This window comes from Thamnophis sirtalis, unplaced genomic scaffold, assembly GCF_051295495.1.
Source record: "Thamnophis sirtalis isolate CommonGarterSnake01/CBP01778 unplaced genomic scaffold, rThaSir2_p1.2 scaffold_1, whole genome shotgun sequence".
NCBI lineage: Eukaryota > Metazoa > Chordata > Lepidosauria > Squamata > Natricidae > Thamnophis > Thamnophis sirtalis.
This window is the reverse complement of record NW_028261381.1, coordinates 95,198,544-95,270,632: the sequence shown is the minus strand read 5'-3', so window position 1 is coordinate 95,270,632 and position 72,089 is coordinate 95,198,544. Positions and strand designations below refer to the sequence as shown.

General features: G+C 38.6%; 1 protein-coding gene across 2 annotated transcripts; it reads right to left on the bottom strand.

Annotated features, from left to right (window-relative positions):
* Positions 1-21,395: 21,395 nt before the first annotated feature.
* TPCN2 (two pore segment channel 2) lies at positions 21,396-65,119 on the bottom strand. Of its 2 annotated transcripts, XM_087719167.1 has the most exons (26): positions 64,869-65,119; positions 59,505-59,566; positions 58,176-58,252; positions 56,697-56,874; positions 55,287-55,403; positions 53,493-53,599; positions 52,164-52,236; positions 51,317-51,416; positions 50,602-50,667; positions 49,358-49,422; positions 46,759-46,856; positions 46,230-46,311; positions 46,031-46,117; positions 45,395-45,514; positions 44,377-44,436; positions 39,979-40,107; positions 38,761-38,810; positions 38,068-38,167; positions 37,879-37,950; positions 32,885-32,958; positions 31,748-31,823; positions 31,181-31,263; positions 28,885-28,966; positions 27,917-28,002; positions 26,665-26,789; positions 21,396-21,771 (listed from the first exon to the last, which is right to left on the bottom strand). In XM_087719167.1, exons 1-25 carry the CDS (start codon positions 65,026-65,028, stop codon positions 26,711-26,713), a joined length of 2,283 nt encoding a protein of 760 aa, XP_087575293.1. In that variant the 5' UTR covers positions 65,029-65,119; the 3' UTR covers positions 21,396-21,771; positions 26,665-26,710. The 2 variants fall into 2 exon arrangements, with proteins under 2 accessions (XP_087575293.1, XP_087575288.1); XM_087719162.1 differs by lacking the exon at positions 21,396-21,771 and having other exon boundaries at positions 22,534-26,789.
* Positions 65,120-72,089: the final 6,970 nt, after the last annotated feature.

Genomic DNA, 72,089 nt, shown 5'->3' with positions numbered 1-72,089 from the left:
GAAGCCAGAGCCGGGTGAGAAAGACAAAGGGAAAAAAAAACAGAAAGAGAGAATGTGGAATATAAAGTCATCCTTTATAGTGATTATATTTGCAGATTCTTATTCCAAAAAGCCTTAGGTTTTAATCAACATTTTACATTTGACTTTATTCACTTTAGACTGATTGGTTTATAAGTCCTATATTAAGGACTCATAAGAGATTTTAAAAATTGTTACAAACGCACTGATAAGCAATGTGCCTTCCTATTGTTTGCCAACTCAACACTAAAAGAGAAAACAGGTTGCTATACCTTTTTTTGGAATATTTGATTTTTCACCATATCAATAATGGACCATTGACTAAACCTCAGAGAGCAGAAGCCTGGTAGTCTGTTCAAAACTATTTTTTTTTTCCTGTTTGCTTCTAACACAAAAGTGTTTCCAATCTGTGACCTATTCACAAATTTCAGGAAATGCTCTGTGCAATGGAAACATACGTCATCAGTCTTAATGAAAAAATGATTAACCAGACTATTCTCAGTCTGGTAGCAGCATTTGTATTACTCATACGTGAAAAACTGATAGCTTTGCCTCAAATAGGGAATAGTCAAAACGGGAAGAGAGTGAGGACAATCACTCTGTTTTCTGCCAAATCTTGAGCCCCTGCAGATTGATCTAACTCTTCTGCAAACAGACTACATAAGCATGAATGTGACAACCCATGTTGCCACTACTCCACCACACAGACAACACAGAGGCATCAACTAACTGATGTTCGAGCCAACTAATTCTTATGGCAGGAGGAGGATTTAAAATGTATCCAATATATATCCAATGAATATATGAAGGGACAAGGGGGAGCATGCTTAGCCTTATAGACCTGTATCTCTACACCTTACCACCATCTGAAGAAAAGCCAACATACCACAGGTGAACATGCCTCAGGTTTCTTTACATTACTGGTTGTATGAGCCGCAGTGGCATAGTGGTTAGAATGCCGTACTGCAGTCTACTTCTGCTGGCTTCCTGCAATTTGTCGGTTCAAATCTCACCAGGCTCAAGGTTGACTCAACCTTCCATCCTTCCAAGATGGGTAAAATGAGAATCCAAATTGTTGGGGGAAATATTCTGACTCTGTAAACCCTTTAGAGAGGGATGGAAAGCACTGTAAAGTGGTATATAAGTCTAAGTGCTATTACTATTGCTATAAATGTTCAGCTGCCCTGTAAGATACACTGTAAGGTTCAAATGAGAATATTGAGATCTAGGTCTGAATTAACCAGAATGCATCTTTTGCTTCTCCAAATATCTTTCTCACTTAAGAGAAATGTTTGTACATTTATTTCTTTATACACATACAGGCAGTATTCCAGTTATGCTTCGTGACCATTCCAAGTTATGACCAACCCAAAGAAAGGGGCTTATAACCTGTTTCCGATGTTCTGATGGTCAGGACTTCTCCCTGGCCATATGACCAAACTCCAGGCACTCTGCAACATGTTGCAGGGTCCCACGGTCACATGACTACCTTTTATGACAATTTTGCTGAAAAACAGCACTTTCAATTTTCAGCAAAATCACACCTATAACAAACCACTGGTTCACTTAATAACTGTGGCATCCGCTTGATGACTGCAGAATCCTTCAACAACCATGGATATTTGCTTATTGATGCCGCAAAAAGAGTCATAAAAAGGCTCAATCATGTGACCCACTCATTTTACAACCATTATGACATATGGTCTAGTGCAGCGGTTCTCAACCTGTGGGTCGGGACTCCTTTGGGGGTCAAAAGACCCTTTCACAGGGGTCGTCTCAGACCATCGGAAAACACATATTTTTGATGGTCTTAGGAACCGAGACACCTATTTTATGGTTGGGGGTCACCACAACATGAGAAACTGTGTTAAAGGTTCGCTGCATTGGGAAGGTTAAGAACCACTGGTCTAGTTGTTAAGGCACAAGACTAGAAAGCAGGAGACCATGAATTCTAATCTTCCTAAGTCATGAAATCCATCTGAGTGATCTTGGTCACTTTCTCTCAGCCTGACTCACGTTGCAGGATTGTTGTTATACGGAAAATAGGAAGAAGTATGGGATATGTTCACTGCCTTGAAATGTTTATAAGAAATAATAACAGTGGGAATTAAATAAAATAATAAATAAACTATGACCATAATGGGCAGGTTCTATTATAAATCTGTTTTGAGGACTGCTTGTACATACTGTACATGCATACAAGCATATAACTTAAGAGTCTGCCCAACTCCACAAGACTCTGGTGCTTATAACTTTAAAAACAAGAATAATAAAAACAGATTGTGTTGTTGAATGATACAGTAAGGCACTTGCTAGTTTAACCATTATGTAAAAATAGGAATATTATTTATTGGCCAAATGTGATTGGACACCAAGGCATTAAAATTAATTTTAATTTGTAAAATATAAATGTTTAATTTTAATTTGTAAAATTAATTTTGATTTGTAAAATGCAAGGATATTTATGTTAGGAATTTGGGGGTGGAATGATGGAATTCCAAAGTGCATTCACATTTACCAAAGACCAACAGGCAATTTCCACTGAAGCCAGGATTGGTGTATAGTGGTAGAGATTGGTTTATAGAGCTTTTAGGTTTGTACAGAGATAAAATAAAAGCCTAAAAACAGAGAGAGTTCAACTTCTCTATATCAATGTATGCAAATTACACTATATGCTTGCTTAGTATAACAACTGATTGGGTAATAGCTCAGGCATACTTTCTGTGTTAAGTATGTGTGAGGAGTGAAGTAATACAGTGGCTTTCCTGAGTTAAACCAAGGGCCTTTAAAAAGCATCTGTGAGGATGCAGCTTTGTTCTGTGGTCTATTTAGGTCAGGGATGTCAACTTTGATTTCATTGAGGGCCACATCAAGGTTGTTTTTGACCTTGGGAATCCAGGGAGTGCGTTGCCAACTCGACGTCACTCTGGTCGGGGACGCTGCGGTGGCCCGAGCACTCTGCCAGCAAAACTGGGTTCCTCAGTTCCATCTTTGGCTGTGATGGCTTCCTGCAACCCTCTGACAGAAAAAATGGCGCTCCTAAGCCCCATTTTCTCTGGCAGAGTGTTGCAGGAAGCTGTCTCAGCCAAAAACGGACCTCAGGATCCTATTTTGCTGGTAGAGGCACTACGGACCGGTTGTTTGCTGTTTCCAGGGTGGCCCGCAGGCCAAACCTAAGCACTCTGAAAGCCAGATCTGCTCCCCGGCCTTGAGTTTGACACCCTTGATCTAGGTCCTTACTTCTGCTATCTCCTTAGTGTCAGAATCAACATCCCTTTATGCCTTTTCTGTGGCACAGTCCTTGGATAAGTGTAGTTGGGAAGAAGTCAGTTTTGCTAATCTGATGCCGTATCTGCTTCAGCTTCTTCTGTGGTCTTCATTTCTATGTGAACTGAAATTATTATTGCACTTCCATTCACTTTTTCTCACTAAGATGGACCTCTCTTCCTCCAGTGCTCTTTTTCCCCATTAACTTCTCCACCCACAGAATCCTCTTTGATATTGTTCTGAATACATTAGAATTGGCTTCCTTGGAAGTTTGGACTTGACCGAACTGATTTTCTCCTAAGATCAGGAATTCCATATTCCTACCAATTTCTTGCTACTTTCATTTTGTCTAAATGATTCTTCCATGTAACAAGACCAAGCCAAAGCCAATCGATTTCCTTGTAACTTTCTCTGTTCCAAGAAAGAGAAAGTGTTCAGCAAGGCAGGTGAGGAAACTTGGAAAGAACCATGCTTGGCAAAGCTTTTATTTACGTATTTAAAAAATTGTATTTACACCTTGAGAGATTATTAGATATTTTCCTACTAAAAGCCTCCTTATACATAATACTGCATGATTACCTGACTATCCTTTATATTTAAATGAAGGAAGAACCAAATCATTGTGGTTCCCCCCCCCCCCTTATTTCTAGAGCTGGGCAAAACGGAGAGATCCTTGATAGAAGAGCTTCTCAGCAAAAAGAGAAACTTCTGTTAAGAATTTAAATTTTAGTATTCTAAAAAGGATTTATTAAAAAAAGTTAAAATTACCCTCACCCCATACTGTTAACATCTTGTTAGTTTCACAGTGAGATTAAATCAAATAATCGAATCTGGTCAGTTTCACAGGAGGACTTCTGTAATTTTGTATGCTTTATCTTCTTTTATTTAATTGAGCTAATCAAACTTGCAGTACATAAACTATTTTCCAACGTATTGTGTAATAGTAAATAAAATATTGTCGAACAACCCATTTGACTAGCAAGCCAGTAAGAGTGCCTAGATAACGTAACTATTAGCAATAGCAAAGGCACTTAGACTTATATACTGCTTCATAGTGCTTTACAGTCCTCTCTAAGCAGTTTACAGAGTTAGCATATTGCCCCCAACAATTTGGGTTTTCATTTTACCCACCTTGGAAGGATGGAAGGCTGAGACAACCTTGAGCCTGGTGAGATTCGAATTGCCAAATTGCAGGCAGCCGGGAATGAGCAGAAGTAGCCTGCAGGACTTCACTTTAACCACTGCACCATCATAGCTTTTATTAAATGTACCCTCAGTGTTCTACACCAAATTAGAGGGCAAGTTTCAGTACTCAGTCTGGATGAGGAAGTAGAGAAAGAACATTTATCAGATTTTCAAATTACACACAGTTGACTAGGAGAAGTAATTATTAAAGAATCTTGATAAAGGATTTCCTGGTAGTTGTCACTCAGTGGAATAAGCTGCCTCTTGAAATGGCAAGGTTTATTAAAGTTCCTTAGAGTATAACTATCTGGTAGTAGGTTCCTTAGAGTATAACTATCTGGTAGTAGGTTCTGCTTCCAGAACCTACTACCCACATGGATTTGAGGGTTGGATTTTATGTACAAATTTTCTCCATGATGATCTGTGATCTACTTTTCTCAAGGGAAATGTCTCCCATTCTATACAGGTAGACCTCGACTTACAACAGTTCACTTATTAACTGTTCCAGCTTACAACAGCACTGAAAAAAGTGGCATGACTATTTTTCATACGTATGACCATTGCAGCATCTCCATGGTCACATACATTTGGATGCTTGACAACTGACTCACATTTATGACAGTTGCAGTGTCCTGGAGTCATACAATCACCTTTTACGAACTTCTGACAAGCAAAGTCAATGGAGAAGCCAGATTTACTTAACAATCATGTTCCTAACTTAACTACTACAGTGATTCACTTAACAAATGTGGCAAGAAAAATTGTAAAATGGGACAAAACTCACTTAACAAATTTCTCATTAAGAAACATAAATTTTGGGCTCAGTTGAGAACTACCTAGGCACATTCTAGATCAGTGATAACTAACTTTTTTTGGCTCCCGTGCCAAAAGCGGGGGGAGCGCAGGGGGATTGTGCGTGGGCATGCTACATTCTTGACCCACACGCCCATGCGCGTGCAACCAGCACCTTCCCACACTTTTGGCATGGTTTTTTCACCCTCCCCTGGTTACAGAGGCTTTCTAGGAGCCTGGGAAGGGCAAAAACAGCCCCCCATCCTCCCAGAGGTCCTCCAGAGACTTCAAGAGCTTCCCTGAAGCCTCCGGGGGGCAAAAAACTAAGGGGAACCCGGAAGTTGGGAATGGTGACTTCCGGTTTCCCCATAGGGCTGATTTTCGACCTCCAGACCCTTCAATAGTCTTCCCTGAAGGCTCCAGAGGAAAAAAAATAGCCCTACAGACAAACCAGAAGTCACTTCCAGTTAGCTTGTAGGGCCTGTTTTTCATGCTCCGGAGGCTCTCTGGAGGGCGAAAAATGGCCTCAAAAGAAGACCAAAATCAGCTGCCAAGCTTGCACATGCGCTCTGTAGCTGCCAGGGCAATGCCATGTGTGCCCTAACAAATTGGCTCCACCTGTCACCCGTGGCACACGTGCCATAGGTTCACCATCACGGTTCTAGACAATGCATGTACCTAGAGGGAGGAAAGCACATTTTCCTAGACATTCTGTCTAAGAGCAACTTTCAGCTCTTTCTGTTCTTAATACCCTAAGGGAAAAATATGGAAGAGGCAGTGGGAAAATATGAGAGGATTACATGGGCTTATAACACTTTCACGCACATGCACAACAATATGGACATGCACAATATAAATAAAGTTCAATGAAAAAGCATGTTAATTCTAGTTGAAAACCTTGGTGATTGCATTCACACAATGGGAACTCAGCCAGAAAACTGACTTTATCTACTGGATATTGAAGTTCCATTTTGAAGTTGATGTTGGCCTAGTGACAAACATGGCTTACATCCCTTGGCCATGTCCTTACCACCTGCCTTGACAAGTGCAGAAAAAATGGTTGTATCAAAATCTTGACAGCTCCAATCCAGGCTTAAACAATACTTGGAGTTCTTTTCTCCATAAGCACATTGTTCTTATTTACATGTGTGTTTCCTGTAGACAATGCTTTATGGAAAGTGGAAGATTTCCAATTAATTGGAAGTCCATGCTAACATTCTTCTATATGTACTTATATATTTGGAGGTGTGTGTGCATGTGTGTGTATGTGTACTGTATCCACTTTTAAGAAACTGTGTTTTTTCTTTTAAAAAATATAACATGTGCTCCCTCAAAATGTGTTGGGCAAGGGGTATTTTGGCACTAGGATCTGGGCAACAACTAAAATTATAGAAAGAGAGCCAGGAACATGCCTTCCAGTGCCTCAGATGCTTCAATCAAATCAATCCTGATTATAATCTGTGATGGTAAGTTGGCAGCTGGGTAATGGAAAACTTCCAAACATTACCTTCAAGCTGTAGAAATAAAGAGGGTATATGTGAATGTGATATTTGGCAAGGAAAGGCACATTGTTTCAGCGCTGTGGGAAAAAATGCTTAATGTACAAACATTTCCTCAAAATAAGATTATAATGAAATATTAGAGGCAATGTTATTAAAGTTAATCAACTTTGTTGACTAGATGAAAAAAATATGTCATTCTATACCTATGTCCTGTCCTCAATCAGCAGAATAAATCCGGTGTCCCCTACCATCCTGTTTTACCTGAATGCTAGACAAGAGATTTTAACTAGAGAATGAGCTCTTGTGTGCCCCAAATCTTGAAATTCAATGGTGCGCCTCTATCACCTGAGGTTTCCAAATAATTTAAGAAGTGATTAAGTAGACTGTGAAAAGGTCTAGCTTGTTATCTATTTTAACTAGAGAGACACAATGAGCTATATCATAAATGATGTGATCTTAGTTCCTTCGTATGGCGTTAAGTTCATGAATACGTACATAGCAATAGCAGTTAGACTTATATACCGCTTCATAGGGCTTTCAGCCCTCTCTAAGCGGTTTACAGAGTCAGCATATTGCCCCCATCAACAATCCGGGTCCTCATTTTACCCACCTCGGAAGGATGGAAGGCTGAGTCAACCCTGAGCCGGTGAGATTTGAACAGCCGAACTGCAGAACTGCAGTCAGCTGAAGTAGCCTGCAGTGCTGCATTTAACCATTGCGCCACCTCGGCTGTAAATATTTGTACATATTTGCTCTTAGGAAAACCTTAGAGCTTATTGGTTTTATTTCTTAGACATATCTCACACTTCTTCTTCAGGCATTTGGGGTGTAAACATGGCACTTCATCCTTCATGTTTTATCCACTAGAAACCAATGAGGAGGTTTTGGCTGAGGGACAATGCTAACTTGAAATCACTCCTTAAGCTTCCATGACTGAAGGGAACTTAAACCAAAATCATTAGTAACAACCACACCTCATGCACAGCATTTTGAAATGTTTGAAGGACTCCATTCTGTTTCATAAAAATAATCCTATAAAGTTAATATTACTAATGAAGAGGCTTAAGTGGAGAGAGATTGGTTCATCAAAAACAGAATTAAAAATTGAACCAGAGACTTTCTAAATTTGTATTTTAAGTTCTTGAACCACTACTCCACATCATTTCTTCACATTCCCTGATGCCTTCAATCTATATTCCATCAAACATCACCTGTACATTTAATTATTATATTTTCAGCTGTTATTACATTTATGAAATGAAGAAATCAACTAAAATGTCCAGTGGACTAGTAAATAGTCTAAGAAGATGTCATTTATTAATGAGTCTAGCCATATTTTTTTTAAAAGCTATGAATATAATTTTATACCTTTTTCATGCATGGAAGAATGTTTCTCTCACACACCGCCTGGCTGTCTCTGACTTCACATGAAACCGCATCAATCAAAGAACAGCTTAGAAAGGAGAATGTTCACAGATGAAGCTGTGGAAATTTCCATGAGCTTCCCATTGCCAAAGCCCAAACCAATGACACTTGGTGCCAAAGTGTAACATCCAATCTTCTTCTTTTTTATTTCTCTAAGGAAAGCAGGTAAGGTATTTTGCTTTGGCATTTGAGTTTTTCAGTTGGGTTTGAAGAGGGAACACTAGGTCAGTTGACAGCCAATATAAGGAGGATAATCAATCTTCAGTTGTTTCTGGCATTTTCCTGATACCTATTTGAACTACAATTTCAGGAATAAGTACATACTTGTTCTGACGGTGGCTTAAGCAAATTCAGAAATGGAATAATACTCCCACAATCTACCTTATCTAAACTGTTCCATGCCTAATCTTGCACTTCTTCATGTGTCAACTCCTCAGGCAGAGTTTGTCTGCCTTTCGACTTTAAAAGGGATGCCTAAAAGTCATACACATTATATAATAACTAGAAATACCCAGTTGAAAACATAGAAATCTGTTTTCTTAGTCCTAGCTCAGAATGGAGGTGGAAGAATGGGAAAGCTTTGAGGGCTCAAGACGTGATAGACCACAAAGCCCAGCAATCCTACATAGCATAGCCAGTTGTGAGTAATGCTAGGAGTTGTAATTCAGCAGGGTTACGTAAGTTTGGGGGCTGCAAAAATCTAGATCAACACTTAACGGGAGTATCGAGAGGCTTTGGTGATATTTCACTGATTGGGATTGTTGTCTGAACTTTTCAATCTAAAGATTTTTCATTCCTCAGGATGTTATAGTTAGTTAGCTTATGTTAGTGTATGATTGTTAAATGTTTATACCCTGTATTTTGTTCTGGGAAGTTGCTGGGAGGGAGGGCTGGAGGGGGGGGCAGGGTTGGGGTGGAGGGAGGGAAGGGGAAACATTTGTAAAACTTATTAAAACTTTTCATTAAAAAAAGATTTCTCATTCCCCATTCCTCACAACTACACAGAGGCAATAGCTCACAGGAATTCAGGTAGAGATTTTCCAGCCATTATCTGATCTAGGTCTTATTTTCCTGTTACAACAAAGAACCATTCCCAACCAGTGGTGGGGTTCAATTTTTTTTACTACCGGTTCTGTGGGCATGGCTTGGTGGGCTTGACAGGGGAAGGATACTGTAAAATCTCCGTTCCCACCCTACTCCAGAGGAAGGTTACTGGAAAATCCCCATTTCTTCCTGATCAGCTGGAACTCAGGAGGCATAGAATAGATGGGGGCGGGGCTAGTCAGAGGTGGTATTTACTGGTTCTCCAAACTACTCAAAATTTCCGCTACCGGTTTTCCAGAACTGGTCAGAACCTGCTGAATACCACCTCTGATTCTACTGTTAAGCCTTCTCTTATATTACAGGCAATCCTTAACTTACAACCAGAAGTGGGACCTGAATTTTGGTGGCTAAATGATGCAATGATTAAACGAGTCATCATGTTACTGGGCCCGATTTTATGACAATTTTTACCATAGCTATTAAACAAATTGGTCATTATGTGAGTCCAGGTTGCCCCATTGTCTTTACTTCTCAAAAGCTGGCTGGGAAGATTGCAAATCGTGATCACATAATGACAAGACTCAATCTTTCTAAATGCAAGCCACTGCCCAGCACCTAAATTGCAATCATATAAGTACAGGTGTGGCGTGGTGATCATAACTTCAAGAATGGGATGTAAGTTATTTTTTCTGAGGCTGTTGTATCTTCAAACTGTTATTACAGCTTTATAAAAATAATAAAGATGGAATAAAATATTTTAATTAATTAAACAAACAATTGTAAACTGAAGATTATTTGCAGCTCTCTTTTGAAATCACTGACTGGTTGCAAAAAACTTTAAGTCCATTAGATGGTATCAAAAGATTCAAGTTTTATTTATTTATTTGCTGTCATCTAGTGGGTAGCAATAAAGGGACATGGTGGCTCAGTGGCTAAGATGCTGAGTTTGTCGATCAGAAAGCTCTGCAGTTCGGCAGTTCGAATACCTAGTGCCGTGTAATGGAGTGAGCTCCCATTACTTGTCCCAGCTCCTGCCAACCTAGCAGTTCAAAAGCACGTAAAAATGCAAGTAGAAAAATAGGAATCACCTTTGGTGGGAAGTAACAGCGTTCAGTGCAACTTTGGCATTTAGTCATGCCAGCTGCACCACAGAGACATCTTCAGACAGCACTGGCTCTTTGGCTTTGGAACGGAGATGAGCACTGCCCCCTAGAGTCGGGAACAACTAGCACATATGTATGAGGGGAACCTTTACCTTTACCTTTAGGGGATAGCAATAGCAAGAGCACTTAAACTTATGTGCCCATTCATAATGCTTTTCAGCCTACTTTAAGTGGTTTACAGAGTCAGCATATTTTTCCCAACACTCTGGGTGCTCATTTTACCAAACCTCGGAAGGATAGAAGGCTGAGTCAACCTTGAGCCAGTCAGGATCAAATTGCTGGCACTCGGCAGAGTTAGGGTTCTGCAATTCTGCAGTCTAACCACTGTGCCACCATGATGATAGCCTTACCTTTGAACCAGATAGTAAGGTATTCTGATGACATAGTGAACTAAAGTGAGCAAAAAAGTAACTTTCATCCTTTGATTCCAGGTTGATTTAATATTGTCCATTGCTAGACATACTACTTCTTAGCAACTAAGTATCAAAAGAGCTACTGAGGGAATAATTTTGGATAATTTAAATCACATAAGAATGCATCTTAAAAGTGGCCAGATGCAGGCGAGGGGAAGAAGATGGCAGCTTTCCACTTGAAAGCTTAGGGTGGTTGAAAGACTCAAATTGTTATTTAATAGAGGCTCTTTATGGCCACATTTGACACCTACTGGTTCAGAATTCCTCCTGTTCGCAATGTACGTCAGAGTTTCGAGTTTACAAACTTGGAAGTAACTTCAGATCTGCCATCTCCAGCTTGTTGATTGACAGGCCCAAGAAGTCACCACGTGGAGCCTAGATGGTAAGTAACAAATGCTTTGCTGCCATCCAATGACTTTTGTTGGTATTGCCTTTTCCAAAGCTAGCCCTCTCACTTCTGCCACTGCTCAGGTCATCATCTCTCCAATTTAATTAAAAGAGTGCACTCACAGCTGGAGGCCCTTTGCATACCTGGCAAGGGACTTGAGCTTCAGCCTCACCTCACCTGTATGCAAATACTCTGTTCTTTTCATCAGCCTGCCAAGAGAAGCAGAGCTTTATCTGAATTCCAAAGTCACAAAAACAGCATTGTACTCTGGCAGTTAATTTTTACCGGTTTACAATGTACTTGCTTTGCAAAGAAGATAATGCCAGCTAACCACAGCAAACTTCTGAACACAGCTGTTGTTATGCTTTATAGTGGATGAAAGCATTGATTTCTCCACCACCACTTTTGCAGATTGTGTCTGGGCCAGATAGAAATAGTCCTTCCTTGCTTTCATTTGAAAAAGGTTGTGTTTCTTCACAAAGACTGACCTGTTCAGGATTCTTCTGGCTTTGTCTCAGCAAAATTGGCAACGTTATATACAGAAGTAATGAGTGACATCTTGTAGACGGAAATGACAATGGGCCATGCCAAGGACAAGTGACAACAGGGTGAATAACGCCAGCTATAAACTTTACAAATCTAGCTATTAAGTGGATGAGATGTTAATTCCGACTTGGAACACCCAGATTTTTAAATCTTTGGGAGTCCAAGTAACTAGTACTTGAAGATGGGATGTTCTGAGAATCAGTCAAGAGAAGGACTTGTATTTTAATCTCCTGCACAGAAAGAGGAAGGCCAACTCCTTCCTGCCTCGTTCCAGTTTCCTGATGGAAATCATGACTTCATTTGCCCTAAGCGCTGTGTTTATTTTTTTCAGTATAAATAATAAAACAAATTATATTCTCATCTGGAAAATGAAATTGATATTGATGGTACTTGTTCAACTATACATACGGCATCCAAATTTATAATAGTCCATATGTATAGGTATGTGTACATATTTTCACATATGCATACATAAACTGAAAGTGCATTTGATAAAACAAATGCATAATAGTGGGGATTTTCAGAGTTAGGATGAAGGAAATAAAACACCCATAGTCTGTAAACTAATTTGATATTGTTTAAATAAAATGCCCCTCTTCTACAAATTTTCCAGTTGTTTTTCTTTCCAATCTCTTATAAAGTTAGCCACTTTAACAGTCTGCATAATTATTATATTAGTCAATTAATCCATTTAAATCATATTGGAGGAGCTGAAGGATTTTTCCCCCAGTTATAATGTTATATATTGTAGGATTTTCTTGGAAATGAAGAGGATATTAAATAATGGAAAATAGATACTTTTATAATTAAATAATGATAAAATAACAACTGCAGATTGTATAAAATGAAACAATATTCAGTTTTGTTGACGCATTTCCCAAAGTACTGTCTATATACCTGATTACCCAACTAACTGAACCCAAATTTACCTTCAAAAATACAACCAGCATGGATGCCATCTAGTGACTATAAAAATGTGAATTAAAACTGAGAAAGTTTTTGGATACAGATATATCAGATATCTTACTATCCCTGGGCAGATTATTTATTTTGCCTCCAGATTGGTTTAGCATTATATTTCAGTGTGTTTTCTTCCTATTCAGTCAGTACTCTAAAAAGAATCTGATGCAAAGAAATATATGAATTACCCATATACACGTGGCAGCAAGACAGCAAGCCAATTATATAAATTAAGGCAAAGTCTCTCTATGTTCTTTCTGGTCTATAGCCTAAGGGCAGAAATACTTGTGTTGCAAGGGTGGTTGTGGTTTTTTTTTTTTTTAATTTTGCTGCACGGAAGCACTGCAATTAAATTTTGATTTGCACAGCACTTTTAAAGTATTTACATGGAATAGTAATTAGGCATCTGACTATGCCAACAATATACTGGAATAGCAAAAATCCTGGCCAAGTATAGGAATTACTTGCTTCATACCCTCGCAAAACACTGTCCAAACTATGTGACCTTTTTATGGTGGTGACACATTTGGAATATAGGATGGTGGAACCTGCACCTGTTGTATCATATGTTTGATGATAACTGGTTTGAACCAGGTGACTGTAAGGAAATGTATGGCGTTCTTTCTATTGTGTGGACTTATACAATCTTCCTGATAGTTATATTTGCACAGCGATGTTGTGGCACCCATTCAAAATAGAGGAAACAGTAATAATATTGTGCGGCAAAGTACAAAGCTTGTGGAGAATGGAAGCCCTGCTTTCCAGCAAAGCCTTGGGGATATAAAACCCAGGAGTGTAAAGTCCTTCAATGGCTATGAAGTACCTGATAAAACACATTGCAAAGGTAGAGATTAAGAGATGAAGGTTTGAGCAAGGGCATCCTTGGTTCACATGAGGTGAATCACAAGGGCCTGGATTAAACCACACTTTCTCCACTTTGGCCTGTCATCCTAGCTGTCCTTTTCAGTCAGCAAATGTAGTAATGAAACAGAATGGGGAGTACATATTAATCCACAGCCCTTCGACACCCACACCCCTGTCTTTTTGGACAGAACTGGAAGTTTTGATGGAAGTCTATAACTGGATTCAACCAATCATAGTTATGGTATTCTGAGTAAATCCACAAAAGGAGAATTGATACAGTATAATAAGGAAATTCTCCTCTTAGCTATAGACAAGTAACATAATCCATAATCCATTCAATTAAGTATTAATGGGGAATAGCTAATGTGTCAGCTATGAAATTTCCAGGACTGGGATAACCTGGTTTAAGGTATCCATGTCCTTTAATTGTGTGATCTCGGCAACTGAAGGCACTTGGCTATGTTTGGAAAGAAGGGGTTGACTCAGGGTTGACTCAGCCTTCCACAGGGTTGACTCAGCCTTCCATCCTTCCGAGGTGGGTAAAATGAGGACCCAGATTGTTGGGGGCAATATGCTGACTCTCTGTAAACCGCTTAGAGAGGCCTGAAAGGCCTATGAAGCGGTATATAAGTCTACTGCTATTGAAATATTATTGAAGAAGCTACATAATGTAATGCTTTGATGTACAGTATTTGGATGGGAGACCTCCAGAAGTATGCATGGCTGTAGGCTAAGACTACCAGATATGGACTGCCACACTCTAGTTGGCCAGTAAAAATCAACTGTGACATGCTCTGCCCCTTAATGGTTGCCTGCTAATCCTGATGCATCCGTCTACGTCTAAGAGTCCTACACTGGGAAATAAAATTAAAAAAAACCATTCTAGAAAAATGCAATGGGAAAACATTTCTTCATTGTTTCCAAGAAAACGGCATGAGGATGTCTACCTAAAGTTGAACTTGACTTGTAGAATACATTATCTTCAAAAATCTTATAACCAGATTATTGCAGTGCACTGAGTAGGGTTATCCTTGAAAATAGCCTATGAGCAAGAGCTGATTCTTGGCTCTGACAGGTAGTATTACAGCTGTCATGGAAGCTCCAGGAGAAACAATAATATGGAAATCAGACAAGATTATTGTCCTTCTAAAAATGAAAGCAAAGCAGTAAAGGTCCAACTTTATCCAGATATAACTAAATAGAGTGACATCTAGCGACCAAGCAGGGTACTGTATTGCCTTTAGCTGATAGTCCGTGTTAAAATGTATGCACTTTCCATTTGGATCATAAACTATAAAAAAATATCCCCCCAAAGAGGAGATGTAAACTTCTGCTCTTAATGTGAATAGAAGCATATAGTGCACAGCAGAACGTCTCAAAATGTGGTGCTAATATGTCCCTAGTTGAATTTCACAATTTGTGCATTTTTATCATCATTTTTAGCATCCACCAACACTTCACGAACAGCAGAGACACATGGCATATGTGGCAGGGCATCCAAGCCATCACTGATTGCAGAACATCACCACCTGCCTGTGAGAGTGATGGCTCATTTCCAGATGTGTTAAACAGCTTCTACGCCTGTTTCGAAACACAGAATGATGTGACAGCAGGAAGCCCACACCTCCTTCCAACGACCAGATACTTTGTCTCTCCACTACTGACTTGAGGAAATCTCTAAGCAGAGTCAACCCACGGAAAGCTGCAAGACCAGACAATATTCCTGGCAGAGTGCTCAGAGGATGTGCAGACCAACTGGCAAATGATTTCACCGACATCTTCATCATCTCTCTGAGCACCACTGTTGTCCCAAAATGCTTCAAGACATTGTCCCCGTGTTGAAGAAACCGTCAGTGTCCTGCCTCAATGACTACCATCCCGTTGCACTTACTCCCATCATCATGAAGTGCTTCGAGAGGCTCATCATGAGGCACATAAAGACCTTGTTGCCCGTAACATTGGATCCACTGGTTTGCATACCGCTCGAATTGCTCCACCGACGACGCCATCTCCACTACACTCCATCTAGCCCTTACTCACCTAGAAAACAAAGACTCATATGTACGAATGCTATTCATAGACTTTAGTTCAGCATTCAACACTATCATTTCCCAACACCTGATGGGGAAGCTGAGCCTGTTGGGCCTGAACACCTCCCTCTGTAACTGGATCCTGGACTTTTTGACTGGAAGACCTCAGACAGTCCGGATCGCGAACAACACCATCATACTGAGCACTGGAGCCCCTCAGGGCTGTGTGCTCAGTCCTCTGCTGTTCACCCTGCTGATGCACAACTGTGCAGCAATGCACAGTTCGAATCACATCATAAAGTTCGCTGATGACATGACCGTGGTGGATCTTATCAGCAAGAATGATGAGACAGCATACAGAGAGGAGGTGGAGAAGTTAACGAACTGGTGTAAAGCCAACAACCTGTCTCTGGATGTAGACAAAACAAAAGAGATGGTTGTTGACTTCAGGAGGACACAACATGACCACTCCCTGCTGAACATCAATGGCTCCTCCGTGGAGATCATAGAGAGCACCAAATTCCTTGGTGTTCACCTGGCGGAGAATCTCACCTGGTCCCTCAACACTGGTTCCATAACAAGGAAGGCCCAGCAGCGTCTTTACTTTCTTAGGAAACTGAGGAAGGCACAGCTTCCATCACACATCCTCACAACCTTCTACAGAGGGACCATCGAGAGCACCCTGTGCAGCTGCATCACCACCTGGTTTGGGAATTGCACCGTGTTGGATCGCAAGACCATACAGCGAATAGTGAGGATGGCAGAGAAGATCATCGGGGTTGTTCTTCCCTATGTCATGGACATATACACCACACACTGCATCTTTAAAGCCAGAAACATTGTGGCTGACCACATGCACCCCTCATACACACTCTTTACTCTCCTGCCATCTGGAAAAATGTACAGAAGCATTCGGGCCCTCACAAATGGACTGTGTAACAGTTTATTTCCACAAGCCATCAGGCTCCTCAACGCAAAGAAACTGAACCATAAATACTTGTGAGCTATATGTAGTCCTGTATCCTGCTCTTTTTCTTTTTTTTCCTATGTTGTCTGATGTAGCACCTTAGTTTTGGGGAAACGTTTAATTTCACTGTGTACTGTACTGCACATTGTTGCAATGACAATAAAACCTACTTGACTTGACTTGATCATTTGGAGCGTTATTTTTCCTTTCAGAGAAAAAATAAAGTCAATAGACTCATTACTCAAGCTATAGGTAATCCTTAATTTACAATCACAATTGAACCCAAAATTTCTGCTATTAAATGAGACGGTTGTGAAGTGAGTTTTGCCCCATTTTATGATCTTCCTTGCCACAGCTGATAAGTGGATCACTGCAGTTGATAAGTTAGTAAACTTTTTTTAAAAGTGAATCTGGCTTCCCCATTGACTTTGCTTGGTGATCACGTGACCTTGGGATACAGCAATAAATATGAATCAGTTGCCAAGCATCTACATTTCGATCACATGATCATGGGGATGCTTCAAAGGTCGCAACTGTGAAAAAAAGTCATGTCACTTTTTTCAGTGCCATTGTAACTTTGAACGGCCACTAAATGAACTGTTGTAAGTCAAGGACTATCTGTTATTTGGAGATAAGAGGGTTAAATGTCTCCTCCTCCTAAAACGTGGTGTTTCAGTTTTGTTCAAGTACAGACTGCCATTGCCGATATATATCTCTTTCATTTATTTTCCTGTCCTCCCAATTTCCCTTCCATTGAAGTCAGCTTGGAATTTCTCTCACAAAACAGAGCTTTGGTCCTTGTTGATCTAAAAGAGAAATTTCAGAATGCCTCTTTACTAAATTCTGTGAGTTTCAACAATCACATTTTTTTTAAAAAAGGAGGAGGTCTGAAATTATGGCTCACTCCATTCTCAAAGTATGAGATGAAAAAAAAATCCTATGATCTCACCATACTTGAACATCTTTTGATGGAACATAGGGTTACAAAACCATTTAAAATGTAAAAATACCATGAGATTATTATCTGTATGCTAGCTGCATGGAAATTTACAAAGAAGATAATAGGTAGAAAGAATTGGGTACATGACTTATGGATCGTATTAGTATTATTTTCAAATATACTTTCATAGCTTAAATTTTACTTTAAATGTAATCTTAGGTACTCAAGAAGTTGGATTCTTAGTCCATCAATGCATTTTATAGCATAGCAACCTATGCTTTATTTTCTCTGAATGGGACCTACATATGTAGACCAACATTCATACACTCCCCAATAAGAAGCAAGAACTGAAATCCCGAAGTTGTTAAAACTTGCTATGGAGTGAGTCTGAAAAAAATATTAATACTTTTCTATAAATCATTAATTATTTGTTCTGTTCTTGACGAATCAAAATATAGGTGTACCCCATTCAAACCGCTGCTTCACTTTTGAAGACACAGTGCCTATGTTTGGTGACAATTCCATTAATTGTGAATTCTTGGTTGAGTTCAAGAAAAGCACATATAAAAGGAATGGGTCAAGGCACTCCTATAAACAGAACCCTTTTTTTTTGAGAGCTATCTATGACTTTATTTAAGCAGAATAAAGCCCATATGGTAATATTTTGGTTACATTTTAAAACATTTGATCTTAGCAGAAGCCTTTTAGGTAGCTCCAAGTGTCATTGCTTTTGGCCAAGTGAAATATATACACTACATAATTTGAACAATCTTTATGAATAAAAGAAAATAAAGTTCTCATAAGACCTATCTCCACATGATGCTATGAAGGAGACTTCCCTCCAAAATTATATTCTTCTGATATGACTCTGGCAAATAAAGCAGTATTCCTACTTCTAACCTCCGTCGCTCTGTCGGCCTTTCACATTTGCACATGCCCAGGAAACATTTCTGTCAAAGTGAAGCAGTGGGCAAATTGAAGGGGCTTGGATTGACGGCATTGAGAAGGAGCACCTTGTCTTTCAAGATATACGAACATACATTCATGGAAAGTACTCAGAATCCAAAATTTGCCCCATATTAGGCCATGAATGAGGTTATCATCTGTGGCCAACAGGTGTTGCTGCTGTTGCCCCCACACATTGGAGTTCTGAGTTAACCACCCCCCATTAGGGTAGGAGGGTCGGTTGCCCACACCTCCAGGAAACAAAGCAGGTGCTTTCCTTGCCCATCCAGCCAGGGGGCTGGTTGAATTACATTTGGAAAGAATAGCCTTGCTTCTTTCATGAAATTCAATTACAGAGAAAGAGAGGTGGCACCTTTTGTGATGCGATGGGACAATCTGCGCTTCTTGTGGCCCCCTTCTGCTGGCTACTTTGATCTGAGTGCTATTGTCTGGCTTTAACACCTTCACCTTTAATTCCAAACAGAGGAGGCCTATCCAGCAGTTTTTCTATAGCAAGAATTGTTCAAGTCTTCTTAATAGGAACCCTCAATTATCCAGGAAGCCAGAAACTAAATACACATAGTTTTGGTGAAATATAAGATTATTCTCACCAGTATTAAAACAAGTAGGAGAGGCCACATTAAAGACTCAGGTTTTACTTTCTAAGACTATTGCTTAATAAAAAGCACACTGGCAACAGCTCAGCAGCACATTAGGGCTGGAACCAGTTCAACCCAAAATGCAGAAAGGAGATGTAACTGAGTAAAATAATACAGGTCAGACAGGCTCTTCAGCTCACCTTAATAAGATCATTATTGTAAAGCCCTATCGCCATATTGACATGACCCAAGCCTGTGGCAGTTCAACACTATAGTATTGCAGATTTGCATCACAATCCTTGGTGGAACAAAACCACACTCCTCAGTTGGGGAGAACTGCAACCTAAGCTGCCAGAATCCAATCCTGCACGATAATTCTCACGTACATTTTAGGATCAGAACAGTGTTGGATTAGGAGGACAGTTTCCTAAATGACCAAGAAAAAATTTCACTCATGCTCAACAAAAGACGTCTCTCGCTTGGAAAATCAAACCATTTGGTCTCCTCTCCTAAATAGCTTTACCACTCTTTCCCTCTTTCAGATGAGTAGATTACAGTAATTATTCATCAGCTGCATAGATATAATGTTCTTAGGCTTCGTGCATTGACTTTTTAAAATTAATTAATGTTGGGTTTATAACCTGGTCTTTATTTCAGGAATTCAATGTGGCATATAAATTATATGTGTACAGGTCACACTAAGCCAGTTTGCAGTTTACCCAGATGTATGCAACACACTAATTTGTAAGCCATGATCTAGAAGCCAGTGGCTGGATTTACATAATATCAAAAACCAAAAACAAACAAATCACTTTTTACCTCAACGTCAACCCAACTGGAACATTCTTTTCACCATTTTTTCCTGCAAGAACCCTGTGAATAGTTGGGCTGAGTTACAGTATCTCCTGGCATAAAGCCACTTGTTAAGTTTCCATGGCTAAAAGTGCATTTGTGTTTGGTCTCTGGAGTTTTTTAACTTCAAACTCATAAACCCTGTAACACAGGAATGGTTTCTAAACATCGGGATATTGTCCCACTGACAATAACCCAAGCAACACTATCACGTCCATGTTCTGGCAAATATTAGCTGAACTTCCTGGAGTTCTTGGTTTACATGATTGACTATCAATGTGAAATGCAGTTTAGGACAAATTATCCATGGTCTGTTATTGTACTTAATTTGGGTAGAATAAAAGCAGATTATTGAGCCCACAATCTAAAGCACAAAGTAATCTACTTTGGAGATCTGACTAGTTTTCTGATGTAATGCTCTTCTTCCTTTGCCACTTTGGGTTGTAGCCATCTTGATTTTTATGAGACCCATCCAAAACATCATTGTTCTCTTGTTTAATACGTGTGAGTATGTGTGTGTTGTAATGTGCCTGCTTATATATGTACATATTGTGGCTCATTGTGCAGTCAGATCAGTACATTTAAAATAGGAGGGGAAATTACTTTTCATTTGTCCTTGACCGGATTGGCAACACTCTGAAGATTATCTGTTTAAAGCAGGGGGAGGCAATGTACAGCTAGAGTGGGTGGTCCAGTCATTTGTCACCACTATCAGAAAGGAAGCTATAACTCAAAAACAGAATTGGCCATCTTTGGAAGAAGTAATATGGCTAAAATATGTTCCCAAGCAAAAATAATTATACTGCCAATACTGGATTCAAGGAATCATGGTCGATCTGAAGATTTTAACTATGTGGCCTCCGTTTTCCATATCATTGTTAGACAAGATTCTCTCTCTCTCTCTCTTCTCTCTCTCTCCCCCTCCCTCCCTCCCTCCCTCTCCCTCTCTCTCTTCCTCCCCCATCCCGAGTTCTTTATTGCTTGTTTCAGGCACTCAAATTATTTCAGCTGCTTTATGTACTGAATAGCAAGAAAAAGCATAGTATAAAAGGGAAAGTGCCTGACATTTTTCTCTCAAGATGAAAAAATATCTACAGCAAGTTTTTACATTCAGCATCAAGTGGTTTACAAAATGAATCACCCATATAGATCTGACATCAACAGCAAGAGCAGCAGCATTTCCCCATCTTAAATAGAATAACAGAGTTGGAAGGGACCCTGGAGGTCTTCTAGTCCAAACCCCTGCTTAGACAGGAAATTCTAATCCATTTCATACAATTGAGTATCCAATCTCTTCTTAAAAACCTTCAGTGTTTAGCATTTACAACTTTTGGTGGAAAGTTGTTCCACTGATTAATTGTTCTGTCAGGAAATTTCTCCTTAGTTTTAGGTTGCTTCTCTCCTTGATTAGTTTCCACCCATTGCTTCTTGTCCTGTCCTCAGGCGCTTTGAAGAATAGCTTGACCCCGTTCTTCATGGCAACCCCTGAAATATTGGAACACTGCTATCATGTCACTCCTAGTCCTTTTCATCAGACTAGACATACCCAGTTCCAGAAACCATTCTTTATATGTTTTAGCCTCCAGTCCCTAATTATCTATGTTGCTCTTCTCTGCACTCTTTCTAGTCTCAACATCTTTTTTTACAGCTTCCATTTTTGTAATTTTTTATTTATAAAAGACGCAGAAACTTCCATGATTTTCTTATCACTGCAAAATGCTTTCCTAAGCGGGTAGAAGAATGCTGCATTCCTAATAAAAAGTATGACTCAGAAATAGTTGGGCTTAAAAGTATGTTCAGAAGATGTTTCTTCTTATTTTCATGTAAACTCCCTTGGTATGTTGCACAGCTTGTAGTCATGTGAGGATTGCCTGTATTTAGAAAATGCAGTTAAATGAAGACAAAATGTTTGCAAGAAAATATATCCAAAGACAAAATTTTCAAATTAAGAAACAACCCCAGTTAATACTCTATACAAGTTTCTTGGAAGCATCAAACCTCAGTCACTGAAGAATTCATACATTCCTTTTTAAGACAATGATTAGATTCATATGCCATTGCTGTTCAACCTAACCAACAGGATTGTTGTAAATGTAAAAATAATGGGAGGAGAGGAACTGAGCCAGGTATTATCTCCCTAACAATTGCAGGATAACAGAAAAAACTATTACTATCAAGTGTGTATGTATGATACACACTCCGTTTATGTGAAGCAACAACTTAGACAACAAGGGAGCAATACCTCCATTGTACTGTACCATGTAGTGGATGATTTTTCGTTCAAAACTAATCTGTAGAAACTGTGCAATATCTGTCTGATGCTATGATGCTGTTATATGATTTACATATTGGCAGTTTTACTCTAAACCAGGGATGTTTAACTGTGTCAACTTTAGGACTTATGGACTTCAATTCCCAGAATTCCCAGCCAGCTATACTGGCTGAAGAATTCTGGGAACAGAAGTCCACAAATCTTAAAAGTTGCCAAGATCGGACTCCCTTGCTCTAAATCTAAGCTCCAACAGCAAAAGGGCAATCATTACCATTATGCATTAAGAAAGCCAAACTGCTTGCGATTCGGGACTTCAGATTTAATGCTAGTAGAAACACAAAATAATTTATAAAACACCAACTGTTTCAAAAATATTTTAATTACATATATCTGTGCTCTTAAAAAAGGACTCACATAGATACATTTTACAATTTCCTTTTTTTTCCAAGTTAATACATAAAACTTCATAATATGCAAGTAACTTTAGTGGTTTCTTCATATGTTCTCAGAGCATGAGACATTCAAAATTATATTGCACTGGTAAACCTGGAGCACTGAATTGCCCAAATTGCACCACTGGAAGAAAAACATAGCATGAAGAATGTTTGGAAGTTATACTTGCTATCCTGAGTAGAGAACAACACTTATTTTTCTTAAGCTTAAAATTAAAGAAACGTTCCATAAAGAATCATGTTGTTCGTAATAGTTGTTACTGATGCCCAAAAAATAAACCAAAGCCAGAGATAGGGGAATTGTCCTCCTGAAGCTATTTCAACAGCCCTAGAAATACAGCTAATAGTGAAAGATGCTACCATCAACATCATCTGGAGTACCAATAGGTCCTCACTGTTGAAGTAAGCTATGAAAACTCTGGGCTGAAAAGAATGCCAGTTTCTGTAGCTATAAATATCTAGTTAGTATATATTAGTAGCATAAAATAGATTTAATATTTCAGAGAAAGGGTACAGCCTCGTTGCTCTTCTTTAACTCTCTTTGTGTAAAAGAATTTTTAAAGAAGGGTAATATTCAAAATGCAATCGATCAGTAATATAGTAAAGAAAGGATTTTCTTTTTGAAAGTAGGAACTCTATTAACAAAGAAAATATATCCAAATGAATGCACATCAGAAATGCAGATCATAGCAAATGAAATGGCTATTGATCAATAACTGTTTAATATTATTTTCTGTTTAAGCAACTGTTTAATAAATATTTTCCTAGATGGTCACTCAGAGATGCAAGAGTGGTATACCAGTCTTTCAGCTTCCAAATTTTGTGTGACATGGAAAACATTGTTTTTCTACTTTAATATTTACTTATCTTGTTATTAATTAATTCTTATTTAAGGGAAGTAGGGAATAACTCAATCTTTTTTTTTTTAGAAAAATGTCTAGCAGTAGCTGCTATATTTGTTCTCCATTTAACATTTCTCAAAAGAAACAAAATCCATCTGGATACACTGGCACGTTCTCCGCAAATCCAAAATGACTTTGCATTTTAAAGGAAAAAAATACTTGGGAGAAAGATATCCTTAGAGATTAATACAGCTATCTCTTAACTATCGCTTCCTCTTTTATTTAAATCAAAAAATACAAAACTGATCTGCGTTTGCATGACACAATAAACTAAAAAGTAGCAATCACATTATAGGCTAATAGGGCCAAAAATCTACCACTGTAAAATGTAACATTTTTCCAGAATGACTTTATGATGCTCTGCATAAAACAAGACAGGATCGTGTTTGGAACACCACAAACTGATTCCAGTTCAGAGGATTAACTTTTGTGAAATCACTGGAGCATCCTTAAATCAGCATGGTCCAGAAAAGAAACATTCAATTTCTAGAAGACTAAGGGTTTGGCCTTAGGCTACACCAATTTCATTTTGAACTATTTCAAGTATAAAACTTCACAAATGTCCCTATAATGAGCACTCAAAAATTGTTTTGAGGCTTCTGGAAGCTGCACTGTTTTGAGATCAATATTTTTTGGAATGTACAAAACCAGCACTTCTGCACTCTGTGTGAGTTCATGCAAAAAACATCTCACTGCAAAATCTCTTGCACACTTTTAAAGCAAACTATTATATGAACCAGCCTACCTGATGAATTAATGGGTCAGTATGTTGTGTGGACCCAGAAAATTGGGTTAAGTAAAACATGGCCTTTATATATGTCAATGTTTTTCAATCTCATCAACTTTAAGATATGTGGACTTCAGCTGTCAGAATTACTCAGGCATTTCCACGTATCTTAAAGTTGCTGAGGTTGAGAAACATTACATATATTATATACACAGAACTATGTTGCCTAAGGAAGAGAATTAATATTTCAATGCATTTTTAATTAATAGCAATAGTAGCAATAATAGCAATAACAGTAGACTTATATACCGCTTCATAGGCCTTTCAGGCCTCTCTAAGCGGTTTACAGAGTCAGCATATTGCCCCCAACAACAATCTGGGTCCTCATTTTACCCACCTCGGAAGGATGGAAGGCTGAGTCAACCCTGAGCCGGTGAGATTTGAACCGCTGAACTGCTGATCTAGCAGTCAGCCTGCAGTGCTGCATTTAACCACTGCGCCACCTTGAGATGACCATAGTTATTTAATCAAATTCTTTAGTGTCAAAAGAATTTCCCTTTCAGCATTGATGAAAAAATTCAGGAGTTAGACAGAAAATAGAAGAATAATTCTATATAGCATCCCTGAATGAATAATTTAATAATAGAATGGAAGCTCTATAATACACTAAATTGGGTTAATCTAGATGGATCATCTTTTCAGGTCAAAGACATAAAAATCTCAGGGAGTCACACCAATAGATGTTTTACATAACACCTGATGGAATCATAAAATAGCCAACTCAAATAAATTGATATGATTAAAAGGACTAAGGGACTTAATTTCTATAATTTTGTTTTTACTCACATGAAACAATGTTGCATTTTTATTAGGTGCCCAAATTTTATGGTCGATGAGTGCCTTTTGAATAATGTCTATGTGTCAGAAATGTTCTCGCAAAATGGGTTGGGGTGTACTCACAAAATGTTTGCCACAATACAAGTGGACAGTTACAAAACTCAATAAAGATAAAGCCAATTATTTCAACTCTTTTCCTCTCCATTACTTATTTCAGCAATGACACACAGATCAGGCTTCACCCAAAAAGGGAAAACAAGGCAAAGTTGAGCCTCAAACAAGAAATAGGGATTGTAACCGGTTCTCTTCCCACAATGGTTTTAGTCTAGATCAGAGATGTCAAACTCGTGGCCTGCAGGCCAGATGCATCATGGCCACGCCCACACCCGGTTTAGCAAAGTGGGGGAAAGTCCTGATACGTCACATGACGCTGCCGTGATGACATGAGTTTGACACCCCTGGTCTAGATTACCTCAAAATTACAAGAGCTGAACCTGATAAGGAAGGGGATTAGAGGAGCAGGGAGACAAAACATTAAGCACCTAAATGTCATGAATTCAAGTCCCGAAAGGCTGCTTGGCACATCATTAATGTAACATACAGTCAACCAGGGTGGATAAAAATCAATGGTTTTTTTAAAAAAAATATTTTAAAAATCACATTTTTTTTAATTTTTATCAAATTTGTTTTAATAAAATGCTTTTGGAATAAAAATCTATAGTTTCCTATTTAAGATACATTAATAATTTAGCTTATTCAGCATGAAATGGAGCTTAGTTATGTAGCATGAGGCTGTAAATTCTGCAATATTGGGGCTGTCAGTGAATCAACAGCACGTCTGAGGAGGAGTTGCTATGGGACAGAGGTGACAGTTGCTCTTTAAAAATTATGATTTAAATCATGTTGATTTAAATCAAGCCTTTTTATTAGTGATTGAAATCATGATTGAAATCATGATTGAAATAGACTTGATTTAAATCAAATCCACCCTGCAGTCAACCAAGGGCTGAAGTGATATTCACATGAAGTTGCTATGAAGATTTGGGCAGATATTAAAACTAGAATTGTATCCTTCTTCTTTCTAAAATAGCTTGCCACAGTGGAACACATAACAACTTTTTATATGAATCCCTAACTTTAGGTTTTAAACTTTTATCCTGTATTTGAAACATTTAGACATTTACTAAAACACTTTTGCAAACAATAAGGCACTGCCCTGGTACGTCACACAACAAATATTAAAAAAGGAAGTTTGCCTCTGTAGTAGGTTTGCATTTTGTATTATCTGTAGCGCTACACCGGACCAGTAGATTTGATTATTTATCTTCCACCACATTTACTATAAAGTGCAGTATCACTGATCCATTTCTCTTTCTTAAAAGCATTTAATACCCCCTAATTCTTTACTCCATAAATCAACTTAAAAGGAAGTCAAATTAGGATTTTAAAAATATGTTTAAAGTGAACCCAAGTGTCCTTTAAAGACCGTCTATTGTAGGCAACGGTCAAAATTAAAATCAAGATTTTAGCGCACTTTCTAGAAAGAAATTAAGAGTTCTCTTTAGCTCTAAAACCTGCATGCAGGGATGATGAGGCTGGATGGCCATTTCCAGCTAGATGTCATCTATATAGATGCATATGTGGATGCTGGTGAAGTCTTGCAATCAATTCTTCCTCCGTTGGTTCTTCTAAAACATCCCTGTAAGAACAAGCCAGAATCACTGAAAAATAGCAGAGCCAGTGTCTTAGGACAGACATTGTACATATTTGTACACACCAGAAATAACTTCCCTAGGCCTTCAACACTAACTTTCAACATTAAAAGCCTCTGTAGTCCATCATTCATGACTCAATTCCCAATAGATAACTTCATATGCAAAATTATATTTTTGCTTTATTTTAAAATAGATTACCTAGCAACTTCGCTAGAGCAGGGGTCTCCAACCTTGGCAACTTTAAGTCTTGTGGACTTCAACTGCCAAGCTTCACTGGCTGAGGAATTCTGGGAGTTGAAGTCCAAAAGTCTTAAATTTGCCAAGGTTGGAAACCCTTGCGGTAGATTATCATATAAAGGTAGTCCCCGATTTACAGCAGTTCATTTAGTGACCATTCGAAGTTACAACAGCAGTGAAAAAAGTGATTTAGGGCTTCTTTCACATTTACGACTGTTGCAGCATCCTCATGGTCACTCCATCCCCTTTTGTGACCTTCTAAAATCAATGGGGAAGCCAGATTCACTTAACAACCGTGTGACTAACTTGGTGGTGGGTTGCAGGTGGTATGCTCCCCCGGTATGGGCATACTGGTGCCTGCCGGGAGCACCAGGTACCATACGGCTCCTGCACGATGCTCCGCCGAGCAGCTGGAGCATTGTGGAGGTGTCGCACGAGGTAAGGACGTGTGCACGCCTGCTGCGTGCGTTCATGTGGTGGACGCTGGGCCCCGTTGCACCGTATTGGTTGCAATGGGCTTCGGAACCCACCACTGCACTCACTTAACTGCAATGATTAATTTAACAAGTATGGCGAGAAAGGTCATAAAATGGGGCAAAAAGTGCTTAACAAATGTCTCACTTAGCAACAGAAATTTTGGACTCAATTGTTGAGGACTACCTCTTAATAAGATAACAAAAATAGGGCAACATGCTCTAAATTCTGGCACTCTCTATATGGATCCCTTGCTGCTGTTTCTCCTTGGAGTGCTTCCTTCTCCTTTAGCCTTGGCAGTAAAAAAAAAATAAAAAATGCACATTTGTCCCACTCTAGTCCTCAGTAAGTTTCTTTTCTCAATTAAAAATATAAAGCGGCTACATTGCTGCGCTTGTACCTGAAGAGGAGTTCCACCGTCATTTGATATTCGACTTCTGAGAGAGATGGCCTATGGCAGCGACGATCCCATTTATGAATAAAATTCTGCAATTGAAGAAGAGGAAACCAACACCATTTCATAAGAGAGAAGCCTCCTACTCAATTCATTTGCAAAATTTTCTTTTTTTAAAAAACTCAAGGCACGTAGCCAATTCATGTGATTAGCATATAATCAGAGATAGCTATTTGTGGAAGTCACAGCAACAAAATTATAACTGTGTTGAAATTTGGGGCTTGAAAGAGGGACAATTCAGTTCTAGAAGATTTAAGGGAAGCTGCTGCACCAATTTCTACGGACGGCGTACTTCCTTTCTTTATTAACAATTCAAAGTAAATACCTTACAAACAGGCATGAAATGCTCCAATCTTTGCTACCAGTTTCAAAGTAAATACCTTACAAATAGGCATGAAATGCTCCAATCTTTGCTACCAGTTTGGAACCGGGAGCGCTTGCACACAGTTCTTCTGTGCATGCGCAGAATCTTCTGCGCATGTGCACAGCATCCATGATGATGTCTGGGCAAGTGCTCCGCCACCGCCACTACCAGTTTGCCTGAACCAGGACGAACCGGCAAAATACCACCTCTGCTTACAAATCAACTCAAAGTAGCCCAACATAAGGTGCTCAAGATAAGTGTCATCAATAATAATATGTAAAGCTTGAGACCAATATTAAAGGGGTGTGTGTGTGGGTGTGTAAGGGGCTTCCATGGAAAGTCACTGACTTTCAACTCTAGTAACCCGATTTAAAAATATATTTTTTTCCAGATAACTTAGTATATGCTGTCCATCCTACTGTGACATCAGGAGATTTGCCAGTCCAAGTGAAACCACCCATAAATGCAATTTGCTACTCCAAGTGAAACCACCCGTAAATGCTCATGTGTTCTTCAGGCCTATCGCTTTGGATGACTAGTCAAGCCTTACCTCTAAAAGCAAGGCTATAAAAAGATTGACCCAGATGACAGAGGAAGTCAGCCACCAGGTGACAAAGTACAATTTTGACCAGCTGTAAAAGAAAAAAAAAGGATAAAATCAAGTCATGCCTATTATTACAATTGCAGTCTTAGAATTCCCTGCGCTGTTTGACCTGTAGCACACCACACATTTCCTGTCTGGTACTCCTTCCAGTTACTTTTACAAATTAAAAAGGTCCACATCCTTGTATTCTCATAGATGAATTATTCCTGCCACTTAGTGTATTTTTCGGAATATAAGACGCACCTTTTTTCCTCAAAAGAGGCTGAAAATCTGGGTGCTTATACACCCATTATAGCATTTTTTGCCTCCCGAAGCCCCGCACCTTCACCAAAATGGCCGTGTATACCCTTGTGGAGGCTTTTAGAGAGCTCCTTGGGGCTGGGGGGGGGCAGAAATGAGCGAAAAACCAACCTTTTTGCCCCTCCCCCAGCCCCCCGCAGCACTCTATAAGCGTCCATAAGGCTATGCATGCAGGGTTTTTTTGACAAGAAATGGGGCGGTTTTTGCCCCTCCCCCAAGAGCACTCAGCAAGCCCCCCCCCCAGGTTATTCATGCCTTTTTTAAAAAAAGAAACGGGCCCGTTTTCATGAAAAATGGGCCGTTTTGGGGAGGTTTGCAGAGTGCAAAAACTTTTTTCCCCCTTTCGGAAAGCTCTTTAACTGATTGATGAGAATTACATTGATCAAGTGCTGTGCCAGAAGAAACACCTACCTATCTACTATATTTCTCTCTATCTCTATTTCTCTCTCTCTATCCCTCTATCTACCTACCTACACACTCTCTCTCTATCCCTACCTACCTACTGTATTTCTGACTCTATTTCTCTCTCTCTCTCTGTATCCCTTTATCTACCTAATTACCTAACTACTCCCTCTCTCTCTCCCTACCTATTGTATTTCTCTCTTTCTCTCTCTCTCTATCCCTCTATCTACCTACCTATTTTTTTTTTTTAAATGCCTCTTCAAAACCTTGGTGCGTCTTATACACCGTAGCGTCTTATACTCCGAAAAATACGGTTTCTTGTGCCTTTTAGCATTCCTTTTCTGGCTCTAGAATTTTCTTGACGATTTTTTTTCCTAAATATCCCTCTGGATACAATCTAAATCCACTCCACTGCTCATCCCAAAGGTGCTTTTTACAAAAGCCAATTGGACTTCCTTGGTTTGTTTGTTTTTTTAAACTTTGAAATCATTTCACTTCTCTGAAGAAGAACTAAAGAAGTTTCTTGGATGAAAAACAAAATGTTTTTAAAAGAAAAAAACCAGAAAGTCCAGTTGCTTTTTGGAAACAAGCACCTTTGGGACAACCATGACCCGGACGATTGACGATCTCCATACTCTATTGCTCATATGTTCTAATCTAATTAAGACCATTATCATTTCTAGATTTTGCAGTTTATGTATCATAATTCACTTTTTAAAAAAAATATCATCTATACCCCTTAGTATACTATTGCTGATTGATGGTTTATCCTGGCAGTGCTCCAGAATAGGCAACCAACATATTCCCACTCTATTTTTCACTTTGTCTGACAGCATAAAACTAATAGAGGATGCTATATATATAGCTCAGAGTTCATCTGTGGGGTCCTTGGGACTTTCTGAGCGTGGTTGTTATTTTGCAGACATTTCACTACCCAACTAGATAACATCATCAGTACTAAGAGCAGTGGTGGGTTCCGGATCCCGTTGCAACCAGTACGCTGCAACAGGGCCAGGCATCCACCATGTGCATGCGTGCAGCACACGCACAGTGCGCACATGAGTACTTACCGCCCCCAACACTCCAGCTGCTCGGCGGAGCATCGCACAGATGCTATATGCTCCATGTGCGTGCGCGAAAGCCCTGATCGGCTCAAATACAGGTAAGGAGGGCGGGTGGGCAGGCCCTCCGGAGCACCGTACAGGAAAGGTACCTGCTGCTCCCAGCAGGCATTGGTATGCCCATACCGGGGCATACTGGTCGTATCACACCACTGACTAAGAGGGAATGGAGTTTGCTGAGTATTAAGGACCATACATTGTAAAACTAACTACAATGATGAGTCTATCATGTAGTAGGGATCCTGGTTTTGCTGTTTCTGCATAGGCCAAGAAAGTAGCAAAACAGAGTATATGGTACAAGATAAAGTGCAGATTTTTTTTTTTTTAAATGGAGACTGTCTGATAATCTTGGAGAAGTTCATGTCTGCATTAGGATACCAAATGTATTGCAAAAGGCATAGCTTTAATTCATTACTCACGGAGATGTATATCTGGAATATGCCTCCAAGAAAACCTGCCAGTTGTTCACAACCATCACATCCCACAAAGTCACTAATGCTGCCTATATTAGGGATAAGAGAAGTAGTTGTAGTGCACATTACTCTATTATGAGAATTTCAGAAAATATAAGAGAAAATGTAGAGCTATCAAGACAACAAACTAGAATAGGGATAGGGATAGGGATAGGGATAAGGGATAAGGGATAGGGATAGGGATAGGGATGGGAAGGGATGGAACGGAACAAAACAGAACAGAATAGAATTCTTTATTGTCTAAGTGTGATTGGACACAAAAGGAATTTGTCTTCAATGCATAAGCTTTCATTGTACATAAAAGCTGTAAGTGATAAATCATAAGCATCATAAAAATATATTCATTATAAATCATAGGATACAACACTTAGTGACAGAATCAACATAAATTGTACTAGGAAACTAAATAAAACAATATAAATTGTAAAGAGGCAAGCAACAAAGTTATAGTCATAAGTAGAAAAGAAAATAGTAATTAAAGCAACTAATTAATACATATTGAATAATACTCACAGCAAAATCATCAAAGTTGTTTGGCCAATACTCCAGTTGTTCAAAAGTGCCACACTTGACAGTTGTATTTACAAAACTATAATGGAATAATAAACAACTAGAAATTATTTCATCGCTGTATGCAATGTGGCACTGCACAGATCAAATGTTAAATTGGCAGATTCTTTTACCATAAGTATACTTTTAGATTTCTTAAAATGAAGAGGAAAATTAAGTCTGGAGATTTTAAATCTATTAAAAATGTAGACAGGATTAAAAAAAGAATAAGATGCTTCAGAACTAAAAGAATATAATGAGAAAGATAAACAGTCAGCCAGATGTTGGAGCAGAAGCATTAACTTTAAATTCAAGAAATACAGGTATTCCTCAACTTACTGGGACTGGAATTTCTGTTGTAAGTCATTGCAGTTGTAATTGAGACAGCCCTATTTTTTACAATGTTATTCATGGAGTTGTGAAGTGGGTGCAGCTTCCCCAACAATCATTTTTGTCCAAAAATTGGCAGAAAAAGATCACAAATCACTTGATTTCAGGATGCTGCAGCTGATTCAAATTTAAAAATCCTCTCCTCTCTCTGTAGTCTTATGTAGGTAGTTCTCGGATAACCATTTGTTTAACCACCATTCAAAGTTACAACAGCACTGAAAGAGTGACTTACAACCGGTCCTTACATCCACAACCATTGCAGCATCTCCATAGCCACATGATCAACATCTAGGTGCTTGGCAACTGGCATTTATTTATGACAGTAGCTGTGTTCCAGGGTCATGTGATCTCCATTTGCAATCTTCCCTGCTAGTTTCAACAAACCAAATTAAGGGGGAAAGCTAGATTCACTTAATGAATATAGTTTACTGAACAATCAAGGTGGGAACTGTGACAAAAATGTTGTAAATGGGGTGAGACTCACTGGACAACCACTTTGCTTACCAATGGAAGTTCCAGACCCAATTGTCATCGTTAAATCAAGAACTATCTTATAAATTAGCCTTATTTGCACAAGAAACACCACAATTGGGCTGTTGTTATTAACATTTAGAAGTTTTACAGATCTATTTCCATGCTGAGGCTATATAAGCCAACTGTATTTTCTGGCCTTCTTGCAAGCAGGAATGGCATGCTAATTTCCCATCTTACCTGACATTGCCCATGGGAGTGATGGTTCCTCCAAATAGCTCCATGCCAATTATTGCAAATGCATAGAAAGCCACCTGAAAGAAAAGTTGACATGAAACTGAAGCCAACTGAGAACTTTGCAACAACACAGTGTAAGGTTCATTTAGTTGATGTAATAAATCAGAGGTATGGATTATCGTTGAACTCTGATTTCCCCTCCCTGTTGCTTAAGCTTATACTACTGTCTGCATCACACTTCCAGGAGAGTGACCCCATGATTTGATGCTCATTCATTTACATAAATACAGTTGCGCCATTTTTTTGTTCAGAGCTATCAACAGACTGCACAAAGCATTTGCTGAAAATCACTGCATTGCTCTGGAGAAACAGCAACTGGCAAATCCAGGGTTACACTTAACGTATGTCTTGTCCCGTTACCTGGACTTGTCGTAGTCAAACTTATATTTTCCAGGAACACAAAAAGAATTGTTAACTTTGAATTATAAAAATAGAGGGGGAATAAAGACAGCAAATGTGCAAAAGAGTCTTGTTTGGCAATCTTAAAAGTAGATATAATCCAGAAAATTTAAATCATGTTCCTATTCATATGGTTTCTAACTCTGTAATGCTCTTCCTAATGTTATAACACCTTCTCCACTCACATTGTTTGGGGTGCTGCAGCCAAATATCCCAATAACCTAAACGTTATATACTACTATTCCTATAAATACAGCATGTCCAGGTAGGCTGTAGTGCTTCTGCACATAATAGATGTTCCTTCAAACAATTAATTACTTCACTGTGATTCTCATTACCCTGATTTTCAGATGGGCACTAAGCAGAGATGGGTTGCTCCCAGTTCGGCCTGGATCAGGCGAACCGGTAGTGGCGGTGGCGGGAGGCTCCACCCACCTGCCCGGATTGTTCTGCGCAGGTGAGCACGAGCACGAACAAACTGGTAGCGCTGGGATTTGCAACCCACCTCTGGCACTAAGTGCTTTCTGGCAGAAAAGCATCATAACATCTATATGTAGTTTTTTTTTTAGATGTCAACTTATTTTTATAAAAATGGTCCGATAAATGCATTCAAATGTTATCTATGGGGTCTATTTTTTTAAGGAATAAAATGTATCTCAGCAAATCTAACAGTCACTTAGAAAAGTATTAATATGTGGCATACACAAATTGTATGTCTATTACATATTATTTCTGGCCTTGCTTTAAGGAAGATAAACATTTCAGTGAGCCTGGGAAAATTGTTGGTATTTATGTCTCTGTTATGGAAAGATCCCATGAATTATCTGCCAAACTATTTGAAAGATTTTAATTGCACTGGATTATTTTCAACCTGCAATGCATAAATCTGCCAATAGGTGGAACTGTCCTACTTGTGATAATCATAGAAACTCCAATTAATTATTATGTAAATCTCTTAAAATGAATTAGATAATATATTTTAACAAATGCACACAAATAATTGCATGTCTCAAAGCAACAAGAAGCGTTTCTCCAACTGGAGAAAGAGAAAAAAAGAGAGAAAGAGAGACACAGAGAGAGGGAAACAGAGAGTCAATACTGACCACTTTGAAATATAACGGATCCTGATTATAATTCAAAGGATCCATTAATAATAACCAGATATAAGGAAATGAAGAACAAGTAGGAGAATCAAATTCAGGTATTAATATTTAAAGATATGATTCTCAGAAAGACCACAAGTGAACAGAAAAAAATAAGGATAGAAGCTATTTAACTGAGACCATAACAGCTGATAGAATTAGAATGATTCTCTTTCTCCCTCTGTTGCAAACTTGTGGAATTGTCCAATAACGTTCACTACATTTACTATATACCCTGTTCCTCCCAAAATAAGACCTCCCTAGATAATAAGCCCAATCAGACTTTTGAGCGCATGCGCTAAAATAAGCCCTCTCCCGAAAATAAGCCCTCAATGAAAATATTGCAACACAGCAGCAGCCATGAGGTGACTACATTTACCGCCTCCTGCACCTCAAAAATAATAAGATCTCCCCCAAAATAAGGCCAAGCACTAATTTCGGGGGTCAAAAGACCTGTCTTATTTTTGGGGAAACAAGGTAACATCCAATAGAAAACTCTGGGTCACTCTAAGGCAAGAGGTATTTTAATGACAACATCTAACTGATCTTTGCTAATCCCAGAATATTAAAACTACTTGGATGAGAGACAAGAAATCCCACATCCATACACATGACTAAGTAAAAGAAAACATTCTGGTAAACTACTAGTTCCAAATTAAACTACATGCACCTGTTGCAGGAATGTTGCAATGATGGTTGCAACATCCCTGCAATCATGTGATCGCAATGTGGGTCTTGGCTACTGGCTCTCATTAATGTCAGTCGCAGGATTTTGAGGCCACGTGATTGTGACTTGCAACCTTCCCAGCGAGCTTCTGACAAACAAAACTCAATTGGGGGAACTGGATTCATTTAACAAATGCATGAATCACTTAATGACCACAATGATTCACTTAACAACTGTGATAAAATGGCTGGAAAACCAGGTTGTCAGGCCTATAGTTATGTTCCTTTTAGGATCTTTGGCCTGCCACACTTTCTATTATTTCACTATGCTGTTTCATTAGTGTAGTAGTTGGGAGGGGGGAAATGGAAAGGAGTAGAATTGTGGAATGTGTTGTTGTCATTCTTTTCTAGAAGCCCAAGGTCAACTTTTGTCTCCGCACCTCTACACCTGACCGGAACCAGCTGGGTGGAGATGTCAGCATGGGCGAAGAAGATTGGACCATGTGATGGATTTATGGGTATGGGGATAAGATCATGAACTTTCAACTGGGTGGTATCCCAGGAATTGTTCAGAATTGGGATTCCACAGATGGTTGCCAACATGTCTGTTTTATTAAATTGAAACTTTAAGGATTGCTTTGCCTTAGACTCTGATTTAATTCTGCATGATATTTGGAATGCTGACACAGGTCCTGTCACACACTTTATGACTGTTCTGGCTTATGATGGAAATTCCAATCCCAATTATGGTCTTAAGTTGAGGACTGCTTATACTTTAATTATTAGTTTTTTTCTTTTGAGAAAATGAGAGCTGAAAACAGAGTGTCAGTCTGTCTGTGGGTATAGTGATTAAAGACACCAACCTGGAAATCAGGAGACTGTGAATTATAGTTCTGCCTTAGTCACAAAGCCAGATGGGTGATTTTGGATCAGTCACTCTCTCCTCAACTACAGAAGCAATGACAAACCACTTCCAAAAATGTTGCGAACTACAGAGACCTCTCCAGTACAGTAGTTGCTAGGATCTAAGACTGTTCCAAAGGTGTGCATGCAAACACACACACACACACATACACAAATACCAGGGGTGGGTTTCTCGTCCCGTTCCAACCGGTTCGGTTGGAACGGGGCCGGCAGCGTCCTCATGCACGTGCGCAGTGCACGCATGCGTACTAGCGTCTGTGCAATGCTCCAGCTGCTCCTGGAGGATCGTGCAGGCGCTGTATGCGTCCTGCGCATGCGTGGAAGCGCAGAACTCGCCAAACCGGGTAAGGAGCGTGGGTGGGCGGGTGGGCCCTTCGCCGTTCCCGGAAGTTACTTACTTCCGGGTTCGCCGACCAACCGGTTCGCGGGGACCGCCGCGAACCGGTTGAAACCCACCCCTGACAAATACCATATGCTGTATGAATAATTTGGTACATGGAGAATTTCAACAATTCTTACATGGCTCCTACCTTTTTCATAGCTGAATGTCTTGGTGAGAGCAAATAAATAAGACTGGGGGGAAATTCCTCCTTCCCCAAAATTTTCCATTCAAAATATTTTTTTTAAAAACCTTAAAAGCAAATAGCACCCTATGATTGGATGTTTTGAAATGTTTATAAGTTATCGGGATCTTGTCCTTTAATTTCTCTGGTTCCCAAACCTTGTCTAAATATCAATAAGCATTTTCCTTCTTTAATTTCTTTTTTTTTTAAATCACAAAATATTTTTGTCCATTCCTGAAGTACTCCTGAAATCTGTAGAAGGCTTGCAAGGATAGCTTTGCTTCTCCACTGACACCTAGTCTGCCCTTAGTCTATATTAACTCTGCAGGACTCAATTTATCCTCACTGTGCAAAACACTGTTCCTTAAAAGCAACACAATTAAAGACTCCAACCAGCATGAAACAAAGTGTTAAAAGCTATATTTATGTAGTTACTTACCAAGCACATATAAATTAAAGTAACCAAAACATCTTTACAATCCCCAAGGTATTCACAACTTTTGAGTACTCCTGAGGATTGGAAACTGAACATTGAGAAATTTGACGCGCCCTAAACAGGCCTCATGGGTATCCCTGTAACCCTCCCACTATAATGTCTTCTGATGCTCTCCTACATGGCAACTTACATTTGGAGCTCATTGCCTGAATACTTTAACAGGAATACAAGAGAGAAAGGAAATGTGGAAAATATAAAAGGCATCATTTATCTGTGAAAATATCCCTGCATCTAGAAATATCCTCTTTCTCGGGGAAGTATTTTTTAGGTTCGAAGTATGCCTCTCATTCATTCCCCCCCCCAACAAAAAAACTAGGTATATATTGGTACAGATTACAGTCTCTTTAGCTGACAAGTTAGTTTTCCATTAGTCAGCTGCTCTTAGTATCCCATAAATCCTGGAAGTTCACAGCTCATTCTTAGTCTATGTCTTCTTTAAAAAAAATTTAACAATAGATTTATGCCTATAAACCTAGGGGAGTCCCATCCAGATAAAGCTATTATCATCTGTGTACTGTGTGCTTGGTCAAGTCCAGTGTTAGACAGAAAAAAAGAGATAGAAAGTTAGAGTGGATGGGCAGCCCCTATTTTTTTTTAAAAAAAACCTATTTGATTTATTTATTGAAACAACAGGGTCGCCAACATCCCTTTCCACAAATTGCCAATGTTTCTTGAGAAAAATTATTTCATACTTGACGGAATAAACAAAGAGGCACAAATCAATCTTGTTGTTGTTTTTTTACTTACCACCAAAATTCCTGCAAAGGTTCTTATGTTTTTCACTAGATCCAGCAGTGTACTGGCAACTAAAGACATGAACTTTGGAGGTGGGGTGGGGGGTGGGGTGGAGAAAAGAATAATTTGCATGTTTATTTTTTTGGCATTCTAAGAGAGAAAAGCAAACTTAAAATCTACACCCCCAAAAAATGGAATTACTGTAATGTTTGGGATGATCCGTAAAAATCTGAACACAATCAGCATATTTGCTAGACGAACCATGTCCCATAGAGACAGCAAGCCCAACATTTCAGGTCTCCTAGGAAAACAGAAAAAGAGATTTGCGAGGGGGGGGAACAGAGGGGAGCACCCGCAACATTAAAAGCGGTTGCTCTTTCAATCAACCAAAACATAATTTTAGCCATGCCAGATGTTGAAAAAAGAAAAAACCAAGTCCATATAAAATAGCCTGAATCTTAACCATTAGTCTCCATCCTTGAAAGATTTTGTTGTCATTATTTCAAGGTTAAATATAATAGGATGAAGTTTACACATATTTGCAACAGTTTTAAAGGTGTTGTGATCTGATAGGTCTATACAACTTTTTATTTTTTTAACTCCTTTTTATAAGGTTTCCCTACCGAGGCATACAATATAAATGCTGTGTGGCAAAATCCCAATATTGTAGTCTTTTCTCTGTAGAAACATAGAGCTTGTATTCGCACCCTTTTAAAATACTTCCAAAAGATTGAATCAGTCAGAAAAAAAGGTCATTTTGCACAATGTAAGAACTTCTGCTTTTGAATTTTTCCATTCCAATATTTCAACAGAACATAATCAGCTGTTACTAGAACACACTGCTGCAGAAACCAATTCCAAAGCAACCAAACATTGCTTACTAAGGACACATACCAGCCTGGATGAGGAAACCCATATACAGCAAATGTGGAAACCTCCAAAACCTTTGAGAAAAGAAGAAGTAAAAAATAAAAAAACTATAACTGATTGCGGTGTAACATGTCCATCTATCAGCAAAAGCAAGCAAAGCTAGCCAAATGATTTCCTATCTGAGCAGCCTCTGCAATGACCTTCAAAGTTGTTCAAGAGCTGGGAAAAGATGGGGGGGGGAGAAGGATGCGAGGAAGAAGAGATTAAGAAGTCAATTTGTTCATAATTTGGTCAGATCCACTCATTAGAAATTAATATTATTCAAGTATAACATAGGGAAGGAAAATGAACAATAAAAAACTCAATAAGAAGTTGTTAATTCAAAAGGAAGACAATTCTGAATTTAAGATGAACCTCACCCCCTTCCCCTTCCACAAAATTAGTAGGGTTAAAAAAAAAGTCTACATGCATGCATCCTAGCCTGAAATGAAATTATAAGGGCAATGCTAGGCAAAATATTAAATTAATTATCATTCAATCAATGAGTACTAAATACAGTTAATTTCCTATCAAACATCTCATTTGAAGAGTGAGTTGATTCACATCTACCTATCCTCACATATGTGCATACTATATATATACATATATACCTACATACACACCTCCAACTCTCTTATTTAAGAGCCGTGGTGACATAGTGGTTAGAATGCAGTACTGCAGGCTACTTGGTGGCGCAGTGGTTAAATGCAGCACTGCAGGCTACTGCTACATCAGCAGGTCAGCGGTTCAAATCTCACCGGCTCAGGGTTGACTCAGCCTTCCATCCTTCCGAGGTGGGTAAAATGAGGACCCAGATTGTTGGGGGCAATATGCTGACTCTCTGTAAACCGCTTAGAGAGGCCTGAAAGGCCTATGAAGCGGTATATAAGTCTACTGCTATTGCTATTGCTATTGCTATTGCTACTTCTGCTGACTGCCAGGAGTTTGGCAATTCAATTCTCACCAGCTCAAGGTTGGTAAAATGAAGAACCAGATTTTTGGGGGTCTCTAAAACACTGTGAAATGGTATATACACCTAAGTGCTACTGCTATTTGCACACATACAAAGAACGACATACACAGCCACTTAGAAAAAAGGAAACATGGCCTCAGAAACGATAAAAGAGGTTTTCATAAAGCTCAAAGGAATATCTTTATGAGCTTCCCCCACTTCCAGAATGGAAACAATTCCATGACACTTACCATCAGAACCAAAGTCAGAAGTCCATCAAAGATGTTGCTTGGATAGGATAAATATCTTTTTAATCCCAAGGCCACTAATTTCAGCAACATTTCCAGAAGGTAGTACAAAATAAAGAAACAGTTTGTAACCTTGAAAAAAGAGAGAATGAGTGCAATTCAAATCAGAGCTTTTAGAGACTAACAAGAACAGGGTCTCGTATGGCGTGATTGATACCAAAAGAGATAAGAAGACATCTCGCCCGAACACCAAACTTCGAGCTAAGTTACCCAAATCCTTTTTTGACATGATGGACGACTTCGAATTGCGAGATGTTTGGCGTGAAAGGCATGCAGAAGAATATGACTTTACCTTCTTTTCCGACAGACATCAATCTCTTTCAAGGATTGATTTTGTACTAATTACTAATGATTTACTTTCTAGGGTGAAGAAGACAAAGATTATGGCGAGAGTTCTTTCGGATCATAACCCAGTTTGGATGGAATTGGGAAGGGTAGTCCAGGCAAGAAGGTCTTGGAGGTTGAATGAAAATTTATTTAGATATGAAAAGTATATTAAGGATTGTAAAAAATTGTTATCTGAATATTTTGTTCTTAATATGAATAAGGGTACATCTATGGAATATGTATGGGATGCAAGCAAAGCGTATATGAGAGGAGTACTAATGAACATAAACAAAATACATAGACACAAACAAGGGCAAAAACGAAAAGAATTGGAAGAGGAAATTAAAGGGAAAGAGTCAGAATTAACATTGAACCCAGGTGATATAAAGATTAAGGAAACAATTTCTATATTAAAATCCCAGTTTGATATGCTGATCTCTGACCAGGTAGCCACCAGTTTATTATATGCCAAACATAATACTTTTTGCAACGCTGGTTGGCTTATCAGATTAGGAAAAAAAGGAAAGCTCGAAATGTATCCAAATTGTGTTACAGAGGGAAGGAAGTTTTTCAACAGGAAGAGATCCAAAAGGCATTTCAAGAATTTTTTACAGAGTTGTACAAAGGGGATAAAATTAGGGACATAGACATAGATAAATACTTAGATAAAGAGAAAATCCCCCTAGTTAGAGAAGAACATAGGCACAAGCTGAATCAACCAATAACCTCTGGGGAAATCCTGCAGGCAATCAAACAATTAAAGTTAGGGAAAGCACCAGGTACAGATGGTTTAACAGCTGTTTACTATAAAAACCTACAGTTAGAAATGGTAGAACCTCTCAGAGAATTATTCAATAAAATCCAATCGGGAGGGAAAGTGCCCCCTTCGTGGAAGACAGCGTTCATATCGTTGATACCCAAAGAAGATCAAGATCTTACTCAGCCAAAAAATTATAGACCCATTTCACTACTCAATGTAGATTATAAAATTTTTACTAAAATATTAGCAAATAGGCTAATGGTGGTTATTCAACAATTGATACATACCGATCAAACTGGTTTTATACAGGGCAGACAGATGAAGAGCAATGTTAGATTAATTATTAACGCTTTAGAATACCTGGGAAAGAACAATCAAATCCCGGCCGCATTTATATTTTTGGATGCTGAGAAAGCCTTTGATCGAGTTAATTGGCAATTCCTGCTGAAGATATTGCAAAAAATGCATATAGGAGATAGCTTTTTACGGTCAATTGGTGCAATATATCAGCAGCAAACAGCCCAGATCATAGTCAATGGAAGTCTAACAGACTCCTTTCAAATTGAAAAAGGTACAAGACAGGGCTGTCCTCTGTCCCCATTATTGTTTATTATAACCTTGGAAGTATTGTTGAATAAGATACGGGGCTTGGGCAGTCTAAAAGGGATTAAGATTAGACAGCAAGAATACAGAGTCCACGCATTTGCGGATGACCTGGTTATAATATTGGAACAACCGCAGGAATCCAGTAGGGTCTTAATGAATACGATCAATCAATATGGTCAAGTCTCGGGATTTAAAATAAATTTAGGAAAAACCAAAGTATTAGCTATAAATATGAATATCAAACAGAAGGAAGAACTGGGAGCGATGCTAAGATGTGAGGTAGTTAAAAAAGTTAAATATCTTGGAGTTAATATTTTAACCTCAAATGGGAAATTATATAAGCATAATTATGAACCACTTTGGCATAGTATACAGTTGGAGTTGAAAAGGTGGGAGAAACTGCATTTGTCTTTGCTGGGTAGGATAGCGGCAGTGAAAATGAACATTTTACCAAAAATTTTATTTCTTTTTCAAATGTTACCAATACTTAAAAGAGATGTGAATCTTTTAGAATGGCAGAAGGGTATCAACAAATTTGTATGGGCAGGAAAGAAGCCGAGGGTAAAGATGAAAATAATGCAAGATACACGTGAAAGAGGAGGATTGAAATTACCTAATTTCAAATTATACTATGATGCAGTGGTATTATCTGCAATTAGTGATTGGACTCATTTAACCAATGATAGAATATTGAATATCGAGGGACACGACTTTGTATATGGTTGGCATGCTTACTTGTTATTTAACAAAAAACTGGATAAGAATTTTAAAAATCATATTTTAAGAAATGCTTTATTGCGGGTCTGGAAAAAATACCAACACAAACTAAATGATAAATTGCCCATGTGGGCAATTCCTAGACATGCAATTGAAAATATGAATACAGAACAAAAACACGATAGAACCACCTATAGACCAGTGTTTTTCAACCTTTTTTGTGCAAAGGCACACTTTTTTTCATGAAAAAAATCACAAGGCACACCACCATTAGAAAATGTTAAAATTTTTTAACTCTGTGCCTATATTGACTATATATAAAGTAATTCTCCCACGGCACACCTTACACTATGTCACGGCACACTAGTGTGCCACGGCACAGTGGTTGAAAAACACTGCTATAGACAACTTCTTATTTTAGAAAGAGGGGTGTTGCAATTAAAATCTTTAGAGGTACTTAAAGAAGAGAAGGTAGTTCAAACGTGGTTTCAGTATGGTCAACTACAGGCCAGGTGGAAAACAGATCAAAAAATTGGCTTTGTAAAAGTTGAGGATAATTTGTTTAAACAAATAAGAGATCAAAGCTCAATGCATATAAAGAGGATATACAATGTATTAATACAGATGGATTCTGAAACGGAACTGATTAAGGACTGTATGATAAAATGGGCTCAGAATATTGAGGAACCAATAATGCTGGACACATGGAAAGAATTTGGGTAAGAAATGTGAAATTTACACAAGCACAAAATCTGAGAGAAAAATTTTATAAGATGTTTTATAGATGGCACTTAGATCCCAAAAAGCTTGCTTCTATGTATCCGAATGTTCAGCCTAAATGTTGGAGATGTGGTTCTCTTGATGCTACATATTTTCATATATGGTGGACATGTCGTAATGTTAAGGCATTTTGGATAAAAATATGGTGGATCCTGCAAAATATCTTCAAAAAAAGGATAAAATTCACCCCCCAGCTGTTTTTACTAGATATATGTATTGACTTTACGGCAGCAGAGACTAATTTGGTTCTGTACTTAATAACGGCAGCAAGACTCTTGGTGGCGCAATATTGGAAGAAGAAAGACTTGCCTACAATTCAAGAATGGACTTTGAAAGTTATAAACTTAGCCGAAATGGCAAAAATTTCAGCATATCTCAAAGAACACTCAAATGAGAGATATAAACGAGACTGGAAAAAATGGATTGATTATACACAAAGTAAATATGGGATTAAGAAACTCCAGATAGCTTATGCTTAGTATCAGTAATAACTTAAACTGTTTAAAATTTGGGTAACAGTAAGAAGCTGAGATCAATGTAGAGATATTTTAGACTGTGATTGTCAAAAAGTTATACCATGTATGGGCTCTGGGAAGTCGGGGGGAGGGAAGGGAGGTGGGGATCTAGGGGAAGGGGGGGAGGGGGGAAACATAATATGTGTTAAATTTTAAAGTACATGATTGCACTTGTATACTGTGGCTTTTTAATGTTAGTGTTAAAACAGAACAAACCGAATATATTGGAAGGTAATAGAAGTATACCGAAGGGAGGAGCTGAGTGAAAGAAGAAGGAGGGTGGAGAGAGTGAGAGAGAGGAGGAGGAGAAGGAAGGGAGGGAATGGATTAAGAGAGGGAGTGATAGGGTTAGGGTTAGATAGAGGGGGAGGGGAAGTAGGTGTAGAGGGGTATGTGAGAAAAAAGAATGAAAGTTGGAGGGGGTTGAAAGAGGGTGTATGGTGGGTCAAGGTGGCATATTCGGTTTGTATTGTAGGGGGCATTTTCTATACAAGTGAGGGCTGTGTTTATTACTCAATGTTATATGCCCCGGTTATGCACAGTAAACATGTGATTGTATAGAATGAAACAGAAATAAAAAAATATTATGCAAAAAAAAAAAAAAGAACAGGGTCTCGTGGGAATAGATGGACTTACCCCTAAAAAAAAGTCATCTCGCAGAGCAGGTGGCTTATCTGCATCTATTACCATGATTCCCTGGAAAGGAAAATGTTCACAGGTTATCAGAGGCAAAATAATCGTAGTACATTAAGTGGTGCATCTAGAACAGGGCTATCAAACTCACGTCATCACGTCGTCATCACGTGACGTATCAGGACTTTTCCCCCCTTTCACTAAGGTGGGGGTGGGCGGGGCCAGCACGTGACGCTTCCGGCCTGCAGGCCGTGAGTTTGACACCCCTGATCTAGAACATATAAAGTAGCCATGAAAAATTACAGTCTAGGGAAAATATTAGTCAACCAACTGACTACTATTTGTTAGATACAAAGTTATTACATCTGCATGCCAATCAACTCTCCAGAAGGTTTTCTAAGCTAATCCCACCAGTCCTATATGAACTAGTCACTGAACTGCCTTTTATTTGACTCCTCAAATAATCTAAGGGCACAATGTCTTATAGAAAACTATCAGGCCTATAACATTCTGGAACACAGTGCTAGGCTACCCCCACAAGGTCCTGCTTATATACAATTGCAAACATGAATATCAGCAAAGCCATTGGATAAAATATCTGACCATGACTAGGGAAATCTAGGTTTTAAGATACAGCAGGGCAGTTGCATAGCCTCAAACTAATTTATCTCACACAGTTGCAAAAATAAAATAAAGACATCAGGCCAGCCCTTAGCTATTTGTAACAAATGAGAACAGATAAGCAATGTATTGATTATAATTGTTTTTATAAGTTATCTGATATGGCTTCAGATCATTGTTTCAATCTTCTGCTTGTGGTGTAAACCATAGCAGGATGCTGGAACTTTAATCTAGGCCTCCTATATTCTTCTGTGGATCAGATGAAACTAACTTACCTAAAATGATTAGAGATTTCTTAATAACTTTAAATACTTTTCTTAAGTATTTTTCTTACATACAATATGGAAAGAATTTTCGTAATAAAGAGAAAACGCTACTTCGAATGGCATCATATACTTACGCATACACAGGAAATATTTGCTAGTGCTACCACGTTTCCTAAATATCCAAAATAGTCGTGACCAAAGATAAACTGAACTCGTCGTAAGAAGGGTGACTGATAATCTGGTTTGGGAGGACGCTGAAAAGAAAGCAGCATAAAAAAGTCAGGAACTATTTTTTCAGGATCCCTTTAAGAAAATGTGGCCCTGGGATATTGTCTGAAAAGGGCATACTACTCCATCAGCTTGATGCATATGCCTGAGCAATGTCTATTGAAAGCACTACTGGTAGTTCTCGACTTACGACCATAACTGAACCCAAAATTTATGTTGCTAAGTGAGACATTTGTTAACTGAGTTTTGCCCCATTCTTCCACCTTCTATTGTACAGAATTTCAAAGTGGTTTTACAACAGTGCTACAGGAGAAGAGAAATAGTAGGTAAAAGCACCAGCTAGGAATAGCCAATAGAAAAATGTGAGTCTTCAAGCATGTTTTAAGCATACTTAAAAGCACGGTGGGTACCACTATAAAATATGTCCAATTTCTTGATATCGCCAAGAACTGTTTTTCAACTTCATTACATATCTAGACTGATTTAAGTATTTAGAGCTCACAAGTTTATATAAATCACATCAACAATAGCTAGTCTCATACCTCTTTAACTTTATGCTTGTCAAGTTCATCAAAAAGTGTCTGAAACTGAATAGCCGACAGTCCTCCTGGCGGACAAGATTCAAGCTTCTGCACATGGGACAGAAACAGGAATGTATCATACAGATTTCATGGGTCGGTAAAAACAGTATCTTTAAAACAAACTAAAGTAATACATACTTAACTAAAAATGATGTCCTACCCTAATTATTGCTTCTTTGCAATAGGAATCCATTTTCACTTTCTTGAGGACTTGAAGAAGAGCTTCAGATTGGACACTCAAGCTAGGAAACCAAAAGCAGAATATATGGGAAAGTGGACACTCAAAACTAGGAAAGCATAAACCACATAAACCTTCTGCTGTTCATCCTTCACACAAACACATCTTGTGCATAATGATTCACAATTATTAATTTGAATTTAACACAGCATAGCACAGCACATGAACAAAAGGGTTCAGCTGACATAGGCATATATGGGACTGATTGGGGTAGATTGTAGGGGTGATACCAAAATATAATTTTATCACATTTTATTTCTCTATATATTAAATTATTGTATTTTATTCCAATTTCATTTTAAATTGTATTTTATCCAATTCCAGTTTAAATTGTTTTTATCAGATTTTAGTAATAATTTGTGCCTGGAACTCTGCACTTTGATATGGCCCCAGGGCTAATCAATAAAGTAAACCAATTTTCCACCAGTTCTTTAAGGTGTCTTTCACTTACATATTTTTATTGATCTCAGTATCTTTCAAACAACAAAGAACTTCAAAGGCAGCCCGGATTCCCAAGCGTCTCCGGAAAAGCGATGACTGAACCGATTTCTAGAAAAATATATGAAAAGAAAGCCTATTGAAATTAACAGAAGAAAGATACAGACAATTAGTCCAACAGATATTTATATAAGCCATTACAGAGGTGGGATCCTACCAGTTCGCACCTATTCGGTAGAACCGGTTCGTCAAATCTACCGAACCGGTTAGAAGAGGTTCCACCAGTGGACCCGGAAAGCAGGCCACACCTACAGAAGAGGTTCCAAAAAAAATTGAAACCCACCACTGGGCCATTACTATGAAATATAAAGTTACAGAATGTTTTGACGCAGCAATTATTAAAACCGAAAGATATGAATCTTGGTTTTGCCAGAAGTACAAAATCAGGATGGCTAGAAAGGAAATTAATATTATCCAACTATATACTTCTTAAATTTCTCAATATTAATTCAAAGGAATTATGAATATGAATCTCCTGAAAAAGAAGTCACCTTCTGACATACTGCAGAGCCAAAGATAGATACCACAGGTGGCTCCATTCCCCCTTTTTGTGATACCCAAAGACCAATACTCAACAACTAATAGAGGCTAATGAAAAGCAAAAGAAGGACATGTAAACTGTGTGACAGATTAAAACATGGAAAAATGTTTAGCACTATTCCTATTCAAGAGAAAATGTTCAGTCCATATACTGGAAATATCACCAGTATAGCATCAGCACAGTGATTAATGAAAAATTAACTTGTTTCCATTAACCAAAGTTTATCCAATATTTTAAAAAAACAACCTGGAAGTTGAAGAAAATATTGTATTGCATACAGAAAGGAAACCTATCAGTCTTATTTCAAATAATGAGGAAATATAACCGTAATTCAAAGGGCCAATGTGAATGACATAGTTAAGACAAGCCTTGTAGAGGAAACTCTTTTTATGCGTGTTTATATAGGTTTTCACTGAATGTAATTCTGTTGAAGTACATGTTAGAATGTATTTTGTATTGCAACAACTACAGAGTTATTCAGCCAGTAGATGGCAGTGTTTAGTTTGCATCTATGGTTCGTTTTGTTCTAAAGAGTTTTCTGTAATAGTTGAAACTGTTAAGCAAGTCCTAAGGTGACCATACACTATATACTTTATTTGATCTGTATGGCTATGTAACCGTCCTCTGCTATCAATCTTTATGGCTATATAATCCTCTGCTACCATTTCTATATAATAAAACAGAATTTCTAACAAATTCATATGTTCAGATGAAATGTTCCAGCTAACAAAATATCAATGTTGATTTCTATATTATGTTGAAATCTATATAAGCTCAGATCATTACACTTTTTGTTAATTTTTCACTACATGTTGATTACATTTTGTTTATGCAATGGATATTATATTAATTCTTGTTTCTATAATCTGAGAAGACTAGAAACAGAGGCTGTCTAGAAATAGAGCAGTGTCTAGAAATCAAGTAGGAGAAACTTCACCTCATTGGGGAAATCATGTCATATAAAAAGAACTTTGGAAAAGATACATGCTGGACATTTGAAATATATAATCTAATCCTATCCTTTCAGGATTGTAATTACAATACCAGAATTATGGAATGAGCAAATATCTTGCTGAAAAATGCCCATTCACCATTTTAGTGATTATATTTGTACCCATTTATATAATTGTATAATTATAATTGTACCCATTTAAGGGTAAAATTCCTTTCACACAAGAAGTAGGTCACAATCATCATCACAATAGGACAACCACTAGTCTGTGCAGGCATTCAAATTCATAAATCATGGTCACAATGTTGACATAGGGGCAGCATTTTCCTCCATAGCAGAAGTTCAAGTTCAAGAATATGATGTTTGTAAGGTCTCAATTGTATCTATACCATTTCATGGTGAGAGCCATGATGACACAGTGGTTAGAATGCAGTACTGCAGGCTAATTCTGCTGACTGCCAGCTGCCTGCAATTTGGCAGTTCGAACCTCACGAGGCTCAAATTTGGCACAGCCTTCCAGTGGTTGGTTCCGGATCCCATTGCAACCAGTACGGTGAAACGGGGCCCAGCATCCGCCACATGAACGCGTGCAGCACGCACGCATGCGTCCTTACCTCCTGCGATGTTCTGCGATGCCTCCGTGATGCTCCAGCTGCTTGGGGGAGTGTCAAACAAGCGCTGTACGCTCTATGCGCGGAAGTGCCAAAGAGCTCAAATACAGGTAAGGAGGGCGAGTAGGTGGGTGGGCTCTCCAGAACACCATACCGGAATGGTACCCGGTGCTCCCGGCAGGTACCGGTATGCTCGTACCTGGGCATACCACTTGCAACCCACCACTGCAGCCTTCCATCCTTCCAAGGTGGGTAAAATAAGGACCCAGATTGTTGGGGGCAACATGCTGGCTCTGTAAACTGCTTAGAGAGGGCTGTTATTGCTATTGCTATTTGCTATTCCAGTGGCCATGACATCAAACACTACAATTTCCTATTCAGTAGTCTGAACTCTAATTTAGCATTTTTAAACCATGATAAATTGTAACATTTGTTAAACATCACTTACCAAAAGATATCCCCGAAACTGATTGTATATTATTGCTGTCAACAAGTTCATCAAAAATAAGTTTCCTGTAAAAATATGAAATTGTCTTATTTTTTTTTAGGCAACAGTAAAGTTTTGTTTGTTTTCTTCCTGAAAACTAAAACAAAGCACTAACTCAATCTTTACTTTCTACCCAATCTGAACACATAACTTAAAGAGAATACTTGAGCAATTATGGCACAATCCTTGCTTACTTACTTGTAATACAAAATATAGTGACAGTAAATTGCCTGCGGAAGAGCAAATGCAACCCTCATAAATTATTAGGAGAACCTAATAACCCAGTACTGGGAAGTATGAATCACCAATTACATTGAAAACAAACTATATAAATGTCACAGGATTGTGTTATACAGACACATGTTAGCTCTACAGTGTCTTGAAAACTTTCTCATAAAACATTGCCAATTAATATGTTTGCTTCTCTACAGCCTTTTCTCTGGACTACCATCCTGGACAAGACGGAATCCCTAATTTTCTGCCAACATTTTGAACATCTCAAAAGACTCCGGGAGTGTAATGGAAATATCTACTGTGAATTCCCCTAGTCCAGAATCAACTACTTACAGCTTCTCTACAGAAGCTCAGGATTAGTTGTATTTCAAATTTCTTTTCCATGGCTTCCTGTCCTAATTACAACCTGCTAGGACACACGTTCTCCTCTGATGCATTTCCTAGGGAAGCTTATAAGCTGCATTTAGGAGCTGTGGTGGCACAGTTGTTAAGAGTTCAGTACTGCAGGCTACTTTTGCTGACTGCTGATTGCCAGTAGTTCAGCAGTTCAAATCTCACCAGGTTCAAAGTTGACTCAGCCTTCCATCCTTTTGAGGTCAGTAAAATGGGGACTCAGACTGTTGGGCGCAATATGCTGAGTCTGTAAACCACTTAAAGAGGGCTGTAAAGCACTGTGAAGCCGTATATAAGTCTAAGTGCTATTGCTATTTATAAGTTTCCAATAAAACTAGTGAAGGCTTCCTTTCCTGCTTAAGCAGACTGTAGCTCTCAAAGCTTAAGAGCAGAATTGACTAGCAACCAGAAAGATAGTCCTTTGGTTGCCTTTATAGTCTTTCCCTTATATCTTCAGTCACACGTCCATTTAGCTATTCACTTTTATGCACATTCTGCAATTACCATCACATGGAAAAGAATGAGTTTACACTGCATGGCTTCTGTGGGTCTTCTATTCAAAGAAACGATCAACTTACCTATTACAGTGAAGAGTATAAAGAAGATGCAATATGCTCGATTCCTAGAATACGCAGGAATCATCACTGTCAAATAGTTAAAAAAACAAATAAATCAGGTTTAAGAAATGTCAGGTTTAAGGTAATAATGTGCTACCAATCCTTAAACAGAGACCTATGTAGCTTTTAACAGTGAAACTCATTTCAGGAACTATTATCCAGGAACTCATCGCTAGCTAACGCAAATGAGGGTCTGCAATTCCTGGTTTGAGTTAGAAGCTACGCAATACATTACAAAGGCCCATTTGATCATGCCAAGTCTTATCTTCATCTGCCAAAAAATATCTCAGAAATGCCAAAAAGAAGGGAACAACTAATATAGGGAGAGATCCTTGGGAAACAGGCAGTCTTTAAATCTACGTAAACAAATATATAAATTTTACCCCCAAATCAGAAGTAAGACAGCAGCTCTTGGTAGACCTGTTCTCAGTGAAGGTATCCTTTGAACAACCTCAAACTTAGTTACTATCTCTAGTTCTTATGATAATGAATTCCGCACATTAATTATTAAATGTTTTTATAGAAACTGGATCAGCATATGAGAGAAAGCAAAGTCATTTATATAGACTTTTCTGGGGGGGGGGAGGAGTAAAATGTCCCTAAAGAATGTAGAATCTCTGAGGTTAGCTACAATATAAGAAGGAAGAGGAAAATATTTTTGGAAAAGAATCCTTACCATCTGGATTGTTCGCAGTTGTCAACAGTACCAGCAATGAAGTCAATGAATCTGTCAAATTATGAAAATATCCTTGCCACTCTTTATCCTGTTGGGCATCCTAACCATAGAGATCCAAAGAGTAACCAATCAAAGGCATTTAAGAGCTATGCACTGTGACCTTTGGCCACCCATTCAATCCAATCAAGTACCAAATACATATTTTGTTTAATGTCTGAAAGGAATCTAGTTTATACAGCCGAAGATAATCAACCCAATTACTTCTCTTGCAGTTGCTTCAGGCAGACTGGTAGTTTTTCAATAAAGTGAATTTTAAAAAATGGCTCCCTATGATCAGGAAGGAATCTTGACATACAACCTTAACAAATGCAAAAATTAAGGGGAAAACAGAGCGGCAAAAGCAGAGATGAGAATGGTGAAAAATTACAGAAGGGGATTAATATCTTATCCACAACTTTCTAGAAAGAATTCAGAAAATGTTCAGGAGAATGACAAGGAAAAGCTGGCAGATCTCAGCTATCAAATTGCCCTTCACATAAAATGCAGAAGTTCTTTAGTTCTGCTCTACCAGGGAATGTAAGATGCAGGAAAGAATCGTGTCTTGTAATTTTACTGACAATGTGACAATGGTATGAATAATTATCAAGTAAAATGATGAGCAAGGGGAAAAAAGTTGCCCAGATTTATCATAATGTTATGCCTAACACATGACATGGGAGAATTTACATTTCAGGGAAAAATATTTATTTTTTAAAAATTATACCTCTTTTTATACATCTATATTTATATATAAGCAACTGTTTTGTCCTATACAAAGAACCAAGATTTCATTACATGTGTTACTTACTTTTGTCCGAGCAAACAGCAGCATGCCAAACATGGTAAAGAGAAACAGGTGAACAGCTAAGAGCAGCATAACACTATTAGGGAGAAAATATAATGCAACATTATTCCTTCATCACAACACAAGACATATGTAGGGAAAGAGATGCCACAGACAACAGTCAGAAGTTTTATATATATATATAGAAGAAAATGTGTCAAATGAAGAAAATAAGTCAAATGCATCTAAAACTAAGAAAGAGGTAACACTACTTTAGTGAGCATCTTCAAGTGGCAATGAAGAATTTTTCACACGTGAGAGCAGACTGTATCACCAAAGTCTCAGCTGCAGAAATCTTACTACCAGATGAACAGGAGAACGTCATCACTGCCGCTCTTTGCAGCATCTTCATTATTCCAGCACTAGTTCCAACCAAAATGTATTCAGCTTTCCATTGTTTTCTTTCTCAAATGTTAGTATAATGTGAAAGAATGTATTTATTAGAAACTGGCAAATACTAGGGATGTGTGTTTTGAAGGTCCATGTTCTCACTCAGGCTTCCTTAAAAAGCAAGAAGCGGAGTCTTGGTCCCAGCAAAACCTCTTTTATTTACACGACTGTGAATTCCTTTCATTCACAGTCAGCAAGGCTTAGCAGTCTTTCAGGGGAATATTTATCTACATGAAACTTATCTCGTTTGGAGAGCTGCCAGATAACTACTTTCCAAACGCAGGGCAAGGAAAATCTTGGCACGGAGTCTCTTATTGTCACAAACAAAACTTTCCACTCTTGAAACAACTGAATGAACAAATTGTTTTCTGCAAAAGCCCACTCCCCATTCACTAATCTTTTGTTTCCTATGGGAGGGGCCAATCACCTCCAAGGTGCGGCTTTACTCCTAAATCGACCCTGCTTTCTTAGTTGTTCTTGTCTTCTGGCAGCTCTGCGCATGTGCACACTGGGAACAGGCTCCAGCTGTCCCTCTGCCTCACTGCTGTCTAGCTCCCTCTCTGCCTCCAATGCAGAGCCCTCATCTGAGCTTTTCTCAGCCCCAGGATTGGCCCATGCTCCTCCCCAATCTCCTCATTGTCGAACTCTGCTGCCAGCTCCACTGGCGGGCCACAACACTGGAATATTTGAGGGACCAGTAGATCATTTGGCTTTTCCTCAAACTACCCAAATTCATCAGCTTTTGGAGTTTTCCTGAAGGAAATCTTCCAGAATAATAAGTGTTTGTGGTGTTTTACTTCTGGAAAAGTGCTCAATTATTGCCATGATAAATGTTGCCCAAATTTCTACTACCAAAATATAAATTTGGCTTATCTCTAGCAGGCATTACATATTGTTACATACCTTGTAATTTCTGGCAATGTTCTCTTGATGCTTTTTAGTGTTTTTTTCATCATTGAAGAATTCTGGAGAAGGAAGAAAGGTCGAAGGATACGTCTTATCCTCAGGTTCTAAAAAAAGAAAACATTTAGTAATGACCACAAAACCAGAACAACACCTTTACATTAATTCTGCCATTAATTCAACAATCATTATGTATGACTGCAGTAACCACAAATTCAAATAAAACCCATGATCCTTCACCCAATGCAGTCATCTGACTAACAAATGGACAAAAGAAAAGCATCAAACTTCATTCATCAAGTGGCAAAGCCTCATCCAAATCTCTCTATTGCACAGTAAGAATTAGGGAGAAACCCCTTGCAGAATTAATTTTCACTTGTGACCCTCCTAAGTCAAAATCAAGATTTGTCGAGTCCTAAAAACTACTGCAGAATAAAATTATCTTAAAAAGCAGATGAACGAGCCCATCGAAATGAAAATCTGCTTTCTGTATAAAGAGCTATTGCTCTGTACATAAGTTAGTGTGGTTGATTGTTTTAACTAAGTTATTAGCGTATCAGTTACCAGATACATTTAACATTTTTTAACTATCCTGACAAATTTGCATAGGATATGCATCTTCTGTGGCCCTCGACATGCCAAGCTAAGGCACATGTAGCTATCAAGCATATAGTATTGGTACAGCTTGGAGACAGGTGTACTGGAGTATGTTGGAGAAATTGCTGTGAAGATACAGCATAAACAATGGAAGGAGAGAAATTTTGAGATTTTGAGATTTTATTAATATTTGTAGGCCGCCCTTTTCCCTGAGGGGACTCAGGGAGGCTCACATAAAATCAGGGAGGGGGAATACAGACATTGACATAGAGACATATAATAAAATAGTAAGCAACATACATTCATCATTCGGGAGGGGTGGCTATCCTTATCCCCAGGCCTGACGGGCTAGCCAGTTCTTAAGGGCTGTGCGGAAGGCCTGGACGGTGGAGAGGGTACGAATCTCCACGGGGAGCTCATTCCAAAGGGTCGGGGCTACTACTGAGAAGGCCCTCCTCCTTGTAGTTGCCAGCCGGCATTGGCTGGCCGATGGAATACGGAGGAGGCCTAATCTATGTGATCTTATTGGTCGCAGGGAGGTAATTGGCAGAAGGCGGTCTCTCAAGTATCGAGAACAGAATACCATGATTGGAACAGTGACCCAGAAGGCTGACTGATAGTCTGACATTGCAAAATTTTGTTACAGGGTCTACTTGCTTCTTCTCTAAATGATATCATTTACTGGTTGCTTAATATCATCACCTTTCCTTTCATGAGAATTAGCACAATTTTTTAATCCATTTTCTCCTCGCTCAGTCATCCGTATGTTTTCAGTGTGGTTTAATAATTAAAATACTTCAGCCTGGGAGATCAACGATGTTCCTTGGATAGTCCTCAATAACGAATCTAAACTTATCTTGCAACAGCATAAGGAGGATAAAATAATTGTGGAAGGTACAATCACATATATCATTCTGAGCTTCTTAGGGGAAGGACAAAATTAAAAGGATCATATTATTTGTTACTGCTGTTGCAATTATCATCATACATATTTATTACAGAATTCAGACCGAGGTCATGCTAGTTCTAAGTTTTTCATATGTAAACACAGAATACAAACTGACGATAGCAGGTATATAACCAAGCAGCATTAGTGTTTTATTTGTTCCAATCCCATATCGAAATGGTCATGGGCCATCTCTGAATCCATAGATTCCCTACCTCCCTGACATTCATCCAAGCATCCACACGCCTTACTTCATGACAGGAAGAACTCAGTGAAATGCTCCAGTCTACAAGGGAGATGAGCAGGACCAGGATGTAGGCCATTAACCACTTGGTTTTCCGAAATTCTTCCCATCCAATTAAGTAGCTCTAGTGAATCAACATATTTGAATATTAGTTAGGTTACTGTTCATAAGCAAAAGGATCCAATTTCATAATATTTTGGTAAATAGTCAAACCAGCTATTAAGAAAATGGAAGATCTGATCATGTGGTAGTTTTGGAGACTATGTTCCCAATCCCAGTCTCTAAAGACAGAATGCTTTGATCTATTTGGTATACATTTATGGGACGAAATATGACATCTATATTCTCACGAAGCATTATACTTGGGCTTCTGAGCAACATGCCATGGGCTATCCTCCAAAAAGGAATGCTTAAAAGATGAAACAAAACCTATATTTAATTTAAGTGTAAAAATTGCATTTAAATTAATTGCAATTGTTATGGTTTCTTTCTAAACATTTAACCTTGTATCTTTCCCTTACAAGAAAGATTACAATTTTGCAGCATCTTTCAGAGCAGTTCTGGGGATTAAACCCAGGATTTGGAACTCACCAAATGGCTGAGAGTTCTCAGATAATATGCCTCTAATTTAAACTTTCAAAAATCAACTTTTCTTGAGATTTCATTTTTGGAGCTGTAAACAGGCACAGAGACTTTAGTGTAATCTTTTCCAAACTTGGAAACCTCTTCCAAACTTGGATTCTTTTAAGATTACAACTCTCAATCAACCTAGGCTGCTAACTTACATTTTAAAACCAATAATCCATCGCATCTGGGAGAATTAATTTGCAATGACTGAAATAATATCTTTGAAACCACACTTTGGAACCCTGGTAAATTGCATAGAAATAAGAGGATATTTGTATCATAATCATCCTTATACCTACCAAGAAGTCCCAGAGAAGCAAAAGGAGCAAATCTATCCTGATATACTCCCTTTTTTTGTATTTCAGAAGAAAGGTAATGATGGGTGACTGGGTGGTTTCTGGATACAGTCATTGTTTACTCAGCTATAACAGCCCACAGAGGGTGCCAAAGAGACACTGCAATTTGTGATGCATCCATCTTTCAGCATCAACCACATTAAATATTTTGCAAAGGACTACAATGCAAAGATATATGGTGTATTTAAAAGGAATACCAGCAGGAGTTAAAGGTGGAACATTTCCAGATCTAGGAGGTCCTAAACCCTTTCTATCCTGCCAGAGTTGAATCATAGACTTCCCCATCCAGACTCTCACAGCCTCCAGAAACTGAGGAAGCACACTGAAAGCATTTGGGCATTTGCTATCTTCTCACCAACTTTCTCTTAAAAAGGTGGAAAATCAGGCAAAGTTATGCAAGACATGATATGACATGTATCTCAGAGCTCACTAACCTTCACAGAGACGTCTACCATAAAGACAAGGAAGCAAAGAAATTCAATGCTTTCAGTCAGGCCACAAGGAGGCTTCCAAGCTTCTGAGCGATACCGCACATCTGATGTGACAGTAAGTGAAGAAGGTGCTTCAATGAAAGCAAGAGCCAGAATTAGTGTAATGGTGAGAATCAAAACCCTGAAAGAGAAAGAAAGTACACGTGTCTGATGTTGATGTTTATTGGTCTTGTATGCCGCCCACTCCCGAAGGACTCCGGGCGGCTTACAATAAACAATAGTAGGGGATAAATAAACAAAACAACACTTTAAAATACACAACAGTCACAGTTTCCGTGGGGCTGGATATTTCGAAAGCTCCCCTGCCTGCTGGAGCAGCCAGGACTTAACGGCTCTGCGGAAGGCTGGAAGGGTAGTAAGGGTCCGGATCTCCACGGGGAGGTCGTTCCAGAGGGCTGGAGCTGCGACAGAGAAGGCTCTCCCCCGGGGAGTCGCCAGCCGACATTGGCTGGCAGATAGAATCCGGAGAAGACCTAACCTGTGAGATCTAATTGGTCTGTGGGAGGTGATCGGCAGGAGGCGGTCTCTCAGGCAACGTGTGGCAATTAAGGAAGAGTAAAGGCCAAAATTTCATTTTCCAAAATGTTTCATGTCATAAAGTGATAAAGGAATATGTGTTTTCTAAAACATTGTTTCATGGAAAAATATAATTCAGTTGGCAAAAGCCTCATCATGTTTTATAAAGGCTCAGCCAATTGTTGCTCATCTGCCTGTGGCAACAGATCACCTGAAGATGCCAGCTAGAGTTGCCAGCAAAGCATCAGGAAATCTATTGTCTTGTCCTATTATCTAGACCCGGGGTCAGTAACCCAGTGTTTTTCAACCTTTTTTGTGCAAAGGCACACTTTTTTCATGAAAAAAATCACGAGGCACACCACCATTAGAAAATGTTTTAAAAAATTAACTCTGTGCCTATATTGACTATATATAAAGTAATTCTCCCACAGCACACCTTACACTATGTCACGGCACACTAGTGTGCCACGGCACAGTGGTTGAAAAACACTGCAGTAACCCATCCCTCTGCTGTGGCTCCCTGTTGCCAGTCAGCTCCACATTTGATAGGGCTTTCAGTTAGTACAGGAAGAGGGAAAAGGACACCACGCTAGGAGAAGACTCTATAGTGGGGGAAACCAGACTTCCAGTCAGCTGCAGAATTGAAAGGAGAGCTTCTGGTTAGGATATTTGTGGCTCTTTGAGTGTTTAAGGTTGCCGATCCCTGATCTAGACCACTAAAGCCTGCAGCTCAACTCGGTCCTCACAGAAACGGCTCATATTTTTAAAAAATCTTTGACAGAGAAGCAATTAGCAAAAAACTAAAATACTGAAAACTAGAAGCAGCAATAAGGATTTGTGGGATTAGAAAAAGCAGCTGATCTACTCAAAGAAACAGAACATCATTGAGGGCGGGGGAGTTCTCACCATTGGCAAACTTCTGAATAATACCACCGATAAAGCCACAAGGAGTTAGAGTCCACACGATGATTTATAGAACGATACTAAAGAGGTGAAAGATAAGAGAGGTGATTCAAGCATCACTTTTAATTTGCTCAAGTATGGAAGTTAAAAGTTTTATAGGTAAACACTATTGAGGAAACATCTATTAATAACTAGGCAAATTTGGGCCAAAGTAGACATTCTGTAAACATGAAACATGCAGTTATGTATCAGTTCTGTTTTAGTTCATTTCAGATAGAGCTTTCTTTTTTACATGTTTACAGAATATTTACCAAAGGCCACAGTTTCTGTGAGTTTCATTTATTTATTAAATTTGCTACCCATCTCGTAAAGAAACAGGGTCCTTCTGGCAGCCGAATGGCTTCTCTGCCACAATTTCCCCATATCGTTTTTTGAAAAGCCCCTGAAGGCAGAGAAAGTCCTGTTAACTGATTGGAAGCCCATTCAATAAATGACTCACTGCTACTAGCAATATCATGACCATTGCTATGCCATGAAGCTATGCCATCACTACAGGTAGTCCTCGATTTACAACCATTCATTTTGTGACTGTTCTAAATTACAACCCTGAAAAAAGTGACTTACTATTGGTCCATACATTTATGACAGTTGCACCATTCTCACAGTCATGTGATCAAACTTTGAGTACTTATCAACCAGACTGTGTTTACGATATTTACAGCATCCTGGGATTATGTGATTGCAACCTGTGACCTTCCCAGTGAGCTCCAGAAACCAGAATCAATGGGAGAAGCCAGATTCACTTAATGACCATGTGATTCACTTAAACAACTGCAGAGATTCGCTTAAGAACCACAATAAAGTTGAAAAATTAAGTGTGACTCATTTGACAGCTGCCTTGCTTAGCAACAGAAATTCTATTCCCAATTGTGGTCGTAAGTTGAGGAGTACCCATATTGTTCAAAGATGTAAAAACACAACATGCACGTGATTTTTTTTTTTTTTACAAACATTCTGAATTATCTGAGGTTATAGATCAGGGGTGTCAAACTCACGACAACAGGTCATCATTACGTGACATATCGCCTTTGCTAAACCGTGGGTGGGCATGGCCAGCACATGATGCATACAGCCCATGGGCCGCAGGTTTGACACCCCTGTTGTAGATGATAAATCTACTCATAAACTTTGAAGTATAAATCAACATTTCAGCAGGAAAGAAGAGTACTGGAGCTTTTACTAGCAGTCTTTTACTTAAAACAGTACACTAGGAGGACCAGTGTGTGTGTGTGTGTGTGTGTGTGTGTGTGTGTGTATCAGGTAAACATTTACCTGAATTGCGTCTTCGATGAATACTACAGCTTGGTTGAAGTAGAGGTCAGGGTCATCAATAACTGCAAGATTCAAAAAAACAATGGTTGTAAAATAATTATAGAATGGCATTCTTTTGTTTATTTGGCAGTGTTCAAACATATTAGCTAACATACCTTAATGATTCAAAGCTATTTCAAGGAACAATTTAAAAAATGAGGAGAAACTCCACACCCTTCTGTTGACTGACATCAAGAAAAAGACAAAGGTAGTCTTGCAATTTTTAAGAACAGAAAATTCCACAAGTTGATCCTTAGGTGTATTTGAGAATTAGGGGGTGGGCAAAGCAATGATTTATACAATGTCTTTTGCATTGTTGATGAACACATGGTTACTTTATAAAAAGTGTAAAAACATGCTGAGATGTGTATTAAAGAACTTTCTCAACTAGCTGTCAACCAAATTAGACCAATTTGGAAGTTTTATGCCCATAATCACCGTATATATTTAAAAGATTTGAACGTTCATGTTCCATATGATTAAGAAAACTTAATCATGTGCAGATGGTTTACTGTTGGCCTCTTCTACAAGATCAAAGGAAATCATATGAAAGAAGCATCATTTGTAACAGAAGATCGCAACAAATTACGTATTACTTCATCTTGTCGCTTTATTCTCTGTAACTTCAGTATATCCTAACCCCAACAAATATGTGTTTATTGGTAGCTACATAACTAGGATAAGTAGATAAGTAGAGCAATTGGTAAATCAGTAGGAAATCACCACAGGAGATCAGAAACATCGCTCTGCTAAAGTATTAAGCAAGACCGTTTCAAACTGTTAGAAACAATTCCAGGAAATACCTCTTATGGAATGCTGAGAATGAAACATCTAAAGAGACACAGTTGAACTCTTGTCTCCCTACAATGTTAATGTGATCTTCTTCTTCTATAGATATGAAAATGGCTGTGTTTCTGTGTGTGTGTGTGTGTGTGTGTGCGCGCGCGCGCGCCTGTGTGTGTGTGTCTCTGTGTGTGTGTGTGTCTGTGTGTATGTGCGTGTGCGTGTGTGTGTGTGTGTGTGTGTGTGTGTGTGTTCCAGCATAACCCTGGAATGTCTCAAGCAATTTCAACCAAACTTGGTACGCAGATGACTTACACTCTGGAAAAAAATACTGTGGGGGGTAAGACAGCCCTAACACCCCTTGGTCTGTGTGTACTGTTAAGATACAGTCTGTTGTCCCTTAAAAAGGTTTCTACTGTACTGTCATAAAAGGGATTCTACTGTACAGCACAGTGGAGCTGCCATGGTAACAGATTCACAGTACTCTACAAGAGAGCTCCCTCTGGTAAGGGGAAATCCAACATTAGAAATTATGTTTGGTCTGGACATTTTCCCTCTATAAATAAATACCCGGGCAACGCCTGGTTAGTTCATAAATATATTCCTAAAAATTTACTCCAAGTCTTAGAGGCAGGATGCATTTAAAGGGGGAAAAGGTTGTTAGACAGGCCTTTATTTATCAAATTGTAGAAAAAAGTGACAGGTAGGGAAACACCTCGTGTCTCCTTGTCCTCTCTGAAAAATAAATTCCATCATCAACAAGGCGTAAACAATAGATGTAATAATATACAAAAAAGCTCCCTGCCAAACTGTGTGGAAAGCTTTAATTTGTTCCAGTTTTACAAGGGAATTGACAGGTATGTTTATCAGCAAAGGAAAAAGTGGCTCAATCTTGTTCCATCTTGTAAAATCATGAGAGACTTTACTCCGTACTAAACTGGCCTATCCTTAACTGAATAATTCAATTGAAAGGCCAACTTCTTTTTCCATACAACTGCTTCCAACTATCAAAATGTTCTATTAGGAAAAGTTTTTGAATGTTCACTTGGAATTTGGTTTCCTGAAAAATAAATCCCTAAGTCTGTATTCTTTGATGACCCACTTCGATGCTGAAAGAGTGTTATCATATGCCATTCAGTCTTCTCTTCTCAAAACTAAACACAGGTAGTTCTCGACTTCAAACCGCAATTGAACCTAAAATTCCTTTTGCGAGGCAATTATTAAGTGAGTTTCCCCATTTTATGCACTTTCTTGCCACATTTAAGTGAATGGCTGCCGTTAAGTTAGTAATATGGTTAAGTGAATTGGGCTTCTCCATTGACTCCGCTTGTCAGTAGGCCGCAAAAGGTGATCACATGACCCTCCCCCCCCCCCCCGGGACACTACAGCCATCTTAAATCAGTCAGTTGCCAAGCATATACATTTTGATCACGTGACAATGGGAATGCTGCAACAGTTAAAATCTGGATTTTCCATTGACTCTGCTTATCAGAAGGTTGCAAAAGGTGATCATATGACCCCAGCAAATTGTGACTGTCATAAATATGAGTCAGTTGCCAAGTGTATAAATTTTGATCATGTGACAATGGGAATCCTGAAATGGGTGAAAAACAGTCGCAAATCACTTTTTTCAAAGTTGTTTAACTTTGAACATTCAAATTTAGTGACCATTTGGTCACTTAATAAAAACTGTTATAAATCAAGGACTACATGTATTGCCCATTCTTTCAATCTCTTCACAGGATTTAATATCTCCTAATTAGCTTCATTGCCTTTCTGAACCTGATCCACCTTCTTTGAATCTTTAAAAGGAAGTAGATCCAACCACTGCAAACCAATTTGGTTTGAAAACTATTTATGTTGTTGCAGTTAAAAACTATATTTGTATTTTGAATTTTTGAATAGCCACATAACAAGGCTAACTTGCAATCATTCTGCACTCAACTACCATTCCAAAATCTTTCATAGGCTGTGAACCATCGAGGTATCATGATTCTACTCATAAGTATATTGATCTTTTAAGTGAAGAATTTTACATCTCATTTATAATTGCTATTTTATTTTCAACCCACTTCTCTAATCTAGAAGCTTCATTTTGCATGTGTTTCTAATAGTAATGTTCCACATTTCTGTAAAGAATTTTATCCATTCATTCACTACTCAATTAATATTTAAAAATAGCATTTTAAGTACAAAATTGTTTTGACTAAGAAGAAATCCTACAGGCATCAACCAATCAGTCTTAAGCAAGTCTACAGCCTTACCATTGAACAATTCTGTGTTCTATCATAAAGTCAAGGTATGTATTGATTGCATTGTGTAAAGGCCACATCACTCTGAAGCCATGATGCCCGTCGTTGCCATTGCTATCCATGTTTCCAATATATGTTAAAAACAATTGTTACATGGTCAGTTAGTGGATAATGGAAGACTCTGGAGTAGATTTTCAGAAATACTATAGGCAAAGTAACTCTTACAGCATGAAAATAAAAGACTATTTTTCAGCAATCTGAAGATTTATTAACAAATTATCTTAATTAGAAAGATGTGATTACAAAAGGACAAGGCTTTATCAGAGTTTCAATAATTATAAAACAGTCACCAAAGACTACATGAGATTGATAGATTGCAATTATAGCGACTGATTCCACCGCAGGAACATCAATTAAAATATAATGTGACCTTGTGTCTTAGATAAGGATTACTTTCTTCAGCAATGTGTGGTTGGTAACACTACTCTTGTGCATGACTTGAACTTCCCAACTGATTACTATGATCTCCCAGTCTCCAAGAGTATTTAGAAAGAGGGCAATTATGTCACCTCTAACAGCAAAATTTATTCTCAATTTGAGTCTTATAGAACATAACACATAACAACAATTTTGTATGAATGCTGTTTTGGAATTAGAAGCATGCAAACTTTTAAGTTGGATGGATGGATGAAGGGGATGGAATCCATAATTCAACACAGCTGAAGAACATCACATTGGGAAAAGGAGAACAAATGTACAGATGCTCCAACTAAAATTTAGCCTTTGAAAGTACAGGTAAGTCCTCTACCTACAATAGTTCATTTAGTGACTGTTCAAAGTTACAATGGCACTGAAAAATGACTTAAGACCGTTTTTCACAATTACAATCTTTGCAGCATCCTCATGGGCATGTGATCAAAATTCAGATGTTTGACAGCTGGTTCATATTTATGATGGCTCCAAGGTCCCAAGGTCATGTGATTTTCTAACAAGCAAAATCAATGGGAAAGCCAGATTCACTTAACAACCGGGTTATTAATTTAGCAACTGCAATTCAGCAACTCTTAAATAACTTTTCTGAGGTTTCCTTTAAAAATGGGATCTGCTAGTGAGGTTTTCTTATCCCCTCTCAGCTTACAATATTGGCTTTGCAAGTATGTAAGTATGTAAGGAGTATAATCTGAAGAAGCAGACTGCAGTGTGAAATGCTCCTGTTCATAGTTTCAGGTAGCTACAGTCTCCATTCTCCTCTAGCATAATCTAGTCCTCCTGTATTCTATTGCCTCCCAACCAACAAATCAGTCCACTAAGCATTTTCAGTCTTGAGTTCCACTTCTGGAGATTTCCCCCCCCCCCTGCCCTTCCTACAAACAGAAATAATATTTTGTAGTACTAAAGCTTTTGAGGATCCCTGCCTTTCCCCACCAAAATAGATCTTAGCTGATGCCTCCCTCTTGTGCGTGAAGAATGCTGTTCTGTTCACAAAAACAACTCAAACAGAGAGAAATAGAGGATATGATTGAAGGAACCAGGTTTTAATCTCATGTCACAGCAGATCCAAAGCATCTAGGGCAGTGTTTCTCAATCTTGGCATCTTTAAGATATGTGAATTCCCAAAATTCCTCTGACAGGTTGAGAAACACTGGAATCTACTCCATAACATCACTCCAGGTGCCCGCAGCTGCTGTTTCACTGCACCATGCAAAAGTGCCCTGTTCCCTGGCTCCATCTTCACAGCTACCAGTCTATCTGATCCCATGTGGTTGCACCTACACATATGTCCAACGGCCAGGTTCATCCCACAGGCTAAATTAACTCAGAACATATCACCTATTGGCTCTGGGCATTAGGTGAACCTGGGACTCTGTTCTGATGCACACATACCGAACTGTTCCATGCAATCCTAAACTGAATCTCTGTGATCCACTCCAGGACCAAGAGAGAAACGAAAGCTCTCAGCACTCCTAATCATACACCTGGGAGACACATCCAAACTTACTTTGCAGTGGGTCTGCAAAATCAAGGCTCCCCCCACTCCATGGACCAGCAATCCCAGTCTCCCTACTTGACCTGGAACCTGGCATCCGATATCCCACCTACGATTTTTAAGAATCGGATCCTAAACTCATTCGAAAGCCCCCGGAGCACTCATTCTGATCAAGCCCCGGCTTGGGAGAGCGGCGAGGGGGTTTGAGATTTCCATCGCCAGCCTTCCTCGGTCTGCAGCGTCCAGCTCCTCCCAGTACTGAGAAGCAGCCCAACAGGCACTCCCAATTGTCCCGGGTCTCACCAGGCCCGCCAGAACGAGGCGAGGAGGCCGCGGACAGGCAGCAGTGTCCATCATCCTCCAGGTCTCCGCTGTTCCTGCCCGAGTAGAGCCGGTGACGCTTGGCAGCCCCTGGTAGAGGAGGTGGCAACAAAGGCTCTTTTTCCAGGCTTCCCTGCTCCATGAATCACAAGGTAGCCAGCGTACTACTAAGCAGAAACGGCGCCTGCAGCACCCCATCCAAGAAAAGTGGCCAGGCCGCCCAGCTTCCGCTTGTGATAAGTAGCGTAGGCACAGCTCCGCCCGCTACACGTGATCGGAGAGGAAAGGAATATAGGTTGTAGCAGCGCCGCTTCTGCTTGTGCGAACTGAAGTTGCGGGGTGAGGCTGGTGATCGTATATCCTGATGCTATCCTGATATCCTCATTAGATATCCTGATGAGGAACATTTGCCTTATCAAGCAATCAATCAGAATAGAGCTTGAAGGGATCTTGAGGTCTTCTAGTCCACCCCTTGCTAAAGCAGGAGACCCAGTACCATTTCAGACAAGTGACTGGCCAGTCTCTTCTTGAAAACTTCCAGTGATGAACCGTTCACGATTTCTAAAGTCAAGCTGTCCCACTGATTAATTGTACTCACTGTTAGGAAGTTTCTCCTTAAATACAGGTTGCTTCTCTCTTTGATTAGCTTCCAGCGGTTGTTTCTTGTCATGCCCTCTGGTGCTTTGACGAATACTTTGACACACACACCCCTCTTCTTTGTGGAAACCCTGCAAATATTGGAATACTGCACCCCTAATTATTTTCTCTAGACTAGCCAAGCCCAAATCCTGTAGCCTGTTGTGATACGTTTTAGTCTCCAGGACATTGATCATTTTAGTTGCTCTTCTATGAACTTTTCCCAAAGTCTGAACATCTTTTTTGTAGAGTGGTGACCAAAATTGGTTGCAGATAATCATTGGTGATGTGCTTCACCAGTTCACTGGAAAATATCTCTGTGCCTCTTTTCCCCTTCCCCAGCCTCAAAAAGTGTTGGAGGCCAACATTTTAAAGCAGTAGAATTACTGAACATACAATAACAGAGAACATAGAATAACAGAGTTGGAAGGGACCTCAAAGGTCTTCTAGTCCAAACCCTGCTTGAATAGGAGACTTTATACTATTTCAGACACATGGCTGTCCAGTCTCTTCTTAAAAGCCTCCAGGGATGGAGCACCCACAACTATTAAAGGCAAGCCATTCCACCTGTTAATTGTTGTCAGTGTTGGGAAATTTCTTCTTAAAGTTTCTTCTCTCCTTGTCGTTCCATTCATTCTTGTCTTGCCTTCTGGTGCTTGGAACCCCCACTTCTTTGTGGCAGCTCCTCAGATATTGAAGCACTGCTATCATGTCTCCTCTAGTCCTTCTTTTCATTACACTAGACATACCAAATTCCTGCAACCATTCTTCATATGTTTTAGTCTACAGTCCCCTAATCATTTTTGTCACCCTTCTCTGCACTCTTTCCAGAATCTCAACATATTTTTTTATATTGTGACCAAAACTGGATGCAGTATTCTAAGTGTGGTCTTACTAAAGCCTTATAAAGTGGTACTAATACCATTTTAATATCATCATCCAAATAACATAGTCCAGTATCATATAATCAGTTCAGTACACAAAGTTTGCTAGCAGTTGCAAAATTATGATAGTTCATGGCTCTTCCAAAATACTCAGATCAGATCAGCCCAGCATCTAACGAAACAGACAGCTAACAGTTGTTCTGGCTCCCTCTTATGGCCAATTGAGGAAAACAGCAACCAATCGCATTTTACAGTATGATTTAAAGAAATAGATACCACATTGTTACATGATTTATATATTGCCAACCCAACCGTTAGATTATATTCCTAACATTCATCATCATCATCATCATCATCATCATCATCATCATCATCATCATCATCATCATCATCACTGTAACTTGATTTGGACATAGCACTAAGCCAAAATGTAGTTTAACTTGGGTTTATTATGTTGTATAAATCCAAACAACATGATTTATGGGGTCATATGTAAAGGGCCTTACCTAAATATGGAGTATTCAACAAAACAGTTAATTAACCAACTAATATCCAGCCGCAATAAACTATAGAGATAGAGAAACCCTTTGCTTACAAAACCCTATTGCCTTCTGCAAAAGTCAAATAGAGTAATGTGTACACAGAATCATTGACATCCCCAAAATTGGCATTAGGACATCCAGTATTCAAAACTAGATAACAATTTCAACTTAATCAGAATAGTTCTGCTGGATCAGGTCTATTTTACTCAGCCCAACATTTTATTTCTCACAATGGTCAGCCAGATGTCTGAAAGGTGGCTGTAAGGAGAAGATTCTAAGTTTTTATCAGTCCATGGCCTCCAACTCAAGCATAACCAAATCTCTTGGTTAATTACTATGCAAAGTCCTGTCTTCTGGAGTCCACCAACTCAGCAAGCCCTCTTTCAGAGGCAGATCAGATTAATGGCTGCTTCCACATCTTGCAGTAATGAGTTTAATTGTGTGCTTATGCACTATATGAAGAAGTGCTTGTTTTTATCCATTCTAAATCTCCTTTCAGTTGTTTTCATTGACCACTTGTTCTAGTTCTTATTTTGTGAGAGGGACAAGAAGGTCTCCTCATTGACTTTAATCCATACTATGCAACACTTTATAGAACTTCATCACTTGTTCCTTATTTCTCTTTTTTCCCAAATTACAATACCCCAAGCATTTTGGTCTTTGAGAGGAGTTCTTGGTGCTCTCTGAGCCTGATTGTTTTCTTGCATACATTTCACTACCTAGACTAGTTAATATCATCAGTGCTAGTACTCTTTATTTATATCCTAGTGGCTTGCCCTGTCCATTCTCTCTCTTTAAGAGAGATTTGTGCCCTCTGAAAATTTTTATTGCACCACCTTTCCAGGATGTTGCATCTCTGGTAAGGTCACCAAAAGACATTCAAACTGTTATCAGTCTCAAACAATTATGCCACAATTTATGAAGAGATTCAACTTTATGTTTAGCACTTTGAATCTTGAGCTCATATTTTATAATAAACAATTGCTGGGTATTTTCTCAAGGGTCATCTCTGTACTGCTTTAAAATGTTAAACAGTAAATGATTCCTTAATATTAAATTAACAAGACACGATGTTATCAATGCAGTAAGGCGATGTAATTAATTCATCTAATGCGGATAATGTGTGATTATTCTTTCAATACATTTAATAATTGAAGCTGAGAGCGGAGTAATCCTTTTGACAAATAAGAATTCTTATCTAGCTTTTGTAATGTAATTTAAGATCTGCTATTGTATGGGGTGAGAAATAGTCTGAATCAGTTTAAAATTTAGAATATAATGCCACTAGTGGTAAAAAGTAGTTAAGAAAAGATGAGATACAAATAATAATTAAGACAAATAAAAAACTAAAGACTCAATACTATTTATTTATTTAAAGAATTTATTTAGTTGCTCACACAGTTACTCCAAACAGTGTGCAACATTTAAAAGCTACAATTCGCAATTAACACCTACCTACCCAGCCCCCTTTATAGATTTTTTTTGCTGAAAATGAATAAAAGAACTGGCGATTTGTTAACAAGAGCTGAATATGGGGAGAAGAGAAGAGTGGAAATGGCATTAAGTATATTTATAATTGCTGCAAAGATTGGAAATAGCTTCTTTAAATATTTTGTCTTTCTTGCTTTTTTCTCACTTTCTTTTATTTTCAGCACTTTTTCTTTGCATTTTTTAATATTGTTTATATCTATCTTTTTACTTTACAAAAATGCATTTTAATAAGAATTATATTTTTTAAAAAGTGGTAAAAAGAGTTGAAGGTCGAGAATACCTTTTAGAATTCTTCCTACGTGCTCTATAAGTTTGTAAATTAAGAAGCATTATCAAATATTATAAATACAATATTTACCCCTAGAATTATCACTGCATGGAGACCAAATTTAATATTTAATAGATACAACACCAGAATATTTAATATTTCAAGAAAGCTTTTTTTAAATGATGAAAATCTTGTTTTTGGCACTTTCTGTTGAAGCTGTTCTTGGAAATTGACCTGCCACATCTCCAGGATTTTATTCTGTGAGACAAAGGTTGTTGTATTCCACTTGTAACCTTTCACTTTTTCCTTCTTTTTTTTTCCAGCAAAGAATATGCTAAGGGGGGAAAAAAGCTGCATGCGTGCTTTTTTATCAGTAGCACTTGGAGCTGTCCGTTTGGAAGTGCAGCCTTTGTAATCAGCTAGAACTTCCAGGGCATATTTAGCATTGGAATTAAAAAGTGGCACATAAAACCCCCGTTTAAACTTTATCACTATTAAAGACCAGGATTCTTTTTCAGTATATCACCATACCAGGAATTAGGTAGTTCTTATACTGCATAAGGAACAGGGATTCTAAGTCAATTTAGTGAGCACAATATATCCAGCCATGTCTTCCCCCAGCGCAAACTAGATATGTAATATGTAACTCTGTTGCATAGTGAGTTATGGGTAATTTGGAGAAAATGATATTTGTGACTTAGTACAGTTCTGAATATTTTCTAGTCACACAGGGCAATTTTCAATGTTTCTCTTTTAAATCTGGTTTGCACAGTGAATTTTATTATAGATGCACAGGATTGAATAGACTAAGTGGTTCGTTTTTTCCCTAGCAATCCTTGTCACAGCATGGATAAATATGCATATTGTCACAATGTGGATAAACATATCAGATTTGGATTAAGGAAGAACAATCAATATAATAAGTGATTGTTTTTGTAGCAGACATATTCATTAGGTTTAAATCCTTCTTTAGCCTTTACTCTTCAGATATTTTAGATTGCAACTGCCAAAATTTCCAAGCAATCCCATCACACCAAAATGAAGATGTAAGATCAAGGTTATCAAAATATGTTTAATTGTTTAAAATGAGTATGATTCCATCACTATTCAGTAAGAAACAGTAGGATTTCTCCTTCTGCTCCTTCGGGCAGTTTATAATAGCAAGTGTTGTAAGGGTTGTAAAAGATCGGTACATGATAGTAGAGATTATGTGAATCTTTCAGAGAAGTCTGCAAAACCAGCAAAGAATGTTAAAGGCTAAGACATTTATGTGTGTCTTGATTTGGTCATCCTTATACATTTGTTAGCTTAAGAAAAATCCTTTGGTAAACAGTTGGGTGCTGCTTTATCTGAGAGAACTGAGAGGCTGGTAGGTATCATCTTGACAGATAAGAAGGATAAAGAGTTCTCTAGTACAAAGTAATAGCAAGCAACAAATCTAACATGCAGAAATCAATGTTCTCTCTTTATCTTGAAGTCACAAAGTGAAGAAATAACCATGGCTGTATTAAAGAGAATAATTGTGCAAGTACACACAAACATGAGCATAGGCTGTAACAACATGCACCTTAAACTACAGACTAACTACATTTTAGCCTTGTATTATATAGACTCACTCAATGTGATCAGTTTATGATTTGACCTATTACACAACTGAGAAAAACTGAGCTGAGTAAACCATGATTCAACATGACTAATCATATTATGCAAACATTACAGATTCAGGCTAGTTCCCCCTGGAAGACTCCTAAGAGCTGCCAGCCCCCCCCCCCATTGTGCAGCTCTTCAGTTTTTTATTCCTTAACATAGGAAAAACTAGAGAAAATGCAAAATGGGGTTATTGTGCTTTCTATCATGGATAGATGAGACAAAATCATTACATAATACAAGACTAAATCTGGAAGCATCAGTGAAGATTCTCCAATCCATTTAGGAACCCCACTGTCATGAGACGCAAAGTGATCTTTGTTACTTTTCTTTTTTTCCAAATGCTCTACTGACAAATCCCACTTCAAACATTGCTTTTGCAGATTCCTGTAGGCCTCTGATGGAGAAATAGGGGCCAGGGACAACACATCTGTCAATCTGGACCTCATTTCTCAACTGCAGAGGCCTTTCCTGAAGGCCGTCTCTGCAAGGTGTCAATGGAAGACATCTCCCAAAAATAAGACCTGGTGCCGTTTTTGGTGGCAAAAAAAATCAAGACTGGGTCTTATTTTGGGGAAAACATAGTTATATAGACAGAGAATTGGGTTTACCAGCTGCTTTTGGACAATTATTATATATCAATTTACTGAAATAGAATAGAAACAAAATATCAATTGCAGCTAATATTTTTAGATTTTTCCAAATAGTTTATTTCTTAATTTGTACATTTGTGATATTGTTCATGTTTTGGAAATTTGAAACATTGCACAACATTTATGTCATAGTGCCATACTTTTTGGTCAATGGACAGATTTGGAATTTTGAACATTCTCAAAATTGCTGCTGTGATTACTGAATCTAACCAGTTAGCTGAGAAGTCAAATTGTAGATGACATGTTCAATCATACTCAGGCTAATCAGTACATGTCAAAGCTTTGATAAATAGCATGAAAATGTATGCCATCGGAGATTACCACAAGTAAAATTCACCTCTATCAGTATACGATCACACTATTGTAGAATTAATTCATTACGTAAATTCATTCATGTAACAAAGAGGTTGAGACTCTAGAAAGAGTGCGGAGAAGAGCAACAAAGATGATTTGGGAACTGGAGGGTAAAACATATAAAGAACAGTTGCTGGGATTGGGTATGTCTACTTTAATGAAAAGAAGGACTAGAGGAGACATGATAGCAATGTTCCAATATCTAAGGGATTGCCATAAAAAAGAGAGTGTCAACTTATTCTCCAAAGCACCTGAAGGCAGGACATGAAGCAATGGATGTAAACTAATCAAGGAGAGAAGCAACCTAGAAGTAAGGAGAAATTTCCTGGCAGAACAATTAATCAGTGGAACAGGTCAAGTCCAAAATTTTGAATGCTCCAACACAAGTTTTTAAGAAGAGATTGGATAACCATTTAACTGAAATGTTATAGGGTATAGGGCAGTGATGGCTAACCTTTTTCTAAAGGTGTGCCAAAATTGTGCATGTGCATGCTATCCCATGTGGACGCATGCCCACCCACCTGCACATGCGTGCATGACCCCCACACCTGCTCATGTGCACATGAACCCCTGTGCATGTGCACATCCCCTCCCCGGGCAGGGGCGGGGAGGAGTTTTCGCCCACCCCAGGCTCCAGAGGCCTGGGGTGGGAGAAAATAGCCTCTTCCGATCCTCCGGAAGGCTGAAAATCAGCTGGCCAGTGCACACATGTGCACCGGAGCCGAGGA

Coding starts and splice junctions, on each gene's coding strand:
- TPCN2 (XM_087719167.1), bottom strand. CDS start 65,028: ATGGAGCAGGGAAGCCTGGAAAAAGAGCCTTTGTTGCCACCTCCTCTA. Junction 58,253..59,504: donor TCATCGAAGACGCAATTCAG/GTAAATGTTTAC, acceptor TCACCTCTTTAG/TATCGTTCTATAAATCATCG. Junction 53,600..55,286: donor TGAGTTCTTCCTGTCATGAA/GTAAGGCGTGTG, acceptor TTCTTTTTTTAG/AACCTGAGGATAAGACGTAT.